At 47.8% G+C, this 71850-nt stretch overlaps 3 protein-coding genes across 3 annotated transcripts; 1 reads left to right on the forward strand and 2 right to left on the reverse strand.

Moving 5' to 3' along the window:
• The first annotated feature begins 24541 nt into the window (after positions 1–24541).
• Positions 24542–28366, forward strand: LOC125545520 (formin-like protein 1). The gene is made up of 4 exons (XM_048709480.2): positions 24542–26266; positions 26354–26556; positions 26706–26953; positions 27043–28366. Exons 1-4 carry the CDS (start codon positions 24690–24692, stop codon positions 27862–27864), a joined length of 2850 nt encoding a protein of 949 aa, XP_048565437.2. The 5' UTR covers positions 24542–24689; the 3' UTR covers positions 27865–28366.
• A 3023-nt stretch (positions 28367–31389) lies between these two features.
• BGLU42 (beta glucosidase 42) lies at positions 31390–37189 on the reverse strand. The gene is made up of 14 exons (XM_048709482.2): positions 36891–37189; positions 35631–35697; positions 35491–35549; positions 35254–35329; positions 35024–35098; positions 34863–34950; positions 34418–34643; positions 34220–34335; positions 33807–34024; positions 33411–33445; positions 33234–33336; positions 32454–32562; positions 32143–32357; positions 31390–31778 (listed from the first exon to the last, which is right to left on the reverse strand). The coding sequence occupies exons 1-13, from the start codon at positions 36969–36971 to the stop codon at positions 32159–32161; spliced, it is 1452 nt and encodes a 483-aa protein (XP_048565439.1). The 5' UTR covers positions 36972–37189; the 3' UTR covers positions 31390–31778; positions 32143–32158.
• Positions 37190–43239: 6050 nt separating this feature from the next.
• On the reverse strand, positions 43240–45315 carry LOC125545522 (uncharacterized). Its single transcript, XM_048709483.2, has one exon. The coding sequence runs from the start codon at positions 45198–45200 to the stop codon at positions 43497–43499; it is 1704 nt and encodes a 567-aa protein (XP_048565440.1). The 5' UTR covers positions 45201–45315; the 3' UTR covers positions 43240–43496.
• Positions 45316–71850: the final 26535 nt, after the last annotated feature.

The raw sequence follows: 71850 nt of genomic DNA on the forward strand, positions 1-71850 counted from the left end.
TCCGTCCTATGTGGATGTAGGCTATCGCACCAAGTGTGCTTGTGGGCGCCGGTGGTTGCCGCGTCCTGTCCGATACGGTCGACACCTGAGGCCACCCGTAGAGACCCTTTCATCATTCGCTGCAGCACTAGAGTAGAGCCCCGTAGTGTCGACAGCGGGAGTGTATGTACTGCGTGCACGAATGATCCTAGCACGTACTGCCGTTGTAGTAGAAATTTGGTGACACGCGGGACCAAACGGTCGTCAATGAAGAGCTGACGGACGCCAGAGGCACCCGCGGGCGTCCCTTCCGGTGTACGAGTGCGTGCCGAGGCCGGCGTCGGCGCGGGCACGACAAGAACGAGGCGTCGGCGTTTCTTCCGGGCTGCTGCCCCGCCCGACTCGACTTGCAGTCTGGCATGAGGTCGGCCACTGACGCTTCACACCCGTCCGCCCGTCACTCACGTGCGGGCGCTCCTCGTGGACCTCGTCTCGGTTAATTTGATGATTGACGATGATGCCGCGTCTCCGAGCTACCTATGGCGCCAGTTGATTAACCGAGATCTCAATGAGGATGACTCATTGAGATCGAGCACGGCATCAGTCCACGTTTCACCTGCAGTTTACAGGTCCCCGTGCATCTCTTCTCTCTTACTACTACACTGCTGACAGAGTGCGTCCATTTGAGATTAGCTTAGTTTACCGATCTCAATGAGTCATCCTCCCTCGGGAGCGAGAGAGCGATTGTTTACTGCTGTGCTAGTGGTAACGTCACCGGGATTAACAAACATAGCAGGGCGCGTTTTCCAGACCACCCTTTTGTTTCGGAACAGTCCACACGCTACGCAAGCGACTCGCCACGGACGGCGACGGTCACCGCTCTCGAGGTGGAGGCCACCGACATGCATCGGCGTCGGCATGGGAATGAACAGGAGGGAGAAGGTTCGTTGCCTTCTTCGCTTCGACCGGGAGGGGTGGCCGGCGCAGCACATGTCCAGTCAGACTGTTCATACACTTGGGCTTTTTTTCTTTTCTTTTTCCAGGAAAAACTGTTCAAAGTACCCACATGTCACCGGCCGAAAATAACGGGGGGATTCCTCTTCCTGCTGTCAGCAACGGTCGTAAACTCAGAGCGAGAAAGCGAGTAATTATTAGTACCCGGTCCTTGGATCGACCAATGGATGCATGCCTGTACAACTAGTAGTACAAAGTACGTACCGAAAGCTTCGTGCTTGTACAGTATGCGCTCAATTAACCCCAAAAGCAGAAGAAGGGAGCAGTACTGGCCGGCGGTATCACTACATGTGTGTGTACATGTACCGTGTCAATGTCATCACCACCACACTCGATTATTCCCCCGGTGGCTGCGTGCCAGCCTGATTGTAAAGCCCGGTAGGTCAAGTGTCCGTGTCGTATGCGCCGCGACACGGGCGTACGGCCGGGGCAGGTAGCGCTCTGATCTCGCCTCTCTCCTTGGTATGCCAGCCGAAGGATCCGGGTTAGGTTCACCCGGTGTGTGTGTGTGCAACTGTGCGATACCTGTGGCGTCGTGCATGCATTATTGTTGCGGCATGAACCACGAACGGTACAGGCCGTGCAACGGTCTGCCTTGAATCCCATGGGTGTGTGTGTGTGTGTGATCATTGGACGTCTTGATAGCTAGCATGCCTAAGAAAAGGACAGCGGATGGAGGGGTGATCACTCTCGCTCCGAACGGCAACACGCACTATACCTACCTTGTCGAGCTTAAAGATGCATGTCCTCCGGTAATAATGCTGGATGCACGTACGTAGGTATTTCCTCCGTTCCAAATTACTTGTCTTGAATTTTAATATTAGATACCTTCGTCCGTTCCGAATTACTTGTCTTGGATTTTAGTACCAGATACCACGGAGGAAGTACGTAGGTACCCATGCAGCGTCGGACCCGCACGCGCGTACATGCGTACATGTACATGAGTTACCAATATCAGGGGGTGCAGCCCCTGGATGCATGTGGCTACGCCTGGCTCCGAGGGCAGCCCCTGGATGCATGGTCGCACTGTGGTTGCCGCGCACCGCACGGGCAACTTTTTTCTTTTCTTGAAGGGAGTCGAGCAGCACAGTTGTTGTACGTATATGTGCGACTGCGACTGTGGCCGAGTCGTTTTGGCGCGTGTGGAAGAGCACGTAGCAAGGGCCAAAGAGAAGCCGACGGCCGACGAAGGTGGGGAGGAAAGCGTTGCCTCCGCGCGCCACCACCACACCGCACCACACTCTCTACTCCTTCCGCCACCGGGTGGGGCTGCTGCCGCAGAGGATCCCGTCCGTCCAGGCATCTACCACGTCCCCGAACTGTACCTCGACCTGACCTTTCTCACGCGGCCCACGTTCTGACGTTGAGCGTATCGCACGGCGATCGGGGGGCACACTGCAGGCTGCAGCTACGTGCTGCCTTCGTCCGGCCGGTCAGTCTCCCACCAGAGATGAGATATTGAGATACTTACTACTACTACCGCCGCAGTTATCGATCATTCGCGACCGGCTCACCAAAGCTTTTAACCCGCCGCCGTAATCAATCATCCGCCGTTCACCATAGCTCGATGACCAACGGTAACTGCCAGCTGCTAGCTACACTGTGCAGCATCACGTCGGGCACGTGAGCCGATCAAAGCGTCGTACATGTTTGCACGTTGTTCTCGTGGGAATATGTATTTCGCCCTCAAGTTTGTTTGTTTGCTTGCTTGTTTATTCTTGCATGGACATGGGTGGAGCGGAGGGCGGTCAATTCTCTCGGCCGCGCGGGCGTGCTTATTTGGCGCGAAGCCGGTGAGCTGTCCTCTTCGGTTTGGACGTGACAAGTACCGGTCAGCTGTGCGGTCCGCCGAGGGGAGGAACGAAAGCATTATTGGTTCACCTGCATTCTCCGAAAATGCCTTTTGGAGGCTGAGCTCCATGGCATTGAAACAAGGGTTGTGGACGAAAAGCCTAACCCACGGTTTTATTAGTTCACCTGTATTCTTTGGTTTTATTAGTTCATCCACCTTAAAAATGAGGGCTTGCAAAGAAAAACAAAAACAAATGTGAGGCTTTTCTACACATGATACTATTCATCCTCAAAGTCCATGAATTTGTCTTTTTTTTTGCACAAATCGCATTCCAAGGTATTTCATCCTGATTTTTTTACACACATATACATTTCATCTCTGTCTACTTGCATATATTTTTCAGATTTTTTTGAAACCGAAAAGTTTGAATTTTAAAATTTTCAAAAAATAAAGTGCTGCATGGACCTCAGCCTCCAAAACGCCTCACTCCCTACTCTAATACAATGCACACATTGGTTTCACAAAAAGTCAAGTTTTCATTTATTTAAAAAAATTAATTGAGAAAATCGCATATATATATATATATATATATATATATATATATATCAATGATACGAAACACATATCACATGAAGGTGTATTTCATGATTAATCTTACCATGTCATTGATTTGTTATTCTAGATGTTGATATCTGTCTATAAATTTTATCAATGCTTGCAAAGTTTGACTTATTTCTTTTGTTTTCAAAATCCGCTTTATACTATAAGATGGAGGAATATGTGATTTAGGCTCCGTTCGGAAGCTCTCCAGGAGCTGGCTTCCAAAAATCGCTCTGAGAAGCCGGCTGAACTGCTCCGCTCCGAGAGGCTGGCTCCGCGGAAACGAGTTCTAGGCAGTGCAAATATCGTGGAGACAAGGAGCAGCGCTGGCCCAGCTTCGCAAAAATCAGAAGCTGGAGTTCCTCAAAATTACGGTAGCAATGCAATTTACGAACTCATATACTTCAGCAGTGAAGAATACGGTATCAATTTCATCAGATCAATTTCATCAAGCAATAGAACAGATAAAGCAGTATGAGGACGTGAGAAATGAAAATTCATTTCTTCATGATTAGCTTGGGTCCTTTCAAGCACATTCAGGTCTCCAACAAATTCTTCAGACGATTAAGTTTGTTTGGAGACTTGATCCTGCATAAGAGATTAGTTTTTTTCTTCACCACCCACATCCGAAGGGGTGGCAAAGAGTTCATCATTCTGCGGGCTCCGTAAGAGAAAGGTGACATAGATGCCAATCCACTTCGTTTCACATAAGAGGGGTTAGGGTAAGCTTAAGAGTAAGCAGAGAAATTCTTCGAGGACTTATGAACATAATGATTTGAAGAATAATGCACATATCCATAATCCTTAGATCTTCCCTCTGAAACAGACGGGTTAGCACGATGATGTTTATATGAGGACTTTGATCCTTTTGAGGAATTTGATCCATGTGAGGAGTTTGGTCCATATGAAGGAGAGCAGCTAAATGGCTCCCGAGCCCAGATGCTTCCGGAATCTGAGCGGTATGTGTTGGCTTGGGATTTGTGACGATTAATATTTTGGCCATACATACGATTTTGAAATACAAATGCGAATACAATTGTACCTGAGCGATACAGTACCAAAACCCCACACAGAATATCTCCACCCCCGCACGCTGTCCCCCGGCCCCCATCCCCCCCGCATCCTCCATCCTCTCGATCCTTCTCTCCTACGGCGACCAGGGGAGGCCGGCCCCGGCGAAGATCCGGCGACGGTGAGCTCCTCAAGCTCACCATGAAATTCGCAGCCAGATCAGCTGTTGGGTTTCGTAGTAATTTCAAAAAATTTCCTACGCACACGCAAGATCATGTGATGCATAGCAACGAGAGGGGAGAGTGTTGTCTACGTACCCACGTAGACCGATTGCGGAAACGTTGACACAACATAGAGGAAGTAGTCGTGCGTCTTCACGATCCAACCAATCAAGCACCGAAACTACGGCACCTCCGAGTTCGAGCACACGTTCAGCTCGATGACGATCCCCGGACTCCGATCCAGCAAAGTGTCGGGGAAGAGTTCCGTCAGCACGACGGCGTGGTGACGATCTTGATGTACTACAGCAGCAGGGCTTCGCCTAAACTCCGCTATAGTACTATCGAGGACTATGGTGGCTGGGGGCACCGCACACGGCTAAGGAATAGATCACGTGGATCAACTTGTGTTGTTTCTGGGGTGCCTCTGCCTCAGTATATAAAGGAGCCAAGGGGGAGGGGGCCGCCGGCCAGGAGGAGGGCGCAGGAGGAGTCCTACTCCTTCTGGGAGTAGGACCCCCCCCCCCAATCCTAGTTGGACTAGGATTCCCCGAGGGGGAAAGAGAGAGAGGGGGGCCGACCACCTCTCCTAGTCCTAATAGGACTAGGGGAGGGGGGAGGCGCGCGGCCACCTTGGGCTGCCCCTTTCTCCTTTCCACTAAAGCCCACTAAAGCCCATTAAGGCCCATATGGCTCCCGGGGGGTTCCGGTAACCTCCCGGTACTCCGGTAAAATCCCGATTTCACCCGGAACATTTCCGATGTCCAAATATAGGCTTCCAATATATCAATCTTTATGTCTCGACCATTTCGAGACTCCTCGTCATGTCCGTGATCACATCCGGGACTCCGAACTAACTTCGGTACATCAAAATGCATAAACTCATAATAAATGTCATCGTAACGTTAAGCGTGCGGACCCTACGGGTTCGAGAACAATGTAGACATGACCGAGACACGTCTCCGGTCAATAACCAATAGCGGGACCTGGATGCCCATATTGGCTCCTACATATTCTACGAAGATCTTTATCGGTCAGACCGCATAACAACATACGTTGTTCCCTTTGTCATCGGTATGTTACTTGCCCGAGATTCGATCATCGGTATTCCAATACCTAGTTCAATCTCGTTACCGGCAAGTCTCTTTACTTGTTCTGTAATACATCATCCCGCAACTAACTCATTTAGTTGCAATGCTTGCAAGGCTTAAGTGATGTGCATTACCGAGAGGGCCCAGAGATACCTCTCCGACAATCGGAGTGACAAAACCTAATCTCGAAATACGCCAACCCAACATGTACCTTTGGAGACACCTGTAGTACTCCTTTATAATCACCCAGTTACGTTGTGACGTTTGGTAGTACCCAAAGTGTTCCTCTGGTAAACGGGAGTTGCATAATCTCATAGTTATAGGAACATCTATAAGTCATGAAGAAAGCAATAGCAACATACTAAACGATCGGGTGCTAAGCTAATGGAATGGGTCATGTCAATCAGATCATTCTCTTAATGATGTGATCCCGTTAATCAAATAACAACTCATTGTTCATGGTTAGGAAACATAACCATCTTTGATTAACGAGCTAGTCAAGTAGAGGCATACTAGTGACACTTTGTTTGTCTATGTATTCACACATGTATTATGTTTCCGGTTAATACAATTCTAGCATGAATAATAAACATTCATCATGATTATAAGGAAATAAATAATAACTTTATTATTGCCTCTAGGGCATATTTCCTTCAGTCTCCCACTTGCACTAGAGTCAATAATCTAGATTACACCATAATGATTCTAACACCCATGGAGCCTTGGTGCTGATCATGTTTTGCTCGTGGAAGAGGCTTAGTTAATGGGTCTGCAACATTCAGATCCGTATGTATCTTGCAAATCTCTATGTCTCCCACCTGGACTAGATCCCGGATGGAATTGAAGCGTCTCTTGATGTGCTTGGTTCTCTTGTGAAATCTGGATTCCTTTGCCACGACAATTGCACCAGTATTGTCACAAAAGATTTTCATTGGACCCGATGCACTAGGTATGACACCTAGATCGGATATGAACTCCTTCATCCAGACTCCTTCTTTCGCTGCTTCCGAAGCAGCTATGTACTCCGCTTCACATGTAGATCCCGCTACGACGCTTTGTTTAGAACTGCACCAACTGACAGCTCCACCGTTTAATGTAAACACGTATCCGGTTTGCGATTTAGAATCGTCCGGATCAGTGTCAAAGCTTGCATCAACGTAACCTTTTACGGTGAGCTCTTTGTCACCTCCATATACGAGAAACATATCCTTAGTCCTTTTCAGGTATTTCAGGATGTTCTTGACCGCTGTCCAGTGATCCACTCCTGGATTACTTTGGTACCTCCCTGCTAGACTTATAGCAAGGCACACATCAGGTCTGGTACACAGCATTGCATACATGATAGATCCTATCGCTGATGCATAGGGAACATCTTTCATATTCTCTCTATCTTCTGCAGTGGTCGGGCATTGAGTCTTACTCAATTTCACACCTTGTAACACAGGCAAGAATCCTTTCTTTGCTTGATCCATTTTGAACTTCTTCAAAATTTTGTCAAGGTATGTTGTTTGTGAAAGTCCAATTAAGCGTCTTGATCTATCTCTATAGATCTTAATGCCTAATATGTAAGCAGCTTCACCGAGGTCTTTCATTGAAAAACTCTTATTCAAGTATCCCTTTATGCTATCCAGAAATTCTATATCATTTCCAATCAATAATATGTCATCCACATATAATATCAGAAATGCTACAGAGCTCCCACTCACTTTCTTGCAAATACAGGCTTCTTCAAAAGTCTGTATAAAACCAAAGGCTTTGATCACACTATCAAAACGTTTATTCCAACTCCGAGAGGCTTGCACCAGTTCATAAATGGATCGCTGGAGCTTGCACACTTTGTTAGCTCCCTTTGGATCGACAAAACCTTCTGGCTGCATCATATACAACTCTTCTTCCAGAAATCCATTCAGGAATGCAGTTTTGACATCCATCTGCCAAATTTCATAATTATAAAATGCGGCAATTGCTAACATGATTCGGACAGACTTAAGCATCGCTACGGGTGAGAAGGTCTCATCGTAGTCAATCCCTTGAACTTGCCGAAAACCTTTCGCGACAAGTCGAGCTTTGTAGACAGTAATATTACCGTCAGCGTCAGTCTTCTTCTTGAAGATCCATTTATTTTCTCAATTGCTTGCCGATCATCGGGCAAGTCAACCAAAGTCCATACTTTGTTCTCATACATGGATCCCATCTCAGATTTCATGGCTTCAAGCCACTTTGCGGAATCTGGGCTCACCGTCGCTTCTTCATAGTTCGTAGGTTCATCATGATCTAGTAGCATGACTTCCAGAACGGGATTACCGTACCACTCTGGTGCGGATCTTACTCTGGTTGATCTACGAGGTTCAGTAGTATCTTGTTCTGAAGTTTCATGATCATCATCATTAGCTTCCTCACTAACTGGTGTAGGTGTCACAGAAACAGTTTTCTGTGATGCACTACTTTCCAATAAGGGAGCAGGTACAGTTACCTCGTCAAGTTCTACTTTCCTCCCACTCACTTCTTTCGAGAGAAACTCCTTCTCCAGAAAGTTTCCGAATTTAGCAACAAAAGTCTTGCCTTCGGATCTGTGATAGAAGGTGTATCCAATAGTTTCCTTTGGATATCCTATGAAGACACATTTCTTCGATTTGGGTTCGAGCTTATCAGGTTGAAGCTTTTTCACACAAGCATCGCAGCCCCAAACTTTCAGAAACGACAACTTTGGTTTCTTGCCAAACCATAGTTCATAAGGCGTCGTCTCAACGGATTTTGATGGTGCCCTATTTAACGTGAATGCGGCCGTCTCTAGAGCGTATCCCCAAAACGATAGCGGTAAATCAGTAAGAGACATCATAGATCGCACCATATCTAGTAAAGTACGATTACGACGTTCGGACACACCATTACGCTGAGGTGTTTCGGGTGGCGTGAGTTGCGAAACTATTCCACAATTTTTCAAATGTACACCAAACTCGTAACTCAAATATTCTCCTCCACGATCAGATCGTAGAAACTTTATTTTCTTGTTACGATGATTTTCAACTTCACTCTGAAATTCCTTGAACTTTTCAAATGTTTCAGACTTATGTTTCATTAAGTAGATATACCCATATCTGCTCAAATCATCTGTGAAGGTGAGAAAATAACGATATCCGCCACGAGCCTCAATATTCATCGGACCACATACATCTGTATGTATGATTTCCAACAAATCTGTTGCTCTCTCCATAGTACCGGAGAACGGTGTTTTGGTCATCTTGCCCATGAGGCACGGTTCGCAAGTACCAAGCGATTCATAATCAAGTGGTTCCAAAAGTCCATGAGTATGGAGTTTCTTCATGCGCTTTACACCGATATGACCTAAACGGCAGTGCCACAAATAAGTTGCACTCTCATTATCAACTCTGCATCTTTTGGCTTCAACATTATGAATATGTGTGTTACTACTATCGAGATTCAACACGAATAGACCACTCTTCAAGGGTGCATGACCATAAAAGATATTACTCATATAAATAGAACAACCATTATTCTCTGATTTAAATGAATAACCGTCTCGCATCAAACAAGATCCAGATATAATGTTCATGCTTAACGCTGGCACCAAATAACAATTATTTAGGTCTAATACTAATCCCGAAGGTAGATGTAGAGGTAGCGTGCCGACTGCGATCACATCGACTTTGGAACCGTTTCCCACGCGCATCGTCACCTCGTCCTTAACTAATCTTCGCTTGATCCGTAGTCCCTGTTTCGAGTTGCAAATATTAGCAACAGAACCAGTATCAAATACCCAGGTGCTACTGCGAGCATTAGTAAGGTACACATCAATAACATGTATATCACATATACCTTTGTTCACCTTGCCATCCTTCTTATCCGCCAAATACTTGGGGCAGTTCCGCTTCCAGTGACCTGCTTGCAATAGAAGCACTCAGTTTCAGGCTTAGGTCCAGGTTTGGGTTTCTTCTCTTGAGTAGCAACTTGCTTGCCGTTCTTTTTAAAGTTCCCCTTCTTCTTCCCTTTGCCCTTTTTCTTGAAACTAGTGGTCTTGTTGACCATCAAGACTTGATGCTCCTTCTTGATTTCTACCTCCGCAGCTTTCAGCATCGCGAAGAGCTCGGGAATAGTCTTGTTCATCCCTTGCATATTATAGTTCATCACGAAGCTCTTGTAGCTTGGTGGCAGTGATTGAAGAATTCTGTCAATGACGCAATCATCTGGAAGATTAACTCCCAATTGAATCAGGTGATTATTATACCCAGATATTTTGAGTATATGCTCACTGACAGAACTGTTCTCCTCCATCTTGCAGCTATAGAACTTATTGGAGACTTCATATCTCTCAATCCGGGCATTTGCTTGAAATATTAACTTCAACTCCTGGAACATCTCATATGCTCCATGACATTCAAAACGTCGTTGAAGTCCCGATTCTAAGCCGTGAAGCATGGCACACTAAACTATCGAGTAGTCATCAGCTTTGCTCTGCCAGACGTTCATAACATCCGGCGTTGCTCCTGCAGCAGGCCTGGCACCCAGCGGTGCTTCCAGACGTAATTCTTCTGTGCAGCAATGAGGATAATCCTCAAGTTACGGACCCAGTCCGTGTAATTGCTACCATCATCTTTCAACTTTGCTTTCTCAAGGAACGCATTAAAATTCAACGGAACAACAACACGAGCCATCTATCTACAATCAAACATAAACAAGCAAGATACTAATCAGGTACTAAGTTTCATGATAAATTTAAGTTCAGTTAATCAAATTAATTAAAGAACTCCCACTTAGATAGACATCCCTCTAATCCTCTAAGTGATTACGTGATCCAAATCAACTAAACCATAACCGATCATCACGTGAGATGGAGTAGTTTTCAATGGTGAACATCGTTATGTTGATCATATCTACTATATGATTCACGCTCGACCTTTCGGTCTCCGTGTTCCGAGACCATATCTGTATATGCTTGGCTCGTCAAGTATAACCTGAGTATTCCGCGTGTGCAACTGTTTTGCACCCGTTGTATTTGAACGTAGAACCTATCACACCCGATCATCACGTGGTGTCTCAGCACGAAGAACTTTCGCAACGGTGCATACTCAGGGAGAACACTTCTTGATAATTTAGTGAGAGATCATCTTATAATGCTACCGTCAATCAAAGCAAGATAAGATGCATAAAAGGATAAACATCACATGCAATCAATATAAGTGATATGATATGGCCATCATCATCTTGTGCTTGTGATCTCCATCTCCGAAGCACCGTCGTGATCACCATCGTCACCGGCGTGACACCTTGATCTCCATCGTAGCATCGTTGTCGTCTCGCCAAGCTTGTGCTTCTACGACTATCGCTACCGCTTAGTGATAAAAGTAAAGCATTACATCGCGATTGCATTGCATACAATAAAATGACAACCATAAGGCTCCTGCCAGTTGCCGATAACTCGGTTACAAAACATGATCATCTCATACAATAAAATTCAGCATCATGCCTTGACCATATCACATCACAACATGCCCTGCAAAAACAAGTTAGACGTCCTCTACTTTGTTGTTGCAAGTTTTACGTGGCTGCTACGGGCTTAAGCAAGAACCAATCTCACCTACGCATCAAAACCACAACGATAGTTTGTCAAATAGACTCCGTTTTAACCTTCGCAAGGACCGGGCGTAGCCATACTCGGTTCAACTAAAGTTGGAGAGACAGTCGCCCGCAAGCCACCTATGTGCAAAGCACGTCGGGGGAACCGGTCTCGCGTAAGCGTACGCGTAACGTTGGTCCGGGTCGTCTCGTCCAACAATGCCGCCGAACCAAAGTATGACATGCTGGTAGGCAGTATGACTTATATCGCCCACAACTCATTTGTGTTCTACTCGTGCATATAACATCAACATAAATAACCTAGGCTCGGATGCCACTGTTGGGTTTCATGGTAATTTCAAAAAAATTCCTACGCACACGCAAGATCATGTGATGCATAGCAACGAGAGGGGAGAGTGTTGTCTACGTACCCACGCAGACCGACTGCGGAAACGTTGACACAACGTAGAGGAAGTAGTCGTACGTCTTCACGATCCAACCGATCAAGCACCGAAGCTACGGCACCTCCGAGTTCGAGCACACGTTCAGCTCGATGACGATCCCCGGACTCCGATCCAGCAAAGTGTCGGGGAAGAGTTCCGTCAGCACGACGGCGTGGTGACGATCTTGATGTACTACAGCAGCAGGGCTTCGCCTAAACTCCGCTACAGTATTATCGAGGACTATGGTGGCTGGGGGCACCGCACACGGCTAAGGAATAGATCACGTGGATCAACTTGTGTTGTTTCTGGGGTGCCTCTGCCTCAGTATATAAAGGAGCCAAGGGGGAGGGGGCCGCCGGCCAGGAGGAGGGCGCAGGAGGAGTCCTACTCCTTCCGGGAGTAGGACTCCCCCCCAATCCTAGTTGGACTAGGATTCCCCGAGGGGGAAAGAGAGAGAGGGGGGCCGGCCACCTCTTCTAGTCCTAATAGGACTAGGGGAGGGGGGGAGGCGTGCGGCCACCTTGGGCTGCCCCTTTCTCCTTTCCACTAAAGCCCATTAAGGCCCATATGGCTCCCGGGGGGTTCCGGTAACCTCCCGGTACTCCGGTAAAATCCCGATTTCACCTGGAACATTTCCGATGTCCAAATATAGGCTTCCAATATATCAATCTTTATGTCTCGACCATTTCGAGACTCCTCGTCATGTCCGTGATCACATCAGGGACTCCGAACTAACTTCGGTACATCAAAATGCATAAACTCATAATAAATGTCATCGTAACGTTAAGCGTGCGGACCCTACGGGTTCGAGAACAATGTAGACATGACCGAGACACGTCTCCGGTCAATAACCAATAGCGGGACCTGGATGCCCATATTGGCTCCTACATATTCTACGAAGATCTTTATCGGTCAGACCGCATAACAACATACGTTGTTCCCTTTGTCATCGGTATGTTACTTGCCCGAGATTCGATCATCGAAATTCCAATACCTAGTTCAATCTCGTTACCGGCAAGTCTCTTTACTCGTTCTGTAATACATCATCCCGCAACTAACTCATTTAGTTGCAATTCTTGCAAGGCTTAAGTGATGTGCATTACCGAGAGGGCCCAGAGATACCTCTCCGACAATCGGAGTGACAAAACCTAATCTCGAAATACGCCAACCCAACATGTACCTTTGGAGACACCTGTAGTACTCCTTTATAATCACCCAGTTACGTTGTGACGTTTGGTAGTACCCAAAGTGTTCCTCCGGTAAACAGGAGTTGCATAATCTCATAGTTATAGGAACATCTATAAGTCATGAAGAAAGCAATAGCAACATACTAAACGATCGGGTGCTAAGCTAATGGAATGGGTCATGTCAATCAGATCATTCTCTTAATGATGTGATCCCGTTAATCAAATAACAACTCATTGTTCATGGTTAGGAAACATAACCATCTTTGATTAACGAGCTAGTCAAGTAGAGGCATACTAGTGACACTTTGTTTGTCTATGTATTCACACATGTATTATGTTTCCGGTTAATACAATTCTAGCATGAATAATAAACATTCATCATGATTATAAGTAAATAAATAATAACTTTATTATTGCCTCTAGGGCATATTTCCTTCATCAGCACCTCCCGTTCCGTCTCTATCGAGCTCCCATGCCCTGGATCCACTTTTTCTAGCGATCGACGCCTCAAGATCTGCAGCGGTGAGGTACTCTACCCGATCTTGGAGGGCACACATGCCCTTGTTCGATGACGGCGACATCATGTTCCTGTCCTCCCCAAGCTCCCCTGCCCAAATCAGCTCTCTCCAGCAGCCGCTGGAACTATGGTCTTCATACACGCCGGCGCTGCCAAACCGCCATGTTCTCCGAAGTTCGCCATGTTGTGAGCACGCTGGAGGCAAGCTGGGATGGTTGATGGCTTGATGCCAAGTTTTCTTCTCTCTGCTGGTAGCCTAGCCTACTTGTGTTTTAACTCATTCTTACAAGATCTATTTTTAATGCAAGAACTTGTTTTGGTTTGCACTCACCGATGCCGTTTTCTATTCCTTAGAATTTTCCTCGTGAACGATCAACTGATGCGTGCATTATTAATCATTTATTTTTGTTTATGTTGATCTTTCGATCTGCGGTGCAAATCATTTTTGTAGAGTTCTGCTGTGGTGGATCACTCTTGCTTTTCTTGTTAAGCAGACATTGTTTAATTATTCGTGATGAAAAAGTGTAAACTATGGTTAGTTGATTGATGCTTTATTGATTTGGACATTTGTATTTCGATGATGCAAAAGGAGGCCCTTGTAGTGTGCCGCAACTAACTAGTTGGAGGCATTAATTGTGTGTTTGTGCTGCTAACTGGATTGGCCTGTAATGGTTCTCAAAATTGTGCTCTCGAATGTGCTACATGAGGCTTACAACTTTTACAAAGAATGTTGAATTTGGTTGTACTCTTAATCTTCTGTACTGGTTATGCGCTGCAAAACTTGCACCTGTGCTCGTAAATCATGCTTTATTGGTGTCAGTTATGCATTTGTGCCTGTCTCATAGTGAAAAATATGAGCCTTGTTTTCCTTGAAACCAGTAATAGATTGTACTGTCAGAACTTTTCCCTCTTAATTATGATATGGTCTGCTCATGTCCGAATTCATAGAGTAACAAAAAATCGCCAAAGACGTCAAACTGTGGAGAGAGATGTAACCCAGGGCTCTAACACTAGCATAAAGTATGCATTCGTTCAATGGTGTTCCAGATTTTTAATAAATGCGGCCATGCAGCATTGAGGTGATGGCTTGTTCAGTGGGCTCCACCATAATCAATGCTTTCACATGGCAGCCACCAAAAATCAAAATACACTCAGAATACACTGCCAAATACAGTGCAGATCACCTATCCCAAGTCAGTTGTGCGGTTGTGATTTCAGGAGCAGATGAGCCCGAGCACCATTTTGCATTTCCCCATATGAAGAATTTAATCTGGGGTTCCTATTCTTTAAAGGTGGTGTCATGATGACATTCACCTAAAGATTTTTAGGGCACCTTTTGGGAACCCAAATTTTTTTCATAGGAGGACCGTTCCTGCAGTTAGTGCCAACATATCTAGCAAATACTTCACCATTTTGTGTTTTGAACAGTTTATAATTGGAGTCAAATGACTCATCAGAAGAATATGAAGATTCACATGTAAAGCCAGATAAAGTAGATGGATCCACTGAAGGTCCCTTTGCAGCAACCCATGAGGTTTTGGGATACTGCTCAGGTTTCCAGTAGGTCCCATCAGCATTGATTTTCCTCTCAAAGGCAATACCCTCTTTCCTAGGGTTCCTGTTGAGGATCTGCTTCTTAAGCACGTCACAAAGAGCCCGATGCCCTTTGAGGCTTTTGTACATGCCTGTCATATACAATTCTTTCAGCCCTACATCATCAGTGATACTAGCAATGTCCTCATATGAGGAATTAGTGATAGCAGAGGCAGTTCAAGAATTTGCAGCAATGGAAGTGTTTGACCATTCAGGTGAAGAATTAGCAGTTTCACGTTCAATGCACTTCAAACATGAAGGAACAAATTCATCCTGAGTAGCGCTGATTTGTTGAGCAAGTAATGAATCACGCTCCTTCTGAAGATCTTCATAACTCACTCTTAGCTTCTCAAGATCTTGCTTTCTTTGAAGAAATTCGTAAGAAAGCTTCTCATGATCAGATAAGAGAGTGTTACGATGACTTTGAAGGGTGTCAAACTTAGACTGAAGTCTCTGAAGACTATCAGCCAAAGCTTTCGACTGATCCATTTCTTCACCCAGCATATCATCGCTTTTATCCAGCATGTATTGAACTTTTTTCAAAGCTCTTTGTTGTTTAGTAGCAAGGAAAGAAAGTTTGACATAACTGGGTCCAAATTCATCGCCAGATTCATCATCACTAGACTCAGATAAGTAGCATTCAGTTACCTTGGCACCTTTTTCCATAAGACATGGTGCATAGGATGATGATTCTGGATCAAAGTTCATAGCCTTGCACGATTCCATGAATTATTCGAACCAGGGTTCATGGTGAGATCGATGACCTTCATAGACCTCAGAGAGTCGGTCCCAGATGAGTTTCACATGGCTGAGATGCATAACGTTCCTGAACTAATTTTGTGACAAGCTGGAGCAGATGATGTCCTTCGCCATGAGGTTGAGAAGTGTGTATTTGCGAATATCATCAGCCTCCGCCATCTTGCATAGGTCAGTAAGACCAATCTCGATGACGGTCCAGAGTTCGCTGTTCATCGCCATGAGGCGCTTCTTCATCATGGCCTTCCACTTGGGATAATCATGACCGTCAAAGATGGGGCAAGTCACAGTCTTCATTCCTGTGTTCGACATAACTAAAACTCCAGGTGGTTAAACCAAAATCACACAGAACAAGGGAGTACCTTGCTCTGATACCAATTGAAAGTGCGTTATATCGACTAGAGGGGGGTGAATAGGCGATTTTTATGAAATCTTCACCGAGGAATTTCAGGGTGAGGAAATTCCTGAGTGAAGAATTACTTGCAGCGGAATAAGTACTCAGAAGTAAATATAACAGAACATGAGCATGGTCTTCATGATGAAATGAAAAACAAGCACAGAGTACAGAAAGCGTAAACACAGGATAACATAAGATGAAGACAAACAAACTGAAGAAATTGAACTGAGGAAATTGAGAAAGTCTTCGGTCAAAGTCTTCAAACAGATATGAACAAGCTCACAACACAGAAATGAGGAAATGAAAGGGTTGAGGAAATGGAACCAGGTAGCTTGGTGAAGACAATGATTTGGTAGACCAGTTCCAACTGCTGTGACAGTTGTACGTCTGGTTAGGGCGGCTAGGTATTTAAACCTGAGGACACACAGTCCCGGACACCCAGCTCTGAACACGCAGTCCAGAACACTCAATCCTCACCGTATTCCCCTTGAGCTAAGGTCACACAAACCTCCTTCAATCACTCGTGGTAAGTCTTCAGGTGACTTCCAAACCTTCACAGACTCGGTCACTCGGCGATCCACAATTTCCTCTTGGATGCTCTAGACCATGACGCCTAACCGTCTGGAAGATGCGCTGTCTTCAAAGGTACCAAGCGTCGGATCCATGCAGGATCAATCTCTTCAGTGCTGCTCAATCACTTGGGGTTTGTAGGTGTTTGGGTTTGGGTTTTCCTCACTTGATGATTTTCACTCAAAGTTCTCGGAGGATGGGATGCTCTCAAATGACAAGTGTCAGTTTCTCTTGGAGCAGCCAACCAGCTAGTGGTTGTAGGGGGTGGATATTTATAGCCCAGGGAGCAGCCCGGCATGATAATACATAATTGCCCTTCAATGATATGACCGTTAGGTGGGTAGATATTTTGGGACAGCTGGCGCATAGCACAACAATGGTCAGAATTTTGAGTATCAAATTCCTCAGGGCTATCATGTTCCTCACTGTGTAGGCAATCCGCACTGGCGAATTCCTAACTCCTCAGTCAGAAAAAATTCCTCAGAGACCAGAAGAACTTCGTCTCTGTCACTGAATAAATTGACTAAGCTGTATGAGATTTCCAATGGCTTCACTTGAAGGGATTGGTAGGTGTAGGATTTGAGTTGAGCATCACTTGGAAATTTTTCCTTAGTATTTCCTCAACCCCCTTTAACAGTATGGTGTTTCCTATGACTCAAGAAAGAGAAAATGAAACTACGTAAACAAAAGTCTTCACGCTTCGTGTTCCTTGAACGAATACCAAGTCTTCAGTATTAAACCAATTTCTTCACTTTCAAAGTCTTCAGAAAGTCTTCAGAAATACAAAGTCTTCAGTCGAAGAACTTCATTTTAGGGGTCGACTTTCTCTGTAAATATGAAACTCCTCATAGACTTATAGACTTGTGTACACTCACAAACGCATTAGTCCCTTAACCTATAAGTCTTCAATACACCAAAATCGCTAAGGGGCACTAGATGCACTTACACTACTGCGGGAGTCCTGGACTAAAGGGTCCTCGGGCGTCCGGCCTGTTATCCATGGGCCGAAGACTGTATCAGTGTCCGGATTGGACTCTACTTGGCGTGGAAGGCAAGCTTGGCGACCGACTATGAAGATTCCTTCTTATGTAATTGGCTCTATGTAACCCTAGATCTCCCTCTGGTGTTTATATAAACTAGAGGGGTTAGTCCGGAAAGGATAGATATTCCTTACCGTAGTCATACATGTTGGGGAACGTAGTAATTTCAAAAAAATTCCTACGCACACGCAAGATCATGGTGATGCATAGCAACGAGAGGGGAGAGTGTTGTCCACGTACCCTCGTAGACCGAAAGCGGAAGCGTTAGCACAACGCGGTTGATGTAGTCGAACGTCTTCATGATCCGAACGATCCAAGTACCGAACGCATGGCACCTCCGAGTTCAGCACACGTTCAGCCCGATGACGTCCCTCGAACTCCGATCCAGCCGAGTGTTGAGGGAGAGTTTCATCAGCATGACGGCGTGGTGATGATGTCGATGTTCTACCGACGCAGGGCTTCGCCTAAGCACTGCTACAGTATTATCGAGGTGGACTATGGTGGAGGGGAGCACCGCACACGGCTAGGAGATCAAACAGATCAATTGTTGTGTCTCTGGGGTGCCCCTGCCCCCGTATATAAAGGAGCAAGGGAGGAGGAGGCCGGCCCTAGGAGGGGGCGCGCCAAGTGTGGAGTCTAGGACTCCCTAGTCCTAGTAGGATTCCACCTCCCATATGGAATAGGAAAAGAGGAAGGGAAAAGGAGAAGGAAGGAAGGGGGCGCCCCCCTTCCCTAGTCTAATTCGGACCAGACCAAGGGGAGGGGTGCGGCCACCCTTGAGGCCCTTTTCCTTCTTTCCCGTATGGCCCAATAAGGCCCAATACGTATTCCCGTAACTCTCTGGTACTCCGAAAAAAATACCCGAATCACTCGGAACCTTTCCGATGTCCGAATATAGTCGTCCAATATATCGATCTTTACGTCTCGACCATTTAGAGACTCCTCGTCATGTCCCCGATCTCATCTGGGACTCTGAACTTCTTCGGTACATCAAAACTCATAAACTCATAATATAACTGTCATCGAAACTTTAAGCGTGTGGACCCTACGGGTTCGAGAACTATGTAGACATGACCGAGACACGTCTCTGGTCAATAACCAATAGCGGAACCTGGATGCTCATATTGGCTCCCACATATTCTACGAAGATCTTTATCGGTCAGACCGCATAACAACATACGTTGTTCCCTTTGTCATCGGTATGTTATTTGCCCGAGATTCGATCGTCGGTATCTCAATACCTAGTTCAATCTCGTTACCGGCAAGTCTCTTTACTCGTTCTGTAATACATCATCTCGCAACTAACTCATTAGTTGCAATGCTTGCAAGGCTTAAGTGATGTGCATTACCGAGAGGGCCCAGAGATACCTCTCCGACAATCGGAGTGACAAATCCTAATCTCGAAATACGCCAACCCAACAAGTACCTTCAGAGACACCTGTAGAGCACCTTTATAATCACCCAGTTACGTTGTGACGTTTGGTAGCACACAAAGTGTTCCTCCGGTAAACGGGAGTTGCATAATCTCATAGTCATAGGAACATGTATAAGTCATGAAGAAAGCAATAGCAACAAACTAAACGATCAAGTGCTAAGCTAACAGAATGGCTCAAGTCAATCACATCATTCTCCTAATGATGTGATCCCGTTAATAAAATGACAACTCATGTCTATGGTTAGGAAACTTAACCATCTTTGATTCAACGAGCTAGTCAAGTAGAGGCATACTAGTGACATACTGTTTGTCTATATATTCACACATGTATTATGTTTCCGGTTAATACAATTCGAGCATGAATAATAAACATTTATCATGATATGAGGAAATAAATAATAACTTTATTATTGCCTCTAGGGCATATTTCCTTCAATACAGGCTAGGCTTCTAGGGTTTAGTCATTACAATCTCATGGTAGATCAACTCTTGTAATACTCACATTCATCAAGATCAATCAAGCAGGACATAGGGTATTACCTCCATAGTGAGGGCCCGAACCTGGGTAAACACCATGTCCCCCGTCTCCTGTTACCATCGATCCTAGACGCATAGTTCGGGACCCCCTACCCGAGATCCGCCGGTTTTGACACCGACATTCGTACTAAAATAACACCTTACGACACACATCAACCAAAACCCTAATGTTACCTAGATACTCCAATATCACCACAAGTATCCGCGGGTTTGATTATACAATATGCATAGCACAATCTCAGATTCATCTATTCAAACCAACACAAAGAACTTCAAAGAGTGCCCAAAGTTTCTACCGGAGAGTCAAGACGAAAACGTGTGCCAAGCCCTATGCATAAGTTCACAAGGTCACAAAACCCGCAAGTTGATCACCAAAACATACATCAAGTAGATCACATGAATATCCCATTGTCACCACAGATAAACACATGCAAGACATACATCAAGTGTTCCCAAATCCTTAAAGACTCAATCTGATATGATAACTTCAAAGGGAAAAGTTAATCCATTACAAGAAGGTAGAGGGGGGAAGCATCATAAGATCCAACTATAATAGCAAAGCTCGCGGTACATCAAGATCGTGCCAAATCAAGAACACGAGAGAGAGATAGATAGAGAGAGAGAGAGTGAGAGAAAGAGAGAAAGAGAGAGAGATCAAACACATAGCTACTGGTACATACCCTCAGCCCCGAGGGTGAACTACTCCCTTCTTGTCATGGAGAGCACCGGATGATGAAGATGGCCACCGGTGATGATTTCTCCCTCCGGCAAGGTGCCAGAATAGGGTCCCGATTGGTTTTTGATGGCTACAGAGGCTTGCGGCGGCGGAACTCTCGGTCGAGGTTCTGTTCTGGAGGTTTGGGAATATATAAGAAGTTTTGGCCTCGAGAACAAGTCAGGGGGGGGGTCCACGAGTCAATCACATGACTCGGGACTCTTCTGGCCCAACTCTTTTGCTTCGGGGGCTTCTTTTGGTCCAAAAATAATCTCCGTAAATTTTCTGGTCAATTGGACTCCGTTTGATATTCATTTTCTGCGAAACTCAAAAACAAAGAAAAACAGAAATTGGCACCGGGTTCTAGGTTAATAGGTTAGTCCCAAAAATCATATAAAATAGCGTATAAATGCATATAAAACATCCAAAATAGATAATATAATAGCATGGAACAATAAAAAATTATAGATACGTTGGAGACGTATCAGTTCTCGCCTGCGCCGTTGTCGACGCAGCCAACCACTTAGTCCCCATCTCTGGCGAGGTCCTAGCTCGGCCTCGTCAGGGACGTGATAGTCGGCCACATCGCTCTGACGTTTTTGTTCCATGCTTATATAACATGAGGTTGTCCATGGTTCACTCTTAGTCAACGGAGAAAGCCCTACATATGTGGTTTCCATGGCGCTAGCCGTGTGATTTGATTTTTGTAGATTATTCTCTTTTGTGCAAATATTAGCAAGATGATATTGTGGCAGTCCCAATATATTATTAGTAGTATATCTAAGGCTATATCATCTACATTAAATATATATTTAGGTGTAGCTCCTTCAATGGATATAATATCATTATTGTATCTAGAAGAGCTCTCATTTAAAGAGTTGTATCATATGCAGAGGAAAATATTAGTTCTCTTGGTTCTAGTGCTAAGAGTTATATCGAGATTAAGATATGATAAGTATCTCTTCCCTCATTAAATGCAGTGACTCAAGGTTTTTTCCTTATGTTTCATGATCAGGATATAGTTCAATGTGAAGCACTGTAACTGCCCTTCGCGGTGGACTTGTGTGCCGAGGTGCTCACATTTATATTAGGAAACCACTAGGCATCAGACTACTGGTAATTTGCTTCCCATCAGACCAGTCTGCGGCCATCCGATCAAATGCACCCTGGTCGTCCGATCAGCTGGTAAAACCAAGGGTGTGAATTTTGGATTGGAGATTCCTAAATAGTACTTTCTCCGTCCCAAAATAAGTGACTCAACTTTGTACTTTAAAATTGAGTCACTTATTTTGGGACTGAGGGAGTAATTGTCTACTTCCTAGTAACAGTTGCATCCATTAAACGTGCATGCATCACGTGGTAGACTGGTAGTACTTGCCGCCAGTTAAAATTTGATTCCCATAAATCACGCACAATATCCTTTATTATCAGTTTTTTTGGTAAGTTGTGATGTGCTTCCAACAATCAAATATAAGAAAATAATATTACTGTGATTTGTTTCATTTCCATCAGGCGTCTGAACATAAGTGCTTCCCATTAAAGTTGTTTCCCATAAATCACGCTCGATATTCTTTATTATCAGTTTTTTGGTAAGTTGTGATTTGCTTCCAACAATCAAATATAAGAAATGAATTATTATTGGATATGCATTTTTGTGCAACGCAACATGCTTTAGGTGGCATGGAAGCATTAATTTATATCGACAGAACCATTCTATTATGGGGCCATGGAAACATATTTTTGATTGTATAATAGAAATATATTTTTTTTTGTATTGAGGAAGCATTTTGTCTATGCTATGGTAGCATTTCGATGATTTGGCAATTCATTTTGGTGTAGCAGAAACAATATATGCGTTTGATGGAAATATTTACTTTTCACAAACTAAATTGTAAGGAAGCAAAATAAGAATATACACGGGCACAAAGTTATTCAATATACCGACAAAGCATGAACTTTTACTGTATGGTACCGTAAGAACATATTGTTCAACACAAGCATTTAATGCAGTCTATATTGTAAGAGCTTTGGAAACAAAATTTTGGTTTAAAGGAAACAATCTTTCTGTATAACAGAAATGTTTTCTTGGGAAAGAGTTCATGTGGAAGCATAGTAACTTTAGTAAGAATGATCAAGTATTGAAACAGATTAATCCGGTAAAACAAATAAATGTACTCCTTTTTTTACAACAAAAGTAGAATCTTATTGCAGCCACACTATTTTCAATTTTACATAGCCATGATAGCAGCAGTCGCTCGACAAGGTGGTCATGGAAAAGATCAGCTCGGGCCATGAACTCTCTGTCATGAACAGTACATCCGACAACTTAGAGTAGCTCATAGAATACTCAACATCATTGCCATTATGCAATAAAGAAGCACGACTAGAATCAGGTGTGGCAAAATGTCTGTACAATAGAAACATTCAATGAGAAAGAAGGAAGCACACACTGATATTAGTTGATACTAATATTTAGTAAGAGATTGTACAATAAAATTGCGCTAACGGAAGCAACACTAGCGAATGCTTGGATCGCATGCTAGTAGTGGTCAAAGCACACACTAGTAGTGGTTGAGGCAACCACTAGTGTTGCTAATGGTTGAACAGAATGTACAATAAAATAAGCACACACTTCAAATGGTTGAAGCAAAAATCCATGAAGATAGAAACATATGCAACAAATAAAAGTAGGAAGCATGCCTGATAGGAAGCAATTGCTTCTTTTTAAGAGTTTCTGTTATCACAACAAATATATGAATATGACACACAAAAGTATAAATTTTAATTGCAACCATGGTTGGATGAAGAAAGTTGTGCTTCACGAATAAAACAAGAATAAATCCAATAGCTAATATGAACATAGGCCGATGTGAATATAACCAGAAATATGAGTACGAGCTATTTCCAGGAAAGGAAACCAATTTGGCTAGCTGATATCTCAACAAGCTATCTGGGCTGAAGGAACATATGTACAATACTAATGAAGCATGGATATTTGGAAGCATCAGTGTCATGATATCTCAACATAAGACAAGAGCATATATTTAGAGAACGAAAACATGGTTGAAATATCGCGAACGCAAAGCAACATGCCTATTTTTTTATGGAAACAACATGGATATTTCGAAGCACCAGATCCAACAATTTCAGCATAACTTTACATAGTGGAAGCACTTTTTGTTTTGAAATGCGAAGCACATACTTTTGAAATTAGGAATTACCTACCAATATGTGAGTGCGCAATATGTGAGGTGGGGAGGGAGGAACCAGATAAACCATGATTTACGGATAGAGATACGGGAGTTATGGTAGGGTGGGTGCGTGGTAATCGGGAGGCTTGAACTGATATCTCCAGCGATATCTCGACCGACCGACCGACGGATGGTGTTGGAATAAACGGTGGGCAATCGGTCCGATGTTTCGTTTCCATCAGACGTCTGAACGTAAGTGTTTTTCTCATATAGTCCAACAATCCAATTCCACGCCAACTCGAACTCCAAGCACGCTTCGAACCAACCACAAAAGAAAAACAACAACAGCACCAGCTGGCGCGGGTCACTGGTTTGTTGATCAACAACAACAAAAGGCACATGATGCATATAAAACTTGAGCCCGCTCGTGCCTGTTTCTGTTCTACACTACGCTACACATTATACACCACATTGCACTTTCCCCTCTCCAACAACTCTTCCTTCAGTAGTAGGAGTAGTTGTTAATTGTACGTAATAAACAAGGGTTATGCCCTGCTAAACTAAACCGGAAACGGCCAAGGAATGAGAACAAATTAACGCACGCCGAGCTCAGCAGCAACCACCACCCACGCCGCCTCACTAATTAAAACCGGCGCCGGTGGCGATGAGCCGATGACCAACCCCCCGCCCGGAATGCTTAGCTCGGTAGGAAAAAACCGTGAACGGAAAATCCCAACCTCCACCGTGGAAAGAGGACGAGCGAGGCGGAGCAGTGGGGGAGACCGGGAGACTCTGCGCGTAGAGGAGGCGAGAGGAGAAAGAGAGATCCATCCAAAATACTCCTCCGTCTCCACCTCCACCTCCACCTCCACCTCCACGTAAAGCTAGCTGTATTCCTCTCCACCGTCGCCACCACGCACACTCCCCTCCCACCTCCCTCCCCTCACTCTCTCTCTACCTTCTCTTTCTCTCTCTCTACCTCTCGAGATCTGCCACGGACGCGGAATTCAGCTTGCTTCTCCCGTGAGGATGCCATCCTTACGGCGGCTCCCGCGCCGGGGGCTGCCGCCGCTGCTCCTCGTACTGCTCCCGATCCTGCTCGCCCTCTCCTCCTCTCGCGCCGGCGTCCTCGCCGCTCCGGCCACCGCGAGGAGGCAGCTGCACCAGCCCTTCCTGCCGGACCCGTCCTCCGCCGCGCCGCCGTCGCAGGCGCCGCCGGGCCCGGCGCCGCCCTTCTTCCCCACGCTGCAGGCGCCGCCGCCGCCGCCGGGCACGCCCACCGCGCCGGAGCAGCCCACGTACCCCGCGCTCGTGCTCCCCAACCCCGGCACCCCCGCCGGGAGCGCCACGGCCGCGCCCTCCGACGGCGCCGGGGGCAACAAGTCGTCCAGGAGCTCCAAGCTCGTCCCGGCCATCCTGCTGCCGCTGCTCACCGTCGCCGTGCTCGGCCTCTCCATCGCCTTCTTCTTCAAGCGCCGCCGCACCAATGCCGGCCGCGGGGTCGGGGGCGGCTGCGTCGGCGGCGGGGAGAGCAAGTTCCTGCACCCGGAGCGGGCCAGCCTCTTCGCGCGCGACGAGTTCGGCGGGAGCGGCAGGGGCGCGCCGGCCACCACGGCCGCGTCCACGGCCCCGTCCGCCGAGTTCCTCTACGTGGGCACCCTGGCCGGCAGGGAGGACGGGAAGAGCAGCGACACCACCTCGTCCGGGGACGAGGTGTCCCGGAGCTCCGGCGGGTCGCCGGAGCTGCGCCCTCTGCCGCCGCTGGTGGGGCGGCAATGCGGGCCGGCCGGGTCGAGGAGCCCTGGCATCGGCGGGTCCTCCCCGTCGTCCGGGGACGAGGAATTCTACTCGCCGCGAGGATCGTCCAAGGCGTCGGGCTCGCAGCGGACGCTCGCCGCGGCGGTCCAGGCCGCCGTGGCCGCGCGCGACCGCTCCCGTACCCCCTCGCCGGGATCGGCTGTCAGCACGCCGTCGTACCCGTCTTCGCCCGGGGCGACCATGTCCCCTGCACCTTCCTCCCCGCCTCTCCTGTCCAGCCCCGGCCAGTCGTGCCGCCGCTCCGCCAAGGCAAGATCCGAGAGCGCGCGCGACGTCTTTGGCATGCCACCGACGCCTCCACCCCCACCTCCTCCGTTCGCGCCGACACTTCCACCGCCGCCGCCTCCCCGCCGGAAACCACCGTCCCCATCGCCACCGTCCTCTCCACTCGTGAGCACGCCGCCAGCTCTCAGATCCGCCACCGACACCATCTCAAAAAACCCATTCACCCAGCCACCAGCCCCACCGACAAGCACGCGCGGGCAACCTCCTCCGCCACCGCCGCCTCCACCGCCGCCGTTGGGCTACTGGGAGAGCCGCGTTCGCAAGCCCGGCATGTCGAAAGAGGCCATGTCGCCGGCGCTGTCTCCGCCGCCCCAAGCCGCCAATTCCAGGAGCGTTCCACCCACCGACGCGTTCCCCGGGCGGCTGCAGGACAATGCGGACCATGGCGACAAGTCCGAGGAGACCACGCCGCGGCCGAAGCTGAAGCCCCTGCACTGGGACAAGGTTCGGGCCAGCTCCGACCGAGCCATGGTGTGGGATCAGCTCAAATCCAGCTCATTCCAGTGAGTGCCCTGCCAAATTTCCATCTTTTCTCAGTCCAAACTTTGTTCTTCATTGGTTTGCTGATCTATTTAGCTGAATTCTTGCAGGGTGAATGAGGAGATGATCGAGACGTTGTTCATCTGCAATCCGGCGAATGCGGCGCCGAAGGAGGCGACAAAGAGGCCGGCGTTGCCGACGCCCAAGGCGGAGAACAAGGTGCTGCTGGATCCAAAGAAGGCACAGAACATCGCCATCTTGCTGCGCGCTCTGAATGTTACCAAGGAGGAGGTCTGCGAAGCCCTCTGCGAAGGTGAACAAAGACTAAATTCCTAAATTTGAAATGCTTCCATCATTTCTTGATGAGCTCTATACCGCATTGTGTTGAGAATTTGAGATGTTTGGATCATCCAGCAGCCTTCACTAATATGCTTACCAATTTGCTATGTGCCTTCTCTACAGGTAACACGCAGAACTTCGGCGCAGATTTACTGGAGACCTTGCTAAAGATGGCTCCTACCAAGGAAGAGGAGATCAAGTTGAGAGAATTCAAAGAAGAGACATCTCCTATTAAGCTTGGCCCTTCCGAAAAGTTCCTTAAGGCGGTTCTTGATGTGCCTTTTGCTTTCAAAAGAGTAGACGCGATGCTTTATATTGCTAACTTTGAATCAGAGGTCAAGTACTTGAAGAACAACTTTGAGATCCTTGAGGTGAGCATCATTATTTTCCTAGCACCTCCACTTTTACTCGCCACCGCTGCTCTGTTTTATTACCTAAATGATCATTCTTCGTTTGACAGGCTGCTTGTGAGGAGCTTCGAAACAGCAGACTATTTCTGAAGCTACTGGAGGCCATTCTTAAGACTGGCAACAGGATGAATGTTGGCACAAATCGGGGCGATGCTCATGCGTTCAAGCTTGACACTCTACTCAAACTGGCTGATGTCAAAGGCACCGATGGCAAGACAACCCTTCTGCATTTCGTCGTGCAGGAGATCATCCGAACAGAGGGCTCCCGTCTCTCTGCCAGCAACCAATCAACGCCAAGAACTCTCGCGAACCCTCTCCGAGACGAGCTTGAGTGCAAAAAGCTCGGCCTCCAAGTGGTGGCTGGCCTCGGCAACGAGCTCAGCAGCGTCAAGAAGGCGGCGGCAATGGACTCCGACGTGCTAAGCAGCTACGTCGCGAAGCTCGCAGGAGGAATAGAGAAGATCACCGAGGTTTTGCGGTTGAATGAAGAGCTGAACACGAGGGACGACGCGTGGAGGTTCCATGACACGATGCAGAAGTTCCTGAAGAAGGCCGACGACGAGATCCTCAGGGTTCAAGCTCAGGAGAGCGTCGCGCTGTCGCTCGTGAAGGAGATCACCGAGTACTTCCATGGCGACTCGGCGAAAGAGGAGGCCCATCCTTTCAGGATCTTCATGGTGGTCAGGGATTTCCTCTCGGTGCTCACTCAGGTGTGCAGGGAGGTCGGCAGGATCAATGACCGCACGATCGCCAGCTCCGTGCGCCATTTCCCGGTGCCCGTCAACCCGATGATGCCGCAGTTGTTCCCGAGGATCCACGCGTTGAGAGCTGGAATCTCCGACGACGAGAGCTCGGTCGCGTCGTCGCCCTGACCACCACTAGTCTGCCAATAGAATTTTTCTTGGATTATCAACGGGGAGACATGCCAGAGAGGGCGGGAACTACAGAAGGACAACTCAACAGGGTGGCAGCCGGGGCCAGAGCACCCCTGGCACCGGAGCTTCAACCAACTAGCAGCGGCATCTATCCAACATGCCATATGGCCATGGCGTCGCCAAGCTCAGGTGAGTTGGAGGTAGCTGAGCACCCCCCTAACACCGTGCTCGACGACGCGCGACACCCGCACGCATGAACGCCGATGGCGGCGGGCCTGTTCATCCCTTTTTTCCTGACTTTTTGTACCTGTAGAATATAGAATGTACAAGTTTTTGCAAATATTTATTCCGACATATAAGAAGGGACAAAAGGCTTTAGGTCAGACTTCAGAGGAGGAAAAATAAGCAAGCAGTTCATGTATGTATGTATGTATGTATGTATGCGGTCTCAAATTCTGTACATTAACATGGAAGAGTGGGTAAATCAGATGTCGAATTATTCGCCGCCCCGAGCAATGCTGTAAACAAATTTCAAATGCATGTTGAGTGGTGAAAATGCTGTCAAAAATTTCAAAACCTTGCTGAATCTGTACAGCTGCTTCTGTGTGGTAGCTGCTGAACTGGGATGCAGGTGAGAAAGAGAACAAAACAAGAGCATGAGAGTGAGAGTGAGACTGGTCTGGTGGTGGTGCCAAGAAACAGATAGCAGAGCACTCATCATGGTGTTTTGGCATCACATTTCCTGCCTGCACAAATGGTCCATAGGAGTACTACGACCATACACTAGCTGCTGTACCCACCAGCGCCACTACTAAGATGCAGCCAGAGACTTTTTACCAGAGCATATCCTGACATACTTTCATCTGCAGTAGAAGAATGTTACTAGTATCAACTGCAGGGCAGAGCAGAAGTGCTGTAAACTTGGGAAGAACTTTATCTGCTGCAGAAAGAACCTGAGCAGTTCATTACGGTGAGTTCATTATGGGCCAAGAGGTGCAAGACACTGCAGCACTGAGCCATGCTTGCTTAGTGGTAGTAGAGCAGTGATAAGCCGGGCATTTCATGGCCATGTGCTGGGCTAAAACTATGGTTTTCCATGGGAGTATGTAGCATGGAGACGGCAAAGACCAGGGCGGGGTGGGGGTGGGGGTGGGGTGGTGGTTCGGGTGGCCGCTATCGCCGGGTCCCCGTCGGCATGTGGGCGTCGCGCTGGACTGTATGGATGCTGCATTGTGATTGTGAGCATGCCAATGCCATGCACGCACGGCTCGTTTCACTGGCTGGGGCTGCCTTTCCTACCAAACTCCATTGTTGCCGTTTTTCACCACATGGCCCCCCTTTTGTCTCCTACGCTGGACGCCCATGCACCAAATTATTGGCACCCGATTGCCTGTAGAATGAATGATGGCTTTGCCTTGGCCTTGGCCTAGAGGCACACACATGGGCTTGGGCTGACTGGTTTGGCTTGGCTGAACAAGTTCGTGGCATAGGTCAAGAGGAGGCCATGATTGACACACATTTAAGAAGCACGGGCCAGCCAGGGCGAGGGGGAGGAGGAGGAGGAAGAGGGTGAAGATGAGACTGCTGGAGATCGATCTGGCCGGGGTAGTGGCTGGAGTTGGAAGGTAGGGGAGGACCCAGCCATGGCACGCTTCTGGCCTGGGGCAGCAAGATTCTGTCTAAAGACCAAGTAAAAGGGCACGTAGGCGCTCGCATGATTTAGGAGGAGTGACCAACAGCAGCACAGTGTGGCAACTGCATGCAGTGGCCGGCACTTGAACCGCTGCCCCCAAATCTCGCAATGCCGCCGCCCGCCGGTGTTCTTCCATGTAGCACAATGCACATGCGGATGACTCGTGCTGCTCTGTCAGTGATGCATCCTAGTACGAATGCGCTGTAGGCTGTTGGCCAGAGCTCTTTCTTTCCAGGCACTTCTTTCTTAACCTCTTTGGGAGCAATTTACACAGCACATGCATGCATAGTCTACTCCACAAGTGAGGTAAGTTTTACCGGCTTTGTAGCTAGATATGAGGATGCTTGAACGCAAAATTGAAGCTCTTTTGTCTGGTGACCAATCCCATGTTGCTATTTTAGTTCAGGCACGCAGAGGCATTATTATATCCTTCATGCTGAACCTGTTGCAGGAGTGATGCAATACTTGGCTCCCATACCTGCTTTGCTTTCAGACAAGCACTAGAAAGCAATGCATTGCTGATCACTTGAAGGAGTGATATACAGCAATAATGTGTATACGTAGAAAAGCATGAACATCATCGGCGCACCCACAGAAAGGTCCCCGATCCTCGTATCGGAATTGAATCGTCGATCTCCGATGAAATTCACTCAAATTAAAATTGCTTGTTGATTCCCTGCGTTACAAGGCAGTACTGGGGAGTCTCAAGGAAGGAACACCGAGGTGAGGTGAGGTGGGCAGGCACATTGTATGCGGAAGAAATGTGCTGTTTCACCTTTCACGTGAGGCGCGAGATGCCACCACGAGGCCGCGAATCGTGCAAAGCTCTGCCTATGATTTGTTTAACGTTGCGCCGTGGTAAAGTTGCAGAGCAGTACGAGTATCCCATGTCCTGCCGATGCCGCTTACTTAAACGGCTCGATGCTTCTGAGCTCTGATGAGAAGAATATGTCCTGCCGATGCCGCTTTCAGACTTGAGAGTGCAGGCAGGAGACCGGGATTTGGGGAACACATCTTCTAACTGAGCCTGCTGCTGCGCGTTTACGGAGAGGACAGCGGAGGTGCGCTCCCGTTAGCCAACACCATGTTTTTGTATCAGCTACACCTCCACGGCACCTGTCACGGTCACGGCCATCGCCTCGCCACTCTTCGTCGTCTCCGTCCCCGGCAAACCTCCTCTTCTCCCTCGGTTGCCACCACCTTCGGCTCGCCGGGGATAGGTGAAAGACAAGGAAAAGAAGGGGTCGCGCAAAGGCAAATGAAAGAATATGATGAAGAAGAGAGCAGTATCTAGCAATCATGAGGACCAGCATCACAATCACAGGGATGATGCTGTGATGAGCCCCTCCCAACGGCCTCATTCTCACCCCAAAGCCGTGAGGGAATGAAAGCAATGCAGCCAACGGCATTGCATTGCGCCCCGGAGAGCGATCATCGCGGCCACGACAGGGTACCATCATTGCATTGGATGCAAAACATCATACCACAAGAAAGAAAAGGCCGGCCGGCCCCAGAACAGGGAAGAAAGCGGCCCAATAGCTTCCGTCCCATCCATGCTTTAACCACCTCTTTATTTTACTGTATGTGGCATGTCACTTTGCCCTTCACCAATCAACCAAAGTCCAAAGTGGTTTTGGGTGGGTCTAACCTGTCAGAAGCGAGTTCCTCCTCTAGTGAAGAACTCCAGCAAAACAGAACAAACTTTCTGGTGGCTGGCAATTGCTTCCTAGGAGGGCCTATGAAGGCCAGACATCACAGGACTAATACAGCAGCAGCAGCAGCAGCTGAGTAGCAAACATACATAGGCAGCGTTGTCTTACAGGGTTGGCTGACACGAACTCATATAATTTATTAGCAGGGAACTCTGGTTCCTTAAACGTCCATTTGAACAATCAATGGACTAATCGCGGCCCGTATAGAAGTGTATCTGAGATGGGCTACGATTATTATTTTGAGTAGTAGATGGCAGTCACAGTACGGTACAACAACAACAGGGGAAACAACTATTGTATAATGGTTCATTTACTTGCTGTGAGATGGCTCAGCTCGCGCCGTCTTGGTCTTCGACGGGTGCGAGAGCCACATACAGGGCTGATGCTTCGGAATGTCCCCAATGCTCGTCCTTGCACCAGACCTCTCTTGGTGTATACTGTATGTAGCCCACTCAAAGTAGCCCGGGAATGGCCATCCAGACTATCCACGGACGTCAGTGCCACCCCTGCAGCAAAATGTGTGTTGCATCAGTTGGAACTGAAACAAACTTCCCCATTGGTAATTGGTTACTGGGGTCTATGAATCACAACTCATGGAATTACTACACCAACATCAACAAGAATGTAGCAACAGAGATAGCATGGGTTCAGATCAGATTGTGCGAGTTATCAGCAGCGCGACGTTAACTGACATGAACCCGTAACATACTGGTAGGGATGCTGACTCATTAAGCATTCATTTGAACAAATGCTGGACCAGTTATGTACGGTGTCAGGTTTGTGGATAGATATAACTGCTACGAAGATATTGCAAATACTGGATAGATAGATATAGCATTGATAGAAACAGCTCCAGTACGATTTAAGCACCTTGGTGAATGCGGGTTTAGTTTGTGTCAGGTTTGCTGTCAGCGGCCTCGCCGTTCAAGAAGCGCGAGAACCACATGGCTGATGCTTTAGGGCGCCGGGAGAGCCCGTTCTTGTAATCAACATAGACAATCCCAAACCTCTTGGTGAATCCCATCGCCCACTCAAAGTTATCCACGAATGACCATGCAAAGTATCCACGAACATCGGCACCATCCCTGTAATGCCAACAGTTAACAAAATTAGTGGCATCACTTGCTTTGGTTGTTTTAGTTACACAGTGCTAGTTATGCGGCAAGCAAAAACAAACTCACTTTATTGCTTGTGCGACTGCACCAACATATCCTTTGAAGAAATTGACCCTCTTTGTGTCATTTAAGAACTGATCAACTGGTGCTGATGGATCGTCTTCGTCATCCATGCCTACAGAAAATAAACTACATGAGAGCATCATCCACATACAAGGTTGGTTACTTAACAATTTAGTTAGCAAATATTACATCACACAAACAAAACTATGCTAGCTGGATACCAAGTAATGGAATAGCAAATTCTTATTTTTCACATTAAAAAGTCACTGTATTGCATTTACATGTGTACCTGTCGGTTCTTTAAACTTCAATGTCGTATTCTATTTAATTTGTAGTGTGTTTATCTTGCCAATCTATTTTGTCAATATTCTGTGGCAGTACAAACTCAGGAATTTGAAATTCTGTACCAAAATATATATCCAAGAGAAGATAAAGAAGGGCTCCCTATGCATATTCCATAATTAGACTAGCACGCACAGGTGGAATAAATAGCTTGCTGCGGGGTTCTTTGGTCAAAACAAAAGATCTCTGCAACTAAGGCAGTACAACAACCTCCAAGTTGCATAGTATAACGATTCTAGAAAAAAAAACTGGAAATAAAGCAAACTTAATCCATATAATCTACATTATGTGAAGTAATTGTTATTTGATTTAATCACTCAACCAACATATGCAGGAAATGTCACAACTTCAAATAGTGTAACCAGATATGCCATGTGTGTATTAGAAACTTCAAATATAAAATATGCACCAGAAAAAATGTTAGAAGCATGGAAGCCTTACCATTCTCTGTTATATATATTATTGGATTTTCATATTTTTTTACTATATAATTGATTGTTTTCCGAATACCCCAAGGAACTATTAAAAGCCACTCAGACGCAGCCTGCACAAATATTGAGACGAAATGTTAGGTGAGATCGTTGGAGCTACATGAATGGACAGCGGTCGAGTCTTTACTCTTTCACCAATTGCTTCACCGCTACTCCATTTTTCTGCCAAAGGGAAATAAAGTGTCAGCATTACGATATTAATCTGGGGATAGGATAGCTTGCAAGGGACAAGTTTACATATACATAGTGGGCGCAGAATATTCAGACCGAACTTCAGCAAGAAAAGTAGTTCTGTATTGCATGTGTATATTGATTTACAATTCTCCAAGAGTAAGGAAGAGGTAAATAGACTCTATGGGCAGTGGAGAAGGGCTGTTTTTCCTAATCAGCAAGGTGAAATACTTCTGCCATGTCTGCTGTCTACATACTGCAGTTTTTATAGATAACCCTGCATCTTTCAGCTGATTCTGTGCTTGTTTTTCCAAACAAAAAAGACAAGTCTTTGATAGATGAATCATGGTACCTGATCTCTCTATTTGTTCAACCTGATAAAAATGGATCTCTTGTGGTTGTGGGTTAGGCCGATTGCCAATGATTCTTGTTGTATAGTGATTTAATCCAATAAAATCAATTTTGTTCCTCATCAATTCACGGTCTTTCTCCGAGAATTTTGGAAGATATTCACCCACTCTCTGGCGCATGCTTTCTGGGTAATCACCAAAGTATATTGGGTCCAGGAACCTTCAAGAAAAGCAATTATAATCAGGATACATGCATAAAATCATATAGCTTGATGAATCTGAAGATGCGTCAGCATTATATTAAAATACAGGAAGTTACACTGAGCGGAAACAAAAACATATAGGTTCTATGGAAAATGGTAACAAATTTACGAGACTTTTAAGTATTCCCTGAATAGGTGAGCATAATTTTTACCATCCAAGTTGAAAGTCAATGCGCCGTGCTGCAGCAGCCTGGTCTTCCATTTTGTCCGACATTGGCTCCGCCCATTCACAATCAATAACAAACCCTACTTGACCACCTTGCTTAGCCTATAATATGTAAAATATCAGCAAAACAATGGTACTACGAACAAACTGATAATGATGATACTTCAATGGAAACTTAACAGGCCTTGAATTTTCTTCTGTAGACATCAACAGCAGCAGCATGAGCTAAGATCTGGTGATGGCCAGCCAAGAAAGGTTCAGCAGCTACACCTTTACATAATCCAGGAGCAAATATTCCAACCGCATAAGCATTAATGCATGTTTGAATAGGTTCATTGATTGTTATCCAATGCTTAACTCTATCTCCAAAATTTGCAAAGCAAGCTTCTGCATATAATGCGAAGTACTCCCTGAAATTTTTTGACAACCAATACGATCAGATATAGAAACACCAAGTTAAACGAGAACACTTTGACAGGGGTCTTTCCCCCCTTCCCGGAAAAAAAAAGATAGAACACTTTGAAATAAAGCAATGTTCTTAGGTAATCATGCCATGTAGTATTTTGTGTTGGCATTTAACTATATTTACAAATTCAGAGTTTAAAGATAAGATGCCTGCATTGACTTACACAATCTTGTCCGAAAGCCAACCCCCCATAGTCTTCTGAAGATTATGCGGAAGATCCCAGTGATACAGAGTTGCATAAGGCTGAATACCTGAAGTCAGGGCAGATGGGTGGTGAATAACTAGATGAATAGTAACTTTGACATCAGGTATATCATGTGGCACCTTTCTCAATCATGAAATCTATAAGGTTGTTATAGAAAGCAACTCCTTGCTCATTGATCGCTGTCCCTAAGCCATCTGCAGAAACAGTAAACTTATAAACTCGGATGAGGTATGGAAGATAAATGATAATAATAAACAAGATGCACATATCGAGGGGGAAGCTGGAATTGTGGCGACACAATTTGGAGATGTATTAATATGTGAAGCATGATCCACCAATTGAAATGTACCAGGAAATATCCGTGACCAAGATATGGAAAATCTATAAGCACCAAAACCCAACTTGGCCATGAGCTCAATGTCTTCCTGTACCCAAAGAGTTCAAACAAGTAATTAGGGATCTAGGAAAAAAGGTAATACTGTACACACATATGCATCAAGGAGACAATCCATCTCAAGCAAGACAAAGAAACACTTTATTTTACAAGAATATAATAGTAATGCGATAGTTATGTCAATAATAACACCTTGTATCGATGGTAATGATCAACTGCAACTTCTCCAGAGGATCCGTCTAGGACACGTTCTGAAAAAAGCATTTCAATGTCAACTATCAGTTAAATTGATATATTTCAACAAATTAAAATAGGATCCAGATGAGACAAACCTTTGTTATCTGTAAATACGTCCCATATGCTATCACCTTTGCCACCTTCATTTCTTGCCCCCTCAATCTGGATAGAAGGGAAAAGCCAAGGACATTACTTCACGGCTAGATGCATCTAGTTTTAGACAAAAGGAAGGAGGATAGATTCATAGATTACAAAAAACCTCATTTTTGTTTCTTTTATTACTTGGAATCAAGGAGATAAAACTGGTGAAACCTACAATTTGTCATCCAAGGACCCACACAAAATTCTAACAGTATGATGGTTCTCTCTTTCCTCCTCAAGGTGGGGGACACTCGTTTCCCAGCTTTCCTGTATAGTTCTTCTCTGTTCTCGTTTATGCTTTTGATTTGCTCTCTTTTTGTGTGTGTGTGTGTGTGTGTGTGTTTCTCAAAATTTGCTCGGTTTAGTTATATTTTGCTTCGTCTTTTGGCTGGCTCTACTCTTAACACATTTTTTGTCATTTCTTCTAATACGAAACAATGTGTGTTTCGACACGTGTCCGAGAGAAAACAAAAGCGGAGAACGTTTACGACAACATACGGATGGAAAATCCCCTATCCACTTCTCTACTTTGTCGGTTCAACTACGGCTTCTCTGCCAGTAGAGGAAAAGATCATTTCCTGTCAACCTTCCCTTCCCGTGTATATTTCTTCCTCTCCATCTCCCATTAAACAAATACCGCCTCCGTTCGCAAATAGTGCTCTACTTCTGACTTCCATGTCCATTATTCACAACTACTTGCCGATTCTCCATTCCTAAGATAAATTTCCCTGATAGATATTAAGTCTGTCCATATACATATGTTTGTAGTCAAAGAATTACAATTTGTTGATTAGTTTCCACTTTGCCGCTTCCCTTTTTTTTGGTCGAGATAAATTTACTGGAGGAGAGGGCGCTTGGTTCAACCGCATAAAAATCAGATATAGGAACCGCATGAATTTGCTTCTTCTATTCTTGGTGAAAGCAGAGGGGTCGTTGCTCGGTCACTGTCCTACTTCACTTTTTCAAAGATAAGTCGGCAACAGCATGAAGGCAGCGCAACCAAGCGAAAGTACACAGGCGTCGTTCGCGTGGGCTACCGGGCGAGCGCGACGCGCTGTCACACCACACGGCGGCGTGGGGGCGGAGCAGGGATCAGCAATCGGCAGCCAAGATGCGGCCGGTGACCCACCGGCCACCGCCACCATTCACCAAACTAAGAGTAGTACCGTAGTAACTGCTAGCACTGGTAGTACGAAGTGACAGTCTGAACGGACCTGGTAGGCGGAGGTGGCGACGCCGAAGACGAAGCCCTCGGGGAAGTCGGCGCGGGTGACCTCGCCCGCCGTGCTCCCCATTCCCGGCGGGAGCGAGGGCGAGAGCGGCCGCGGAGGAGCAGCGGGCGTGGCGCTAAGCGTGACTTGATCCCGATCCGGCGCGGCGCGTGGGTGGGCGAAGGTTTGGGAGGCGCTGCGAGCAAGACTGAGGGGGTCCGGTCGGGTCGGGTCGCGTCGCGTAGATATAGGGGAGGGAGGGAGGGTGCGGCCGGGCCCGGCTAGTCCGCGGGAGAGCGGCCGCACACTGCAGTCGCTCTCTCTCTCTCTCTGCCTGCCGGTTTGGATCTGGGTTTCCAACTCACTCAAACCCACCAAACCACCCTCATGTGTCGAGTCAATCTTTTTTTTTTTAAAAGATCAGATCTATTATAAAAATTCACAGGAAGTATAAAACACGTCAAACATAATAAAAAAAAACATCGAGGTCCATGGACCACCGAACGACCATTGCCACCACCAACGCGCCGCTGTCGCCGCTCCCATATCTCCATTACGTACGCACGACGAAAAACGCTAACCTCGCCGCCCCGAGGAGGTGGCAGGAATCTATGCCGGAGCTCCATCTAATCCTTCCCAACGGATGAACTTAAGGAGAATCGAAGCCCGACAGACTGACTCGAAGAAGAAGCGCCGCCATCCGTCCAAACGCCGTCTCTGCGAGGACTAAAATCCTACCTATCTACTAGCCGGATCTGAGACACCAGAAATCCCCTCCCCGCCACCGGTCGCCGGAGCAGCAGGCGAAGGGGAGGCGAACTCACGGGCTCGCCGGTGAAGACCGAGCGGAGGAAGGCTTTCCCTAGCCGCTTTGCGAGAGTGGAAAGAAAAACTTGCACCTTCTCCTAGTCGAGCGCTTGATCTTCTTCGTCTTCTTTTTCTTCTTTGCGGGGTCGTTACATAAATAAATCTCCTTTGGGATTTGACACAAATATTATCTTACTCCCGTGACTAGAAAACCTAAACGGTGCACATGTCTAGCTATTAACCACAAAGTCAGTAGAGTCTGATAGGGTGTATAGCTGTAGAGGCAACAACAGGGCAATGTAATAGACATGAGAGAGATGAAGCCGCTGACACTAATTTTGTGGTGTTGGACTTTTTTTCTATTAGACCACCTGCACCAATGAAATACTAGAAAGAATCGGCTGCAAAAACTATTGCCAAATCTATCATGGCGCTAAGCCGGGCAAGCCACACAAGTGCCACCGTAGCATGTGGCGACAAGTCGTGGACAACAGGAATCCGCACGTGGGAAACAAGAACATGGTATACACGGCACTTGCCGCCACGGGTTGTGGCGGCATGTGTCACTTCTGTGTGCGACACGATAACTCTTTGTCGGATGGTGGGTGGCATAGTGTTTTTCTGTCGTTTTGTGCTGACGACAACTGATTCCTTTAAAGCAAAGCCATTTTTGTGTTTTTCATTCAACATGCTTTGATTATTAGCCCTCAAGTATGCTTCTTATGATGTTTTGGGCATTGGTGGGTTGTTTTGGAGACTCATTTGGAGCTTTTCGAGTATGATTTCTCACGATAAGTAAACTATAAGAAGTTGAAGATCATAGTGCGAGCTATGCAACACATGCAACATTTTACATGCATGCTGTAACATAGTTTGGTTATTGAGCTCGTAATTAGCTATGTGATGTCATATTACTTCGTTTTAGAATTGTTACCCAACAAGATATGTAGCATTTGTAGTTAAAAATTAAGATATGATGTAGTTTAAGAACTTGTAGATCAATATTAGCTCTGCCATGTCGTGTTTTTCTTCTTCATATGAACAATGTTGTTATTGATTCCATTGGCACACATGAAAAACTTCATGCCAATTAGAAAAGTCAGTCTCCTCCTTCACCCTGAGTGGATCGCCACACCAACACCACAAGACTTCCACCTCGGGGGGGGGGGGGGGGGGGGTAGCCCCGCGCATCCTTCATCTTCCTCAATCTAATATCATGGCCCAAGCAAAGCAAACTCATCGAGAAGACCGAGGGTACAAAGTGAGCCGTGGAGAAGGTTGCTCGGATGCAGGATGAAGAGGGGTTCGAAGGGGGTTATAGCCTCGGATTATCGGTGCGATGGTGGAAAAAAAATAGCGGAAACGGTGGGTGGGAAAATTAGGCAGGAACGACATAGATTCTTTTGGCTAGAAGTTAGCGCAACTTTATAAATCTGGCCGCAACGACTTGTCTCGTCAGTGGCAGCAGCACCAACCAACAGTTCACACGCAGGCTTGGCCATGTCACAACTTGTGGCCATAGCCTCAATGTGGCCACTCTGTTCCGTTTTAGTGAGCCCCCCCACCCCCCCACCCCAAGCATGAATTTATGTTATCCGCAACTTCCTGCCACATGCTATAGTGTCAGGTGCCACGTGTCGCTTGCCTAGCTTGCCGCCGCGGCAGGTTTGTAATAGTTTTCACCGGTGGTTCTTTTTAGCATTTTCATTCATGCACGTGTTTGTGACAAGCAAGTCGGGCATGGTGGGTCGGTGCCCGGGCGTGTGGTAGTTCGTCGTAACAAGCAAGTCAGGCATGATAGATTTATTGAGGATTATTTTGAAGAGAATCCAATATTTGACCCTAAAACTTTTTGGAGAAGGTTTCAAATGTTGCGGGATCCATTCAAGCTCATTGGAGATGCAGAAAAGGAATGCACCAGGTCAACTTGGTGATAGTTCTTTGAAGCGGGTTGCATCAACTTGGTGATAGTTCTTTGAAGCAGGTTGCATCGTCTGTGCACAAAAGCTTGCATATGGTTGTCCCGCCAATACTATTGATGGTTGGATCGGAGCATAGTGATCAAAAGTTTTTAAAAAAATGCGAAGGTTGTCAGGTTTCATTGAAATATTTGGAGAGTGATATCTATGAGCATTTTTGGCGCATCATGACGACGTGTGTGATTATGCACAACAAGATAATAGAAGATGAGTGAGGTTAGCCGGAGGATCTTGGATATGAGAATGAGGGGAAGAAAATTTACACGGCTCGTGTGAACCCTATAAGGGATGAAGATCGACTCAGGAGATTTATTTAAGTGCGTCAACAAATTGAAGACAATGCAATGCAGGGCATGAACAACTTCATGATGACCTTATTGAGCACTTGTGGGAGCTACATGGGCGTTAAACTTCTTCATGTTTACTTTCAATGCATATGCACCATTTACTATGTTTGAATATGAATTCTTTTTTTTTGAACTCATAAGTTGTGGATTTCAAGTTATGATGAATGGTGTGTGTTTGAGACAAAAATATCTAAGTTATTTTGATGCTAAGGGGGATTGCTTATATACGTACACACTAGTGTAGAGAGAAACGAGAAAAATAAAACAGATTACGGGGATAGCGTTACAGGGGCGTTGTTAAACACTTAGGGGGAGATTTTTTGGGAAGCTACTAGAGATGCTCTAAGGAAACAAATAGAGCCTTTTGCTTTTGTTTTCGTTGCATCGATTAAAGCGTTTATTTCTTCTTTTAGTTGGTGAAAGCTATAGGATAAGCGGAGACGCTCTTGTGTGCACTCGTTCCCTCTGAAACTCGGTAGAAAGCACCACGCCTGATTTGCAGCCTGCGCCGGACCAACCATTTCGAAATTCGAACAGCACTGGAATCAAATCAATCAAATATAAAAACATGCAGAGGACAATCTGCCGCCGTCCGTTTGTCTGGCCCTGGCCGCATCCCGATGGAAGATGCGAGTGGCCGGCAGAGCTTCAGTTGCTCAAACCCTAAACAATGCCAGTAGTCTAGGAAAGCTTATCTTCCCAAGCGCATGGAGAATGCAAATATATATGATAAGGCTCGGATCAGATTCTGATTGTCACCATGGACGGCCACTGTTTCTCTCTGTCCTTTTTTTTGTGTGCGATTGCCACTGTTTACTTATGTGCTAAATCATAGCTCAGGTATAAACTACTCCCTCTATCCGAATATATATGGCTATAAATAATACTCTCTCTGGTTCTTTTTAGTCTGCATATAAGTATTGTTTGAAGTCAAAGCATCTCTATTTTAACTAAATCTATATAAAAAGTATCAACATTCACAATCACAAATCAATTTTGTTAGGTTCATTGTGAAATGTAGTTTCATAGTATATATATTTGGTATTGTAGATGCTGACATTTTAAATATAAATTTAGTAAAATTTTGCAAAGTTTGTCTTGACACAAATCTTGTGTATTATTGACTTCATTCATGGTTAAAGCAATCTTGAAATATGTATTAGACCCTGTATATCCGGACGGAGGGAGCAGCTTAGCTGGAAACGACGACCGAGACCAGGTACGCGGTACGTGCACAGCCTGACACCGGTTCGCTCGTGATGCACATCCACAGGTAGGATCACGTCATCGCGCTGGAAGCCTAGAACATATGGCACGTGGCTCTGCCCAAGCTTGCCAGGTGTGATCGCGTTCACCATCAGGCATCACTTGACAGCGCAACCGACATATTCCAACCAGGAATTATACTGCTCCTACCACACTGCTGCCAGTGCACAAAGAAGAAAAACGGGTGACTGCTGACAGCTGACCACGACACAAGAGCACTAGTATCTCAACCCCAACAGCAGTAGTATCTCAACACAATGCAGAATCAATCAGAATCCCGACGCAATCACAAAGCCTATTGCTAATATGCTATTGCTCTATTGTGGTTTGAGATGGAAGCAGCTGCTGCCTCTGCCTGCACCCAGCACCTTTTTTTTTACCTCTCCCGGCTTTTCTCATTAGCCATCTCTGTCAGGCACAACAGCACTGACAAGACATGTAGCACTTTCATATCTCTCTTTTTTCTTAGGAAAAAAAATTCTAACTAGTGATCTAAACTAGTGCCAAAAACGTTCTTATATTATGGGACAGAGGGAGTATTTGGCTGAGATTTCAAGCACCACTTACCGCTAGCTGCTGGGAATTCAGCTTGCTCTATGTGCAGAAAAAAAGTGTGCGATGATCGCAGTAACCTAAGCCAATGCGGCGACCACACAAAAAACTGGGCAGGCACCGTTGATTTCAGCAGAATCGCAGATATATAAAATTGAAACCAAATGAAAAGCTGAATCGTCAGGCACCAAACTATAAACTCATCAAATAGACCATATTTTCTAGTCATGCAACCAAATTATGCTCCGAATAGTGCACAAAAGACCCACAGGAGAGTGATATCTGTGAATACACATTAGTAATTGATCAATTACTAGTGTGATCGAACATATCATCATCGCCATAACATGTACAGTACTACGTAGCACCCATGCTTGCGCAGCTTGTGATGTGTGGTTGCGTCCACCATCAGTTGACAGTACAACTAATAGCAGCGTCAGGGCCAGGAATCACACTTATCACCACAACACAGCAGCAATATTCTAACCCAGCGGAGCAGACAAGTAAATCGAAGGACCTATTTATCCACATACCAGCCACGTGCACGACGCAGAATCAAAATCTTGACACAATCACCAATCTCTATTTGCTATTGCCATTCACAGGTCTAGCATAGGAGCAACTGCACACACAAAAAACTTTCAGAAACTGCCTTGTTTTCAACTGCAAAGCATCTACTCCTGATTAGGCCCGACCCACCAGATGACTATTCAAAATTCCATTCAGCTGAGATTTCATGTACCACCTACCACTAGCCGCTGGGAATTAAGCTTGCTCTATGTGCAAAAAAAGTGTGTGGTGATCGCAGTAGCCGAAGCTAGTGCGGTGATTACACAAAACTGGGCAGGCACTGTTGTGTGTTTTCAACGGGTCGCAGATACAAAATCAAAACCAAATGAAAAGCTGAATAGCCAGACACTAAACTCCATCAAATCATGCTCCGAATAGGGCACAAAAGACCCAGCAGATTACTGCGCAGGAGAGTGTTATCAGTGAATACACATTAGTAATAAACCATTAAGTGCATTCCCAGAAAATTACTCCATTCGATATAGCAGCAGACTAATTGGCAATACATGTCCTTAAATATCATATCAATGAAAGTGTCTTTGCTGAGTCAGTTACCACTTTCCAGTGCCAACAAATCTATGAATTGCATACTAAAAATATAGCATTTTCATTCCGATGTTTTACACGATAACAGCATATAGGCATGTCCTTGTACATCACGCACCAAAGCACCGACAGGTACCTGCTGCTGCATCAACATGTTTTTCCTTTTACTACTTCCCTTTTGATTTTTTTAGGCACATCCCAAAAAAAGAAATCCATTTTTTGGTTTGCAAGGACTCTTGCTTTGGGAATAGGCAAACATGTATCCTCCTTTGGCAAGTCTTAAGATTGGATCAAAATTTGCGTGAAAATTCTCTTGGTTCTACTTCTGCAGAAGCAGAAACTCTAGACCAAAATTAAATATGCATCCCTGCCGATCCAGCATTTATAATACAAATGCAATATTATTTTAGCATCTAACAACAAGCAGACAAGTACAAAAGATGGTGTTTTCATAACCTCACCAGAGATGCAGAGAGCAAAAAGAGGGCAAATTCTCCAAAACTGATTAGCGGATATGTCACTCCAAGCGTACCCTAGAGAAACTATGCTTCTTGGCTGTCTTTTGACACCTCTTCCATTTCCAATTCCTTGACTGCTGCTATGAGGCTGCGGGTAATGCCCTTAAGGTATAGTCCACTGCCCTCCATTTCCTCCAGGAGCTTCTCAGCTGTTCTCCAGTCCATAGCCTTCAGACATAACGACTGGATGAGTTTGTTATACTCATCCACATTTGGCTGCACCCCGTCCTTCTTCATCTCCTTTAGGCACTCCAGGGCCTTCTCAAACTCCTCCATCTTGCAGTAACCACGGATCAGTATGTGATAAGTAACCCTGTTTAGTTTTCGATAGATCTTCTTAGCTTCGCGAAGTAGAGAATGGGCTTCATCAATCATGCCTCCCTTTGCGTAGCCACTCATGATCACGCTGTATGTATAAACATCAGGGCGCAGCCCTCGGCTCTCCATCACCCTAATCATATCCTTTGCGTCCTCCATTTCTCCCTCTTTAGACAATCCTGTAATGACAAAGTTGAACACTGCACTACCAGGAGCTGGGCCAAGATTCACCATCCTCATCAACAGCTTCTTTGCATCCTTCACATTCTTCATCCTGCACAAACTATGTATAACGGCAGCAAAGGACTTGCCTGCATGCTTAAGAGACTCTCCTTTGTATTCCTCCAGCAGCTCCAGAGCCATACTGACGGTCTCGTCATTCTTCGCCAAAGCACCAACAAGGAAATCCAAGGATGACGTAGGAATCTGAACCTTCTTCTCCTTCGCTGCTAGGTATACTGAATGTGCCTCCTTCACCTTCTTCCCCTTGCAAAAGAAGGTCACAATCTCACCGGCCTTCTCCCCATCAGGGAAGCACCCAGAGCTAATCATCTTCTCGCAAACTCCCCATGCAGCACCAACCATGGACTTCTTTCCAGCCGCTTGAATCGCCAGATAATAACTGTCGCCGTCCGGAGTGCAGCCAAACTCACTGAACTTGTCAAGCACCTCTAGCGCCGCCTTTGATTTCTCGAGCTTCCAGAACATTGCTAGCACTTTGTTCAGCAGTGGGATGCTCAATGATCCTGGCACACTGCCCATTTCCTTCACCAAATCCCAGAGCATGTACGCGTCCATCTTGTCAATCTGAGCTGAATCAGCAACCTTGCTCGCGACGATGTCAAGATTGGCAAGGCTCTTGACATCAGGGTTGTTCTTCCCGGCAGACTTGAACAAGAGGAGCAGCTTTTTACCAGAGCAGTTCTCGGCGGAGAGGAGGATGGCGGCTAGGAGCGGCTCGGTGAAGTCAACGACCATGTCGGCGATAGCGGTGGGGATCTGGTCCTCCGGGGTGGACTCCACGACGGCGCGGACGCGGGCGACCTCCTCGTCCCTGGCTTCGGGATCGGCGGTGTCGGAGGAGGCGGCGGAGACGAAGATGTCGTCGGCGTCGCCCGCATCCTCCTCCCAGAGCGCGGCCAGGTTGTCCTCGTCGGCCTCGGTGGGATCAGCCGATCCGGATATGGCGCCGGGCGGGAAGGCGAAGGGGTCATCCGGGAGGGCCTCCGCAGCGGAGGAGGGGGCGTCCGGCAGGGCCTCCGGGGAGGAGGAGGAGAGGAAGCGGGAGAGAAGGCGTGGTGGCGGGGGTGGGGCTCGGGCCAGGCTCCGAAGTGGATTTTGCTGCGGCGGTGGCGATCTGGGGACGGACGAGCGGAGCAGGAGGAGAGCGCGAGCTCGCGAACGCCACATCGTCGTCGTCGACCTCGGCAGCGGCGGCGGCGGCGGCGGCGAGGTGCTCTGGTGGTTCTCTTGTGGGGTGGAGACGCGGAACACGGGAGTTGAGGGAGAGAGCCAGTGAAAGGTTTCGCATTAGGGTTTAAGGCCTTAATGGGCTATTGCTGGGCCACTCGTACTATTGATGACCATGATGCCCTTCGAACTTATTTGTGCTAATTGAATTTCAAGATCTTGTCTTGCTAAAAAAAAGTTGACTTTCAAGATGATTTCTCATAAATAAAAGATGCCCTGGAAAAAAAAGTGATTCTGAAGATAGTATAAAAAAATTGAATCTCAAAATTTTGTTTTGTTTTAGAAAATGGTTAACCCTGGAAAATGGTGCTGACTTTTCTTTTTCTTAAAAAACATTTTCGTTCACAGAATAGTACTCCCTCCAATCCATAATAAGTGTCGTGGTTTTAGTTCAAAATCAGAGGGACCTTTTATTCTACAAAATATTACCTTTCTTTTTGACAAAAAAGGGTGAGTTATAGCTCGACCTAATGAATTATCTGCTCCATTCAATATGGATATTCTACACAATGCGATGAATTTTATTTGCAATACAAGATCCTAGTTACAGGTTTAAGAAAAGAAAACTCAGAATGAGTATGAGCTTTTCCAGGTTCTAGTGCCCCCTCAACTCAACTCAGTAGGCTTCTCAGCAATATGGCTACCTTAACAACGCTTGATAAGATTGTAGTGCATCCTGCCTACGAAATTCAACACTGTCGGAATCGGGGCTCCACGGACCCAAACAAGGTTCGAACTCTGGGGCGTGTGCGAAGGATCTAGCCTACCTGCAGCTCCGTGCTCACTACCTCACGGCTTGGCCTCGTCGGATTCGAGCGAGCAGGAAGAAGAGGTGGACACAGCGGTTTACCCAGGTTCGGGCCACCTTGCGGTGTAAAACCCCACTCCTGCTTTGTGGTGGGTTGCTTCACAAGGAGGATGAGTACGAACTAGTACAAGTGTGAGCTGCCTCGGGAGAGCTCAATGGCCAAAGGATCTATCATTCTCTAGGGTGGAGTCTAACCTATATTTATAGTGGCCTTGGTCCTCTTCCCTCATAGCTTAGGCGGAAAGGGATTCCACAACGGCGAATTTGAAACGGGACAGGAGTACACCCTATCCCGACTAAAGGTGGTCTTCGTCTGCAAAGCTTCTGGTCGTGATGCAGTGGCGGGCTCGGCGATGACCCCCATCCTGCCGAGCCAGCGGTCTTGGTCTTGTTGCACCAGAATGGAAAACCTTTGGGGGATTCCTTGGGAACCCGCGTACGTCCTTGCCTCCTTAGCACCAAAGAGGAAACTGAAGGAAATATGCCCTAGAGGCAATAATAAAGTTGTCATTTTATTTTCCTTATTCATGATAAAGGTTTATTATTCATGCTAGAATTGTATTGATCGGAAACCTAAATACATGTGTGAATACATAAACAAATACCGTGTCCCTAGTAAGCCTCTACTAGAGTAGCTCGTTGATCAAAGATGGTTAAGGTTTCCTAACCATAGACATGTGTTGTCATTTGACAACGGGATCACATCATTAGGAGAATGATGTGATGGACAAGACCCATCCATTAGCTTAGCATATTGATCGTTCAGTTTATTGCTATTGCTTTCTTCATGTCAAATACATATTCCTTCGACTATGAGATTATGCAACTCCCGGATACCGGAGAAATGCCTTGTGTGCTATCAAACGTCACAACGTAACTGGGTGATCATAAAGATGCTCTACAGGTATCTCCGAAGGTGTTTGTTGGGTTGGCATAGATCGTGATTAGGATTTGTCACTCCGAGTATCGGAGAGGTATCTCTGGGCCCTCTTGGTATTACACATCATAAGCTTGCAAGCAAATGACTAAGGAGTTGGTCACTAGGTGATTGTCGGCGTCCTAGGAACGGGGGTCCCCAGACTTGCCTGCCTGCGGCCCACGGCGTGGCTTTGCTGGCAGGCCTGTACGGCCCATCTTCATCAACAAGGAATCAAGACCCTCGCGAGGCAGACGACGCAAGACCTCCTTAGGAGCAGCCTCCTTAGGACGGCTCGTGAGGGGCGGAGAGTTCATGGTCGGGCAAACCTCGCGCGGTTCTCGTGACGTAAGCCATGACGATCGAGACCAGGCGGGCGCTAGTGCGCGCATCGTCCTTGTTTCCTCTTTGGTGCTAAGGGGCCAAGCGTAGGCGCGGAGTACCGAGGCATCAAGCAAAGGTTTCCATATTGGTGCAACGAGACCAAGACCAAAAGGACGACAAGACGGAGGTCACCATGGAGCCCAGGACGGCGTCACCGCCAAAACCTTTGGCAGGCGAAGACCACCTTTTGTCAGGATAGCTTGTACTAGATGTCCCCTTTCAAATTCACCGTTGTTGGCTCCCTTCCCGCTCAATATTTGGGGAGAGGACTAGGGCCTCTATAAATAGAGCTAGCCACCACCATAGGAGGGAGAAAAACGAAGATCATCCTCAGCCACACAAGTACACCAAGCACAAGAACACCTCAACCTGAGGAGGCTGTTCTTCCCTTTGTATTGTTCATCCTCGGCCCAAAGAGGCAATCCACCACCACCACCACACTGGAGTAGGGTATTACACCACATCGGTGTCCCGAACCAGTATAAATCTCGTGTTCTTTGTGTTGCGAGTTCGTTGAGTTAGTTCATGAGATCTAGGCTAAGTTAGGACCCATATCGATAGGGGGGGTCTTCGCGCGCACCCCAGTGTTCAAACCTTAAGGGTTATGCCAGAACCCGTGATCCAACAGTGATGTATTACGGAATGAGTAAAGAGACTTGTTGTGACGCCCTCGATTCAATTGTACACTAATCATACACGCAAATGTGCACGATCAAGATCAAGGACTCACGGGAAGACATCACAACACAACTCTAGACACAAATAAAATAATACAAGCTTTATATTACAAGCCAGGGGCCTCGAGGGCTCGAATACAAACGAGTCAGTGAAAATAGCAATATCTGAGTACAGACATAAGTTAAACAAGGATGCCTTAAGAAGGCTAGCACAAAAGTAACATCGATCGAAAAGGCAAGGCCTCCTGTCTGGGACCTCCTAACTACTCCTGGTCTTCGGCAGCTTCCACGTAGTAGTAGGATCCATCGGGTAGTAGTAGTCGACTGGGTGGCATCTGGCTCCTAGGATCCACCATCTGGTTGCAACAACCGGAAAGAAGAAAGAAGGGGGGAAAGAGGGTAGCAAAGCAACCGTGAGTACTCATCCAAAGTACTCGCAAGTGATACGTCTCCAACGTATCTATAATTTTTGATTGCTCCATGCTATATTATCTACTGTTTTGGACATTATTGGGCTTTATTATCCACTTTTATATTATTTTTGGGACTAACCTATTAACCGGAGGCCCAGCCCAGAATTGCTGTTTTTGCCTGTTTTAGGGTTTCGAAGGAAAGGAATATCAAACGGAGTCCAAACGGAATGAAACCTTCGGGAACGTGATTTTCTCAACGAACAAGACCCGGGAGACTTGGACCCTACGTCAAGAAAGAAAAGAGGAGGCCACGAGGTAGGGGGCGCGCCTGCCTACCCCACGCGCGCCCTCCACCCTCGTGGGCCCCCTGTTGCTCCATCGACGTACTCCTTCCTCCTATATATACCTACATACCTGAAGGAAATATGCCCTAGAGGCAATAATAATGTTATTATTTTATTTCCTTATATCATGATAAATGTTTATTATTCATGCTAGAATTGTATTATCCGGAAACATAATACTTGTGTGAATACATAGACAAACTAAACGTCACTAGTATGCCTCTACTTGACTAGCTCGTTAATCAAAGATGGTTATGTTTCCTAACCATAGACATGTGTTGTCATTTGATTAAACGGGATTACATTATTAGGAGAATGATGTGATTGACATGATCCATTCCATTAGCTTAGCACCCGATCGTTTAGTATGTTGCTATTGCTTTCTTCATGACTTATACATGTTCCTATGACTATGAGATTATGCAACTCCCGTTTGCCGGAGGAACACTTTGTGTGCTACCAAACGTCACAACGTAACTGGGTGATTATAAAGGAGCTCTACAGGTGTCTCCAAAGGTAAATGTTGGGTTGGCGTATTTCGAGATTAGGATTTGTCACTCCGATTGTCGGAGAGGTATCTCTGGGCCCTCTCGGTAATGCACATCACATAAGCCTTGCAAGCATTGCAACTAATGAGTTAGTTGCAAGATGATGTATTACGAAACGAGTAAAGAGACTTGCCGGTAACGAGATTGAACTAGGTATTGAGATACCGACGATCGAATCTCGGGCAAGTAACATATCGATGACAAAGGGAACAACGTATGTTGTTATGCGGTCTGACCGATAAAGATCTTCATAGAATATGTAGGAGCCAATATGAGCATCCAGGTTCCACTATTGGTTATTGACCGGAGACATGTCTTGGTCATGTCTACATTGTTCTCGAACCCGTAGGGTCCGCACGCTTAAGGTTTCGATGACAGTTATATTATGAGTTTATGAGTTTTGATGTACCGAAGTTAGTTCGGAGTACTGGATGTGATCACAGACATAATGAGGAGTCTCAAAATGGTCGAGACATAAAGATTGATATATTGGACGGCTATATTCGGACACCGGAAGTGTTCCGGGTGATTTCGGAGAAAATCGAAGTACCGGAGGGTTACCGGAACCCCTCCAGGAGAAGTAATGGGCCATATGGGCCTTAGTGGAGAAAGATAAGGGCAGCCAGGGTGGGCCGCGTGCCTCCTCTCCCCCTAATCCGAATTGGACTAGGAGAAGGGGGGCGGCGCCCCCCTTTCCTTCTCCTTCCCCACTTCCTTCCCCCTCCTAGTAGGAGTCCTACTCCTACTAGGAGGAGGACTCCTCCTTGGCGCGCCTATAGGGCCGGCCGGCCTCCTCCCCTTGCTCCTTTATATACGGGGGCAGGGGGCACCCCTAGACACACAAGTTGATCCACGTGATCGTTTTCTTAGCCGTGTGCGGTGCCCCCTTCCACCATAATCCTCGATAATATTGTAGTGGTGCTTAGGCGAAGCCCTGCGACAGTTGAACATCAAGATCGTCACCACGCCGTCGTGCTGACGGAACTCTTCCCCGACACTTTGCTGGATCGGAGTCTAGGGATCGTCATCGAGCTGAACGTGTGCTAGAACTCGGAGGTGCCGTACATTCGGTGCTTGGATCGGTTGGATCGGGAAGACGTACGACTACTTCCTCTATGTTGTGTCAACACTTTCGTTGCCGGTCTACGAGGGTACGTAGACAACACTCTCCCCTCTCGTTGCTATGCATCACCATGATATTGTGTGTGCGTAGGAAAATTTTGAAATTACTACGTTCCCCAACAGTACCCCCAACGATCAGATACGGAGCCAAAACCCTAATTCCACCGCCATAACTTTCTGTATCCACGAGATCCCATCTTGGAGCCTGTTTCGGAGCTCCGCCGGAGGGGGCATCAATCACGGAGGGCTTCTACATCAACACCATAGCCTCTCCGATGAAGTGTGAGTAGTTTACCTCAGACCTACGGGTCCATAGTTAGTAGCTAGATGGCTTCTTCTCTCTTTTTGGATCTCAATACAATGTTCTCCCCCTCTCTTGTGGAGAACTATTCGATGTAATCTTGTTTTTGCGGTGTGTTTGTTGAGACCGATGAATTGTGGGTTTATGATCAAATCTATCTATGAATAATATTTGAATCTTCTCTGAATTCTTTTATGTATGATTGGTTATCTTTGCAAGTCTCTTCAAATTATTAGTTTGGTTTGGCCTACTAGATTGATCTTTCTTGCAATGGGAGAAGTGCTTAGCTTTGGGTTCAATCTTGCGGTGTCCTTTCCCAGTGACTGTAGGGGAAGCAAGGCACGTATTGTATTGTTGCCATCGAGAATAACAAGATTGGGTTTTCTTCATATTGCATGAGTCTATCCCTCTACATCATGTCATCTTGCTTATGGCGTTACTCTGTTTTTAACTTAATACTCTCGATGCATGCTGGATAGCGGTCGATGAGTGGAGTAATAGTAGTAGATGCAGGCAGGAGTTGGTCTACTTGTCTCAGACGTGATGCCTATATACATGATCATACCTAGATATTCTCATAACTATGCTCAATTCTGTCAATTGCTCAATAGTAATTTGTTCACCCACCGTAGAATGCTTATGCTCTCGAGAGAAGCCACTAGTGAAACCTATGGCCCCCGGGTCTATCTTTATCATATTGATCTCCTACTACTTAGTTATTTCCTTTGCTATTTCCTTTGCCTTTATTTTACTTTGCATCTTTATCATAAAAATACCAAAAATCTTATCTTATCATATCTATCAGATCTCACTCTCGTAAGTGGCCTTATAGGGATTGACAACCCCTATTTGTGTTGGTTGCGAGGATTTATTTGTTTTGTGCAGGTACGAGGGACTTGCGCGTAGCCTCCTACTGGATTGATACCTTGGTTCTCAAAAACCGAGGGAAATACTTACGCTACTTTGCTGCATCATCCCTTCCTCTTCGGGGAAAACCAACGCAGTGCTGAAGAGGTAGCAGCAAGCAAGGGTCTATGCTACATATGCATCGGTATCAATGAAATGGGTTGTATCTGTGGACTGAACTGCAGAATGCCAGAATAGAGGGAGAGCCTAGTCCTATCGAAGACTAGCATCTTCAGCATCTTCAGCGGTCTTGCAGCATTAGAGGAGTGTAGACTAGCATAAAGTAAAGTAGTAGTAGTGTTATCAACCTCGCCCAGAGATTCTTCCTCGACTCCCTACGAGAAAGCAATCCTAGAGCCATACTATCCACTTATCACCTCAAGTATCCAGTTCTAGTTGTATCGATTGGGATACAACTCCAAGTGTCTGTTATCGTAGGACAGGCTATCGATAGATATTTTCTTCCCTGCAGGGGTGCACCAACTTACCCACCATGCTCGATTAACTCCGGCCGAACACACTTTCCTGGGTCATGCCCGGCCTCGGCCAAACAATACACCGCAACTCGACCAAGGCTCAATAGAGAGGTCAAGCACGCCGGACTAAACCTATGCCCCCAAGGGTCTTGGGCCATCGCCCCGGGAACTCCTGCACGTTGCGTGGGCGGTCGGTGAGCAGACCTAGCTACCTCCTTCAAAAAGGCAGGTGCTTACCAGTCCAACCCGGCACGCGCCGCTCAGTCGCTGACGTATAATAAGCTTCGGCTGATGGATATGACGCAGAACGCCCATACTATGCCCACATGATGGTTAGCGCTATCAGGCCAGAGGCCCCTCGGATCAATTATCCAAAACATAGTGGATTAGGAGCACGCGGTAACGAGCAAAGACTCACGATCGATGTGACCCCATCGCCCCGTCTCGAGGACTTGCGGCAAGGGCTAAGAATGCCTGGCCACGCCTCATAAGTATCTCGCGGGCACCTTCCAAGTCAACCCAACTCCACATCACTCGCAATTAAGCTCGCGCGGGTACCCCTCAGGGCCGACGCGCGCGGGTACTCCTCAGGGCCGACCCGTCTTTAGTAACATGGTTCAGTATAAAGTCACAATAACCATAGTAACTGTGTGTCTAACACCAAGGGGAACCCTGAGGAACCTCGCGAGGTTCTCCTGACGTAAGCCATGATGATCGAGACCAGGCGGGCGCCAGCGTGCATAGCGTCCTTGTTTCCTCTTTGGTGCAAAGGGGGCAAGCGCAGGCGCGGAGTACCGAGGCATCAAGCAAAGGTTTCCATATTGGTGCAACAAGACCAAGACTAGAAGGATGGCAAGACGGAGGTCACCATGGAGCCCAGGACGGCGTCACCGCCAGAACCTTTGGCAGGCGAAGATGACCTTTTGTCAGGATAGCTTGTACTAGATGTCCCCTTTCAAATTCGTCGTTGTTGGCTCCCTTCCCGCTCAATATTTGGGGAGAGGACCAGGGCCTCTATAAATAGGACTAGCCACCACCATAGGCGGGAGAAAATCGAAGATCATCCTCAGCCACACAAGTACACCAAGCACAAGAACACCCCAACCTAAGGAGGTTGTTCTTCCCTTTGTACTGTTCATCCTCAGCCTAAGAGGCAATCCACCACCACCACACTAGAGTAGGGTATTACACCACAACGGTGGCCCGAACCAGTATAAATCTCGTGTTCTTTGTGTTGCGAGTTCGTTGAGTTAGTTCATGAGATCTAGGCTAAGTTAGGACGCGGATCGATAGGGGGGGAGATATTCGCGCGCACCCCAGTGTTCAAACCTTAAGGGTTATGCCGGAACCCGTGATCCGACATTTGGCGCACCAGGTAGGTGTGTGCCGGAGTCTTCCTTCCGACGGCTCGCGCTCCACCATCTACACGCCTGCTCCCCATGGCGAATGCCCCTCCAGCTAGATCTACCGGTGCCCACGGTGGCGCTCGAGGGCTCCGAGCCCTCGCCCCACCTTGCGGCGGGTGCAGTGGCCACCCAAGTTCAAGCCAGAGATGTCTCCATGCTATGACGGCGCGACGGACCCGTCGGCTTTCCTGCTGGCATACAAGGAGGCCATCCTGGAAGCTGGGGGCGACGACAAGGTCATGGCCAACTGGTTCCCGATGGCCCTTGCGGGCGCGCCGCGCGCCTGGCTCCTCCACTTCCCGGAGTCTTCTATCGCCACCTGGGAGGAGCTGTGCGGCCTCTTCATCACACGCTTCGGGGAACCAGCGGCCCCCGTCGTCGCATCTCTTCTCGGCGGTTCGCAAGCACCAACCTTAGATCGGCACCTCAAGCCGTACCTTCGACAGGTCGGCGTCGCCTCCAAGCGCCCGGGGGCTCCGCCCGGCTGGGCCGCGCCTAAGTCCAACCTGACCTTCAACTCGGAGGACCATCCCACCTCCACCGTCGGTTCGGGTGCTCTCCCGATGCTGTGCGCACCCACCATCTGCCACGTATCCATCACCAAGACACTCGTCGACGGCGACGCCGGCCTTAGTGTGCTCTCTGTCGAGGCCTTCAGCCTCCTTCACGTACCGTTCGAGCGACTCCGCCCCAACAAGCCTTTCTCGGGAGTTGGCGGGGGCCCCGCCCGCTCCCTGGGGCAGATCCGCCTCCCTGTGACCTTCGGCGCGTGTGATAACTACCGCACCGAGCTCATCGACTTCGACATCGCCCACATTGGCCTTCCATACAACGCCATCCTCGGGTACCCAGCTTTGGCCCAGTTCATGGCAACAACCCATCCTGCTTACAATCTCATGAAGATGCCGGAGAGCCAGGGCGTCCTCACCATCAAGGGGGACACCAAGGAGGCCCTGGCGGTGCTCAAGCTCACCCTCAAGGTCGTCGCGGCAGCGCGACCCACCGACGCGGATACTTCCAAGGCCAAGGGAGCCGTACCAACCAAGAAGAAGCAGTTCTTCACTCAGGCCAAGGCAGAAACCAAGCAAGTGTTGGTCGAGGAGGACAGTTCCTCAGGGGAAACCTTCACCATAGGCGCCAACCTCGAGCCTACTCAGGAGGAGGCACTAGTGAAGTTTTTGCATGCAAACAAGGAAGTGTTCGCCTGGGAGCCCGACCAGCTGGTAGGGGTCCCAAGAGAGGTAATAGAGCACCACCTGAAGGTGTGCCCCAACGTACTCCCTGTGAAGCAGAAGGCAAGGCGGCAGTCCACGGAGAAGCAAGCTTTCATCGTCCAAGAAACCCGCAAGTTGGAGGCCGTGGGTGTCATTCACGAGGTTCGTTACCCCGAGTGGCTGGCGAACCCCGTCGTCGTACCCAAGAAAGGCGGGAAGGAGCGGATGTGCGTCGACTTCACCAACCTCAACAAGGCCTGCCCCCAAGATCCGTTCCCGCTTCCGCACAATGACCAGATCGTCGACTCCACCGCCGAGTGCGATTTGCTATGCTTCCTGGATGCATTCTCAGGATATCACCAGATCAAGATGGCGGTAGAATATGTGGAGAAGACGGTCTTCCTGACCCCGTGTGGGGTGTACTGCTACACCTGCATGCCGTTTGGACTGTGCAACACGGGCGCAACCTTCCAGCGACTCATGCACATCACCTTAGGGCAGCAGCTCGGGAGAAATGTTGAAGCCTACGTCGACGACATCGTGGTGAAGTCTCAGGAGGCGGAGACCTTGATCCGAGACCTAGAGGAGACCTTTGAAAGCCTTCGCTAGGTGGACTTGCGGCTCAATCCGGAGAAATGCGTGTTTGGCATCCCTTCCGGCAAGCTGCTGGGTTTCCTGGTGTCCCACAGGGGGATCGAGGCCAACCTAGAAAAGGTGAAGGCCATTGAAGACATGAGTCCACCACAGACCCTGAAGGAAATGCAGAAGCTGGCTGGTCGGGTGACTGCATTGGGGCGCTTCATCTCCAAGCTGGGAGAGCGCACCCTGCCCTTCTTCAAGCTGATGAAAAAGAAGGGCCCGTTCGAGTGGACCCTGGAGGCCAACCAAGCTTTCCAAGACCTCAAGAGATACTTGACCAGCCCATCAGTAATGGTGGTGCCACGACCTTGTGAGCCACTAGTGCTCTACCTGGCTGCCACTCCGTACTCAGCCAGCGCGGCCCTGGTGGCGGTTCGGGAAGAACACCAAGCCAAGGGCGCATCGCGTCGTGCCACGCCTCCAACAGAGACGACGAAGGACCAGAAGGGTGTCGCAAGGGCCGAAGCAGCAGCGACAGAGGGACAGGCTCGGCAGGACAACGCCCCCGAACCCGCGAAGACTTCGGCAAGCGACCAAGCATCTGGGGCTCTACCCCCTCAGGAGGCTCCTCAGCTCCCAGTGGACGCAAACCTCGTCAGCACACCAACCCTCGTCGAGCACCTGGTATACTTCGTCAGCACGGTGTTGAGGGACGCAAGAGCGCGATACCCCATGCCTCAGAAGCTCCTATCGCACTCCTAGTCGCCTCGCGAAAGCTGCGGTACTACTTCCAGGGCCACCCCATCAAGGTCGTCTCAGCTTACCCATTGGAGAGAGTCCTCAGGATCCCCAACTCTGCTGGAAGAGTCGCTGAATGGAACATCGAGTTGCAAGCATTCCAGGTGGAGTTCAGTACCACCAGGGTCATCAAGGGTCCGTGCTCGCTGATTTCGTGGCAGAGTGGACAGATGCCCCAGCGTTTGAAGAAGGCGAGGACCGGTCCCTCTCGCCAGGAAGCGAGGCGCCTGATGGCTGGGTCATGTATTTCGATGGCGCCTTCGCACGTCAAGGCGCGGGGGCTGGAGCTGTACTCATCACGCCCACTCAGGACAAGCTCTACTACGCCGTACAGCTCTGCTTCCAGCAGGGCGAGAAGATCTCCAACAACATTGCAGAATACGAGGGCCTCATAGCCGGCCTGAAGGCTGCAGCGGCGCTGGGGGTGAAGCGTCTCACCATCAGGGGCGATTCACAGCTCCTCGTCAACTTCTCCAACAAGGTGTACAAGCCGAAGGACGAGCACATGGAGGTGCGCAAGATGGAGAAGCAATTTCTGGGCCTGGAATTGCAGCATGTACCCCGAGGCACCAACAAGGAAGCAGACGACATCGCCAGAAGAGCATCCAAGCGACAGCCCCAGGAGCCTGGCATCTTCGAGGAGCGGCTCTTCAAGCCATCAACAACGCCGCCGCTTTCGAGAGCAACTCAGCCTCAGGAGGAACTCCCACAACCGCCAGCCTCAGGAGCTCCAGCCTGCGGCCCGACCTCGAGAGCATGCCTACTCCTGGCGCTCGAGCCCCAAGAGGGATGCTGGACCAAGGAATTCAAGGAATACCTGATACGAGGGGTGCTACCAGAGAAGGAGGAGGACGTGGAGCACGTGGCCTGTCAGGCCATGACATATTGCATCCAGGACGGTGAGTTATACAGAAAGTGACCAAATGATGTTACACTGCGTTGCATCTCCAGGGAACAGGGGAAAGAGCTGATAGCTGACATACACGGCGGAGACTGTGGGCACCACTCGTCGTCGCGAATCCTCATCAGCAAGGCATTCCGAAGTGGATTCTACTAGCCTACGACACTCAACGACGCGGCCGAGCTAGTGAAGTCCTGCGAGGCCTGCCAATTCCACGCCAAGCAGATCCATCAGCCAGCTCAGGGCCTCCATACCATCCCACTCTCATGGCCGTTCACGGTCTGGGGGCTGGATATTCTGGGTCCGTTCCCTCGGGCGCCTGGGGGCTATCGATACCTCTACGTTGCCATCGACAAGTTCACCAAGTGGCCGGAAGTTGAAGCCATTCGCGCCATCCCAGCTGGCTCTGCAGTCAAGTTCATCAAGGGCCTCTTGAGACGCTTTGGGGTCCCCAACCGCATCATCACCGATAACGGCTTGCAGTTCACTAGTAATCTCTTCAAGTCATATTGTGCTAACCTTGGAACGCAGATCTGCTACGCCTCAGTAGCACACCCCAGGAGCAACGGCCAGGCCGAACGCGCCAACGCGGAGGTCCTGAAAGGCCTCAAGACCAGGACCTTCAAGAAAAAGCTCAAGGCCTGCGGCAGGGGCTGCACGACGAGCTCCAGTCTGTGTTGTGGTCGATCCGCACCACCGCCACCAAGCCAACGGGCGAAACCCCGTTCTTCCTCGTCTATGGAGCTGAAGCAGTCCTCCCTCATGAGGTCGAGCATCGCTCCGCACGGGTCCTAGCGTTTGATGAGACGTAGCAGGATGCCATGCGAGGGATGGACCTCGTGCCGGGGGAGGAGCGACGCCGTGAAGCTGCACTACGGGCGGCAAGATACCAGCAGGCGCTGCGGCGGTACCACTGCCGCAACATCCGCTCCAGGACTCTCGAGGTGGGTGACCTCGTCCTGAGGCGGGTGCTCTCCAGGGAGGGGCTGCATAAGCTCTCGCCTATGTAGGAGGGCCCGTTCAAGGTCGTCCACACGTAATAATGAGTGGGGCTGTACACGCCCTGGAGCCTCAGGAGAGCTACCCTTGGGCCTCGGGGGCTCCCTCCCATGATGAGTGGCAGCACTTAGCTCCGCGCTGGTGGGAAGACGTCGAAGACTAGACTAGGTGTCGGACGCAGCTTTTCATTTGCTTTCCGAAGTTGGCTCGCCCCTCTTTTAATCGAAGTTTGCTTTCTGGTGTCTATTGCTGGTTCCGTTTATCGCTTTCTACCTCTGTTTCTGCCTTCGCCTCTTTGGTCGACCTAAACTCTCCCTCGTGTCCCTCGTGAGGGGGCTGGACAGGTACCTTCATGAGCTCCCTCCTTCCGTCTTTTCGCGAGGCACCCTCGTCTGAGCCCACAAGCTGGCGCACCTCTCCTGGTTCGTGCCCCACGGGCATGGAGACGCGAAGCACTGAGTCAAGGCCAGCGGCGCCTATAACCAAACCCCGGGTGAGTGATAAACCTCTTACGATTTTTTTGCAGTTCCTAAGCGCATATCAGGTCAAGGAGGCCTCGACAAGCACTAGGAAGCGAGCGCCTCATGAGGAGGAGGTCACTCAAAACAAGTCGAGCTAAGTTATCCCTACATAAAACGACAACGTTACGACACGGCACAGGAACGACAAACATACCATAGCGATTGGGACCATAGTTCGATATACGCCCCTCCGGGGCCCATTCTGGTTTCTTTTTAATGCAGGAAGGAAAGGAAGAATAAAATAAGCGGCGCCTACAGCGGTCCACGGGCGCAGGCCCCAGCGCCCGCCTGAGCTCAACCGGACCCCTCCTCGCGCTTCACGGAGGCGCAACGACGAGATGACCCGCCACCTCTTCAAAGCGGGCACGGCGGCGTGGTGGCTGGTCATAGCCACCGCTGCTGGAGCTGTCGCTGGGGGAAGAGCTGTCGTAGCCGGACGAGACGCGGTCGGCGCCAAGGGCGAGTTCGCCCCCGTCCTTGTCGTGGCCATCGCCAAGGCCGAGCACCTCCTCACCATCATTCACCTCGGGGCAGCACCCGACGCAGCGACCATCTTCCCCGAACACCCTCACGTAGAGGGTCGTGTCGCCATTGTGCTTGAAGTGAAGGGTGCACCGTCTGCCCAGACCGCACGCGCGGGCGAATGTCTGCCAACCGCGGGCCAGAGTTACATTGCCCGTGGCGGAGACCTCGACCGCAACCCAGGAAGCCCTGCTGCAGCAGCCGTCCGCCTGCAGCCAAAGCCCGCCAGGAGCTGAGGCCGGCAGCTCGTTGGCAAGGAAGCGCGGGAGCTGAAGCCAGTTGCCGGCCGGGTTCTCCGACCAGCCGACGAACTCCAGTAGCATCTCCGCCGAGTGGAAGCGTGGCCGGGGAGGTGGCGCAACCACGGCGCGCCTCCCCTCATCGACGGGACCACCACAACCGGAGCCGCGGCGGGGGTTGCGGTGTGCTTGCAGGGACGGCCGCGTCCACACTTGGGCACCGGAGAGCTGGGCCCCTCATGAGGGCCTTCCCCTTCTCCGCGGCGGTGAACCTCCTTGACGGCGCCATTGGTGGCAGGAGAGGAGCAAGGAAGGAGAAGAAGCGAAAGAGGAAGAGGAAAGATGGGCGACGGGGGCTCCGCCCCCTCCCATTTATATCAGGAGAAGGCCAACCGGCACCCCCCACGATCACAGGTAATGATGGTCTTCCTTGCATGTCGCAGGGACTTGTCGCGTTGGGTAGTTGCCGAGGCAGCGTGGGGAAGCGGAGACGCCCACGTAAAATCCACCGCCACACGTCGACCGAGGCCGCAGGCTATTGGGGCCCGCGGCACTCTACACTTGACCCTTGGCTTCGAAGCCAAGCCCGAGTGCGCCTTGAGCCCGGGGGCTACTGTCGGCGTCCTGGGAACGGGGGTCCCCAGACATGCCTGCTTGTGGCCCATGGTGTGGCTTTGCTGGCAGGCCTGTATGGCCCATCTTCATCAACAAGGAATCATGACCCTCGCGAGGGGCCAAGCCTCACGAGGCGGACGACGCAAGACATCCTCAGGAGCAGCCTCCTCAGGCCGGCTCATGAGGGGCGGAGAGTTCAAGGTCGGGCAAACCTCGCGAGGTTCTCGTGACGTAAGCCATGACGATCAAGACCAAGCAGGCGCCAGCGCGTGTAGTGTCCTTGTTTCCTCTTTGGTCCTAAGGGGGCAAGCACAGGCGCGGAGTACCGAGGCATCAAGCAAAGGTTTCCATATTGGTGCAACGAGACCAAGACCAGAAGGACGGCAAGACGGCGGTCACCATGGAGCCCAGGACGGCGTCACCGCCAGAACCTTTGGCAGGCGAAGACCACCTTTTGTCAGGATAGCTTGTACTAGCTGTCCCCTTTCAAATTCGCCGTTCTTGGCTCCCTTCCCGCTCAATATTTGGGGAGAGGACCAGGGCCCCTATAAATAGGACTAGCTACCACCATAGGCGGGATAAAATCGAAGATCATCCTCAGCCACACAAGTACACCAAGCATAAGAACACCTCAACCTGAGGAGGCTGTTCTTCCCTTTGTACTGTTCATCCTCAGCCCAAGAGGCAATCCACCACCACCACACTGGAGTAGGGTATTACACCACAATGGTGGCCCGAACCAGTATAAATCTCGTGTTCTTTGTGTTGCGGGTTCGTTGAGTTAGTTCATGAGATCTAGGCTAAGTTAGAACGCAGATCGATAGGGGGGGAGATCTTCACGCGCACCCCAGTGTTCAAACCTTAAGGGTTATGCTGGAACCCGTGATCCGACAGTGATGTATTACGGAACGAGTAAAGAGACTTGTTGTGACACCCTCGGTTCAATTGTACACTAATCATACACGCAAATGTGTACGATCAAGATCAAGGACTCACGGGAAGATATCACAACACAACTCTAGACACAAATAAAATAATACAAGCTTTATATTACAAGCCAGGGGCCTCGAGGGCTCGAATACATAAGCTCGAATAGAAAGGAGTCAGCGGAAACAACAATATCTGCGTACATACATAAGTTAATCAAGGATGCCTTAAGAAGGCTAGCACAAAAGCAACATTGATCGAAAAGGCAAGGCCTCCTCCCTGGGACCTCCTAACTACTCCTGGTCTTCGACGGCCTCCATGTAGTAGTAGGATCCATCAGGTAGTATGTCACATCCCTAGCTGCTGGTACTGCCTAGTGTTTTGCATCTTGTTGCATCATGTTTAAATTCTATTTAAGTTGAAATGGGGATTAACCAAACCCTAGCATCAGAAAGAATTCAACTAGGTTCAAATAAAAATATTTTCAATGAACCCAAAATGCCTTCCCAAAAATGTTCATCATCTTTGGATTGGTCTAGAGCCTCTGCCAAAAATGGTGCACATTTTTCTAGGACACTTTGGATTTTTGAATTAATCCAAAAGTATTTGAATTTGGACATTTAAATCTTATAAATATTTTTAATTGTCCAAATAATCCTGAAAGTACTTGAGGGCTGTTGGGAAATATTTCAAAGGTGCCTAAAATTATTTTCAGGATTTTACCAAGTGGTTTAGTATTTTTACTAAATCAAAAACAATAGTAGAAAATAGAAAAAAACAGAAATAAAAGAGAGAGAGAGAGAGAGACTACCTGTGTTACCTGCGGCCCAACAACCGTGCAGCCACCTGGCCTGGCACTGCTGGCCCAGCCCACCAGGGGCTTGCGTGTCTTCTTCCTCCTCTGCCAGGAGGAAAAATAGGTGCGTGGCGAGCGCCGACGCTGCCCTGGCCACCTCCTGCTTCCCTGGCCCTTCCTCCCCCTGGACGCCTTTTGTGATGCCACACAACCCCCCCGGACCCTATCACTCTCCCCGCGCTCCTCCCCCTCCTCTGCTCTCTCTCCACACGCGCCCGAGCGGAGCTCGTCGCCGCCGTCCGCATGTCCACCGCCGCCCCCATTCCCCGTGGCTGCGTCCACTTGCTCCGCCTCGACGCCGTGAATCTCCAAGCCGAAGAACGTGCCCCGAATGCCCTGCAGCGTCGCCGCCATCGTCATCTTCCTCACCGCCTCGGCCACCGAACGCTGTCGCCGAATTCGCTGCTGGCAGGACGTCCCCGAGCCCACTTACCCTCCCTACAAACTCGTAGTGAGCCCCCAAGTCGTTTCCCCCTTCTTCCCTGGTCGCATTTGACCTCTAGGCCATAACCCCGCCTTGGCCGAACTCCGGCCGCCGCCCAACTTGCCACCGCCGCTGCTACAGATTGCCCCGCGACTAGCAGGTGCCACCCTGGATGCGGGCGAGCGAGGGCAACCCACTGGTGCCCTTGGCTTGACCCACTGCCGCCTATAGCGCCATCTCCACCGTTGCCCGAGCTCCGGCCGCCGCCCAAGTGGTCGCCGCCGTAGTTCCCGACCTCCCCTCGCCCAGCCGCCTGCTCTGTTGGATGCGATGCACGTCCAGCAACCCATAGGGCCAAACCACGAGCCCAGTGGTTGCCGGATGGCAAAACCCGACGCCTCCGCCGTGTGGAATGGTTGCCGCCGGCCAGTTTCCGGCGAGGCCGACGTGGCGACATCATTAGTTGCTAATGAGCCCACTAATCACCTCTTTAGAGCCATTGACATGTAGGCCCCACCGCCTATTTAACCACAGGGTAAAATCCTGTTAAATTTTAACCTAAACACAGTGGACCCCGCACGTCAGTTGACCCGCTGACATCACCGTTGACTGGCCCCACCTGTGTGTGAGACAAACTGGCACCGGGTCACTGACCAGTGGGTCCCACTGGTCAGGTTTGACCTGGACCGGCCCTGTTGACCTGCCAACGTCATAAATATGCAGTGCTGACGCAATAAGCTATTTTCTGGGTTTAATTTAATCTAGGAAATTCCAGAAAATGTTTAAAACTTCAAAAATTCATAGAAAATCAATCGTAGCTCCAAATGAAATGTTTTATATATGAAAAATGATCAGAAAAATTCAATCTATCCATCTGTACCATTCTCATGCATGTTGAACAACTTACAGCCACTGTATATGACAATTTGAATTAATGGCATTTAAGAAAGCACAAATGGAATTTGAATTTGAACCTAGTGTTCAAACCAACTCCATTTAACTTGTTGCTAGTTGCATTAGCTCAATCAATAGCATATTGCCATGTCATGATCATGCATCATATTGTTGCATCGCATTGATTGTGTTCTTCCTTGTTTGCCGGTAATTGTCCCCTCTCAGTAGACGATGTTCCGACGATGAGATCGATGACACCGATGAAGAACTATACTATCTTCAGAAGTGCCAGGCAAGCAAAACCCCCTTGTTCATTCCGATACAATCCCACTCTCTCGCTCCTGCTCTCTTTTACCGCATTAGGACAACAACGTTTCAACTGTTACATGCTGCGGTAGCTGAACCCCTTTCCTCTGCATGACATGTCATTGCCACAGTAAATAGATGAAACCCACTAGCATGAGTAGGAGTTGTCTGAGCCCTGATGTGCCTACTCATTCATGTTTGTTTGTCATGCCTTCTACTGCTTAGAGTTGAGTCAGGTCTGATTCATCGGGGATGAATTGGAATGTGGTGAACATGTCCTATTGTTGAGAGCTAAGGGTGTGAACACGATTTGGTAAAGGTAGCGGTGAGAGGTCATGTAGGAGTACATGGTGGGTTGTCTCATTGCAAACGTCCTTAGGACCTGAGTTCTGTGTTTGTGATCCATGAACAGTTACTACCACACATTGGGCTCCGGGCGCTCCAAGCTCTCTCGACTTATTAATCAACCTGATCTCTGTCCAGGAGTTGCAACTAGTTTCTGGTGTTTGTAGGTAGTGTTAGTAGTCTACCAGGTGGCACCCGGTACAGGTGGGCTTGGGACAGACTAGGCACAGTGGCCCGGTGTACCAAGTGGCACCCGGATGGTGGGCTTGGGAACCCTGCTCACATCGTTTGGGGCCGTGAGCGACACCCCGGCCGGATCTCCTTGCGGATGGAACCCGAATAGGCGATAAACCCGGACTAGAGACTTGTTGGTTAGCCAGGTTGTGGCCGACTCCCTCGCCAGGCTTCCGCTTGAAGGTTGCCGAGATACACGATGTGTACATGGTGGTAAGTGGCGACAGCGTGTGTGAAGAAGTACACCCATGCAGGGTTATCATTATCTATTCGAATAGTCGGATTCCTCGGATATGGTAACTTGGACCCCTTGCATAGTTCATAGACAAGTGAAAGTGGATACTCTAAAATGTGCAAGATAAGCGTGAGTGCTATGGATGGCCTTCTCGTAGGGAGATGGGAGCGGATCCATAGTGGAGTATTGATATGGTGAATATGTGGACTCGTGTGCGCCACCTCAAAAGAGTTACTTGCAGTCGTAGTTTAGGTTATCCACTGAGTCAAAAGCTGGCTTGCTGCAGTTAAACCCCACCATCCCTTTTGTTGATAATGATGCATATGTAGCTAGTTCTGATGTAAGTCTTGCTGGGTACATTTGTACTCACGTTTGCTTAATTTATGTTTTGCAGAGAGACGTCAGTCTCACTAGTAGTTCCGCTTGGACTTCGACGTTTAGCTTGTTACCTCAGCTACGATCTTGTACCCTTGGGAGGGTCTTGTAGATAGTCAGGCTCCTTAGCCTTCTTCATTTTTAGTTGTCTGTACTCAGATAAGTTAAGCTTCCTCATGTGCTTTGACTTGTATGCTCTGAATATTGGGTCATGAGACCCATGTTTGTAATATCTCGCTCCTCGGAGCCTAATGAATAAATACTTGAGTCGTAGAGTTATGTTGTGATGCCATGTTGTATTTACACATATCGAGCATATTGTGTGTATGATTGAAATGCTTGGTATGTGTGGGATCCGACAACCTAGTGGTTTATCCTTGGTAGCCTCTCTTATGGGGAAATGTAGTCTTGTGCTTCCATGAGCCATAGTAGTCCGCTACAGCCCGGTTCACCGGAGTCCTGCTAGCCCAGCACTACTGCTCCGGAGCACTTGACTGGCCGGCATGTGATTCACTTTGTTCCTATGTCTGTCCCTTTGGGGAAATGTCACGCGGTGACATCCGGAGTCCTGTCTAGCCTGCTATAGCCCGGGTTCCCAGAGTCCTGTTAGCCCAGTGTTACAGCCCGGATTCACACGCTGCTGACCGACATGCTCGATGTTGATTCATGTATGCCTGTCCCCGTAAGTTAGTGCCACTTTGGGTTCATGACTAGTCATGTCGGCCCGGGTTCTCTGTCATATGGATGCTAGCGGCACTATCATATACGTGAGCCAAAAGGCGCAAACGGTCTCAGGCCATGGTAAGGCGACACCCGTGGGAATACCGTGCGTGAGGCCGCAAAGTGATATGAGGTGTTACAGGCTATATCGGTGTGACTTAGAATCGGGGTCCTGACAGCTTTGGTATCAGAGCTTGACTGCCTATAGGATTACCAAGCCAAGCTGGTCGAAGTTGAGTTTAGAAATGCTTTAGTTATATAAGGGAATTGATTGTGGATGGGAACGTAAGGCTCTTTTTACTCCTTTACCCTAAGGCCTTCTAATCTGAGTCAACCTCTTCTGTTCTACGGGGGTTAAGAACTAGGCTTCTCTTCTATCTCTCAGGATGACATGTTACTAAACCGTAGTTGCCTAGGATTGTTGAGTTCAAGCCTCAGTTCAGTTCCTACTACTTCCATATGTTCATAGCTGGCCTCAGAACCTTGATGTTGTGATGTTGAGTGGTTATGCCACCATTTTGCAGGATGTCTCAAATCATTTTTAGCATTTACAGCCGTTATGCTGTCCGAGTCATCCCAGGTTTCTAAACAGTCTGATGCATCTGCAAATCCCTTCCTCCCGTTCCAGAAGTCCTTTTTGGCCAGATTAAGCACACTAATCGGTGAGTTGAGGTACTCTATTGCCTTGACATATATGTTGGAGTTGTTATTATGACACTAGGGTATCTTACAGTTAGTAATCTAGCCATGTTTGGTGTTCCCAGTATGATGATTCTGGCCACCATTCCTGAAAGCATCTCGTGATGTTATTTAGTTAGTAGGTATTCTACTCCTGGGTTTTGAACCCGAGATTCACCTTACTTCATGTTGTTAGTATTTGCTAGTTCCCTTAAGATATTAGTAACCTTGTGATAGTCCTCGAGGTCCGTGGTATTTCCTTCTTCCAAATACCATGAACCATTAAGGCAGAAGTTCTTTGAACCAAAAGATCACCATTAGAGTACTCCTGAGGAGTTCTCGATTCTATATTGTGACTCTGCTAGTTCTACCTTTCTGCATGGGTCATCCGGAAGAAATATGTTGAACTCGTTCGACATGCCAATCCATGCATTTCCAACTCAGAAAGTTAGATGTTCCTTCGAGTTGTTCATCCCTAGTTGTTTTCTGACCTTCATCTATCAATTGATAGTCAAGAGTATGCGTGCATTCGTTCATCAATGCCTATTATTCTTGTGGTCCGTCAAGCCATTCTATTCCGGAATGACTAGGGGAAACAAACTCTAGTACCTCGTCCATTTCTGGGATTGGGTCAAAGCAGTTGTATCGCAGATCAAAATGCCAATCCAGCTTTTGCTCTATTCTACCTTGGAGTGTTACCATCTTTATGTTAGGAATGTCATGAGAATTGCACCACCTCTTATGCATTCTTGATGCAGTGATACTTCTCACCATCATCATTCATTCCTCGGTCCTCGTGTTGTTGTAACCGGAATGCCGACAAGTGAATTGTGACGTGTGAAATCAATACTCCGAGCAACCCGTTGCTTGGTAGTAAATGGACAATATTCTCATTCTTAGCGTGTTGGTTATTGAACTACCATTCTAAGATTGATCTTGTTACCTAGTCCATATTTCCTGGTGCACTCTTCGATCAATGAGTTAGGATTGTGTCAACCCCTCGCTCCCTTGATCATATCGTCTTGCCCTGAAAAGCAAGATTGATCTTGAGCTTTGTAACATATCGGTGGTTCGTGATTTTCCGAATATCTTCTCGGAAGTATTACCTGGTTATCACCTGACCGCTATGTTGAGTTCGTGATCAAGTTGATTTTTTCTATAAACCACTATTTCTCCAAGAATCTGTGTTGGATACCCTGAAATAGTTGGTTAATCTAAATAACAACTTGGAGAGTTGGAATATGATAGCTCCGACTTAGTTCATCCCAAAGGGATATCCTTGTGTTTTGATAGTTGCTGAAGCAAGATGATATCTTCATCAATTGGTCCTCGTGATCAGTTGCTGGGTCTATCATCTTGTCAGAACTTTGACTTGAGTATGGGCTATCGTCAAGTCAAATCAGAACCAACGATGTTTGTAATGTTGCCTTACTCGTGGTTGATCCCTCGAGCATACACCATTACATCTTTTGGTCTGACCAATGCTATCACCGTGTTCACATGATGGTGGAAGTCCAGTGATATGAAAATTCCCATGAGTTGCTGTTGAGCCCATCAGTAGCATTTTGTCTCCGCCATGATTCATGTTGAACATCAACCTAGTATTGGAAGCTTTGTAAGCAATGCCTTCGTGTTCCGTTCATGAAGCTTATGCTTGGATGGAAGAAGTGACTTCCTCAAATTCATGTGCATTTGGAGCAAGTTGCCGCCATGAGTTTGAGAAAGATTGTTTTGTTTCCTCTGGTACCATCCCAAGTTAGTTATGCATGTGTGAATGTATTATATGGTTTGGTAGATTAATTACCTCCACTCCATATGTATTCCCTAGCACACCAAGCCACTGATTGATTTGTTCAAGGAGAAGAAGTTCCTTCTTAAGAGCATGCCTTATGCAAGGACTTTGTTATCCTCGATGATGGTTCCCCACCTGAACTCGGTAGTGTTTTTATTATAAGACTACTACGTGGTCATGCTTGTTTGGGACAACATGATCACATGTGTTAGCATAACCAGCTCATGTTTTGGAGCTTACTACCATAGTCCATTTCCTGAGAATCTCGCAACGCCATCTCGTCGATTTGTGTTGCAAACTTTCATTTTCTTCTAGACTCAATGGGTCTGGAATATCCTGTTACCAACCAGATCTGAATCTCAGGCAGATATGATGGTTGGAACTTTTCCAAGATCTATGATGTAGGTCCCCGACAAGGTTGATGTTCTGGCCGACACACCTAGCCAGAAGATCTACCATTGTAGTATCTTGATTGAGCTATTTGACCATCTTCTCCATGAGGATTTAGTGTGACTTATTCTTGAAGTTGTTCCTTATGGATCCTTGTGCTCTCATTTTATTCGATGATTCTATAACCATTGGAACGTTGGAAACACTCTCGACTGTTGAGTTCTTCCCCAGTTACCAGAATCATTCCCAACATTTGAATTTTGTTTCCAGCTTGCACCTCAGTAGTTGTTGTTCAGGATCATCTTCAAAAGTGGACTTACCATGGGTCCCATCCATTTCTGATGATAAGCTAAAAATCATCCATTGCGTTGTCTTCAACAAGGTAGTCCACATCATCCATCCTAGTCGGAGTATGCCATTCTTTCGAACCCCTTCCAACGATCGATTGTGATTACCTCAGGCTGGTATAAAGAGTTTCAATGATCTTTGTATCAAAAGTAATTCTTTTTGCCACTTAAGGGAAATGCTCTACGAGTCACCTTTCCCTAAGGTGCCTCGTTATGGTATTATGGGCAACATAACTCCTCGCTACTTGAAACCCCCTCACCATCTAATTAAGCGTGGAATTGTTGCCTACCTATTGAACCTTCGTCATCAGTTACTTGCCATTCCCCCTGAGGTGTGTTTGTGTCTCAGCTCAAGATATGTTTCAACGTCTCACTCCATGAGTTGATCCTGAGTATTCGATCTTCGAGGAGATCGATTCCTGTAGAGTTTCTTTCTGCCATCATCGTGTTGGATGGAGATCTCGAAAGCAAAGACGTCAAGATTAAATTGAAGCAATGAATCAACATCTTCGAGAAGGACAGTTGGATCACGAAGATCATGTTATCTTTGTGTCCCCTCTGTCTTTTTACCTCACATCTTGAATCTTGGGACGAGATTCTTGCTTAGTGGGGGTGAGTTGTCACATCCCTAGCTGCTGGTACTGCCTGGTGTTTTGCATCTTGTTGCATCATGTTTAAATTCTATTTAAGTTGAAATGGGTATTGACCAAACCCTAGCATCAGAAAGAATTCAACTAGGTTCATTTAAAAATATTTTCAATGAACCCAAAATGCCTTCCCAAAAATGTTCATCATCTTTGGATTGGTCTAGAACCTCTGCCAAAAATGGTGCACATTTTTCTTGGACACTTTGGATTTTTGAATTAATCCATAAGTATTTGAATTTGGACATTTAAATCTTATAAATATTTTTAATTGTCCAAATAATCCTGAAAGTACTTGAGGGCTGTTGGGAAATATTTCAAAGGTGCCTAAAATTATTTTCAGGATTTTACCAAGTGGTTTAGTATTTTTACTAAATCAAAAACAACAGCAGAAAATAGAAAAAACAGAAATAAAAGAGAGAGAGAGAGACTACCTGTGTTACTTGCGGCCTAACAACCGTGCAGCCACCTGGCCTGGCACTGCAGGCCCAGCCCACCAGGGGCTCGCTGAAAGGAAATATGCCCTAGAGGCAATAATAAAGTTATTATTTATTTCCTTATATCATGATAAATGTTTATTATTCATGCTAGAATTGTATTAACCGGAAACATAATACATGTGTGAATACATAGACAAACAGAATGTCACTAGTATGCCTCTACTTGACTAGCTCGTTGATCAAAGATGGTTATGTTTCCTAACCATAGACATGAGTTGTCATTTGATTAATGGGATCACATCATTAGGAGAATAATGTGATTGACATGACCCATTCCATTAGCTTAGCACCCGATCGTTTAGTATGTTGCTATTGCTTTCTTCATGACTTATACATGTTCCTATGATTATGAGATTATGCAACTCCCGTTTACCGGAGGAACACTTTGTGTGCTACCAAACGTCACAACGTAACTGGGTGATTATAAAGGTGCTCTACAGGTGTCTCCAAAGGTACATGTTGGGTTGGCGTATTTCGAGATTAGGATTTGTCACTCCGATTGTCGGAGAGGTATCTCTGGGCCCTCTCGGTAATGCACATCACTTAAGCCTTGCAAGCAATGCAACTAATGAGTTAGTTGCGAGATGATGTATTAAGGAATGAGTAAAGAGACTTGCCGATAACGAGATTGAACTAGGTATTGAGATACCGATGATCGAATCTCGGGCAAGTAACATACCAATGACAAAGGGAACAACGTATGTTGTTGTGCGGTCTGACCGATAAAGATCTTCGTAGAATATGTAGGAGCCAATATGAGCATCCAGGTTCCGCTATTGGTTATTGACCGGAGACGTGTCTCGGTCATGTCTACATTGTTCTCGAACCCGTAGGGTCCGCACGCTTAACGTTACGATGATAGTTTCATTATGAGTTTATATATTTTGATGTACCGAAGGTTGTTCAGAGTCCCGGATATGATCACGGACATGACGAGGAGTCTCGAAATGGTCGAAACATAAAAATCGATATATTGGACGGCTATATTCGGACACCGGAAGTGTTTCAGGTGATTTCAAAGAAAACCGGAGTGCTGGAAGGGTTACCGGAACCCCCCGGGGAAGTATTGGGCCTTAGTGCGCCTGAGGGGAGAGAGAGGGCAACAACCCAGGAGGTGGCGTGCCCCCTCCCATGGGGAGTCCGAATTGGACTAGGGGAGGGGGGCGCGGCCCCTCTTTCCCTCTCCCTCTCTTTCCTTCCCCCTTCTCTCTTCCTAGTTGGACTAGGAAAGGGGAGTCCTACTCCTACTAGGAGGAGGACTCCCCCCTCCTTGGGGCGCCCCAAGGGCCGTCCGGCCTCCCCCCTTGCTCCTTTATATACAGGGGCAGGGGGGCACCTCTAGACACACAAGTTGATCTTCGTGATCATTTTCTTAGCCGTGTGCGGTGCCCCCCTCCACCATAATCCTCGATAATATTATAGCGGTGCTTAGGCGAAGCCCTGCGACGGTAGAACATCAAGATCGTCACCACGCTGTCGTGCTGACGAAACTCTTCCCCGACACTTTGCTGGATCGGAGTCCGGGGATCGTCATCGAGCTGAACGTGTGCTAGAACTCAGAGGTGCCGTAGTTTCGGTGCTTGATCGGTCGGGCCGTGAAGACGTACGACTACATCAACTGCGTTGTGCTAACGCTTCCGCTTCCGGTCTACGAGGGTACGTAGACAACACTCTCCCCTCTCGTTGCTATGCATCACCATGATCTTGCGTGTGCGTAGGAATTTTTTTGAAATTACTACGTTCCCCAACAGTGGCATCCGAGCCTAGGTTTTATGTGTTGATGTTATATGCACGAGTAGAACACAAGTGAGTTGTGGGCGATATAAGTCATACTGCTTACCAGCATGTCATACTTTGGTTCGGCGGTATTGTTGGATGAAGCGGCCGGACCGACATTACGCGTACGCTTACGCGAGACTGGTTCTACCGACGTGCTTTGCACACAGGTGGCTGGCGGGTGTCAGTTTCTCCAACTTTAGTTGAACTGAGTGTGGCTACGCCCGGTCCTTGCGAAGGTTAAAACAGCACCAACTTGACAAACTATCGTTGTGGTTTTGATGCGTAGGTAAGAACGGTTCTTGCTAAGCCCGTAGCAGCCACATAAAACTTGCAACAACAAAGTAGAGGACGTCTAACTTGTTTTTGCAGGGCATGTTGTGATGTGATATGGTCAAGACGTGATGAGATATAAGTTGTTGTATAAGATGATCATGTTTTGTTGAAGTTATCGGCAA

This window comes from Triticum urartu, chromosome 3A, assembly GCF_056163025.1.
Source record: "Triticum urartu cultivar PI428250 chromosome 3A, HENAU_Tu73, whole genome shotgun sequence".
Lineage (NCBI taxonomy): Eukaryota > Viridiplantae > Streptophyta > Magnoliopsida > Poales > Poaceae > Triticum > Triticum urartu.

What these genes read in the sequence shown, in the direction of transcription:
- LOC125545520 (XM_048709480.2), top strand. Translation starts at nt 24,690, where the DNA reads ATGCCATCCTTACGGCGGCTCCCGCGCCGGGGGCTGCCGCCGCTGCTC. An exon ending in CTGCGAAGCCCTCTGCGAAG is followed by an intron (nt 26,557 to 26,705) that starts GTGAACAAAGAC and finishes CCTTCTCTACAG; the next exon opens with GTAACACGCAGAACTTCGGC. An exon ending in ACAACTTTGAGATCCTTGAG is followed by an intron (nt 26,954 to 27,042) that starts GTGAGCATCATT and finishes TTCGTTTGACAG; the next exon opens with GCTGCTTGTGAGGAGCTTCG.
- BGLU42 (XM_048709482.2), bottom strand. Translation starts at nt 36,971, where the DNA reads ATGGGGAGCACGGCGGGCGAGGTCACCCGCGCCGACTTCCCCGAGGGC. An exon ending in TCGCCACCTCCGCCTACCAG is followed by an intron (nt 35,698 to 36,890) that starts GTCCGTTCAGAC and finishes CCTTCTATCCAG; the next exon opens with ATTGAGGGGGCAAGAAATGA. An exon ending in TGAACAAATAGAGAGATCAG is followed by an intron (nt 33,446 to 33,806) that starts GTACCATGATTC and finishes TCCCTTTGGCAG; the next exon opens with AAAAATGGAGTAGCGGTGAA.
- LOC125545522 (XM_048709483.2), bottom strand. Translation starts at nt 45,200, where the DNA reads ATGTGGCGTTCGCGAGCTCGCGCTCTCCTCCTGCTCCGCTCGTCCGTC.